The sequence below is a fragment of the Bufo gargarizans genome, chromosome 3 (assembly GCF_014858855.1).
Source record: "Bufo gargarizans isolate SCDJY-AF-19 chromosome 3, ASM1485885v1, whole genome shotgun sequence".
NCBI classification, from domain to species: domain Eukaryota; kingdom Metazoa; phylum Chordata; class Amphibia; order Anura; family Bufonidae; genus Bufo; species Bufo gargarizans.
Genome location: NC_058082.1, coordinates 145,950,067 through 146,022,155, shown reverse-complemented (window position 1 = coordinate 146,022,155; position 72,089 = coordinate 145,950,067).

Genomic DNA, 72,089 nt, shown 5'->3' with positions numbered 1-72,089 from the left:
GACAGATTTAGCTGGATATAAATTTGAGGCCTAGTATTTAGGCGCTGGGTGACCGGTATGGATTTAGTGACAGAATTAGACTGGGATATGGCCAAAAAATGAACAGACTATTGCTGGTTAAATGCACTTGGTGTGACAGCTTCACCCTGATGTAGGCTTTAGCCAAAAAACAACCACACCATTGAGGGTTAAATGCACTTGGTGACAGGCGCAGCTTGCCCCTGATTTTGTATATGGCCAAAAAATGAACAGACTATTGCTGGTTAAATGCACTTGGTGTGACAGCTTCACCCTGATGTAGGCTTTAGCCAAAAAACAACCACACCATTGAGGGTTAAATGCACTTGGTGACAGGCGCAGCTTGCCCCTGATTTTGTATATGGCCAAAAAATGAACAGACTATTGCTGGTTAAATGCACTTGGTGTGACAGCTTCACCCTGATGTAGGCTTTAGCCAAAAAACAACCACACCATTGAGGGTTAAATGCACTTGGTGACAGGCGCAGCTTGCCCCTGATTTTGTATATGGCCAAAAAATGAACAGACTATTGCTGGTTAAATGCACTTGGTGTGACAGCTTCACCCTGATGTAGGCTTTAGCCAAAAAACAACCACACCATTGAGGGTTAAATGCACTTGGTCGCAGCTTGTGCTGGCGCACCACAAGACACAAAATGGCCGCCGATCACCCCAGAAAAATGAGACTGACAAACGGTCTGTGCAGCCTAAAAACAGTGAGCAATTGAGGATCAGCAGCTCAATGATCCACAGCTGCAGATCGATCAGTTAATCAAGTCCTTTGGAGGAGTTAATCTGCCTAATCTCGCCCTACTGTCGCAGCCGCAACCTCTCCCTACGCTAATCAGAGCAGAGTGACGGGCGGCGCTATGTGACTCCAGCTTAAATAGAGGCTGGGTCACATGGTGCTCTGGCCAATCACAGCCATGCCAATAGTAGGCATGGCTGTGATGGCCTCTTGGGGCAAGTAGTATGACGCTTGTTGATTGGCTGCTTTGCAGCCTTTCAAAAAGCGCCAAGAAAGCGTCACAAAAGCGCGAAGAAAGCGACGAACACCGAACCCGGACTTTTACGAAAATGTCCGGGTTCGGGTCCGTGTCACGGACACCCCAAAATTCGGTACGAACCCGAACTATACAGTTCGAGTTCGCTCATCCCTACTTATTAGCCCAAATTTGTAAATTAAGGCGTCATAGAATTGCCCATCTATTAAATAAGGTGGACACCCCAACAACAGTAGAACTACACAGTTTATTCAGCCCATTTTGAGAATCAAGTAGTAATAGAATGGCTTATCTATTTAAAAAAAGTTGGACACCACAATAACAGAAAAATTACATAGCTTTTCAGCATGCTTCAATGATCTCCTTTGCCCTGCTTTGACTTGTACATGAAAAAGGCTTTTATTGAGATCCGGTGATGTACCAGGCTCTCCACAAGGTATGCTAGGTGGAGGCTTCCGCCTATCTGTGAGCCCAGTGACATCAACGGCACTGAAGGGTGGTATTTAGTGCTGCCCATGCCTGTAAAACTGTTAGGGCAGTGCTAAAGCGTGACCATCAGTGCTGGTGACATCACTGGCAACACTGCTAGGTGGAAGCCTCTGCCTAGCAGTGTAAAAATGTAAACAAACAAGTCCTTGCCCTGCACGATCCAGCACAGGGCAAGGGAGAGCTTTGGAGAATGAAATGCTCTGATGCTCATGTTAGAGGGTCTGGAAGGGTGAAAATGGGGATATGTCCGGGTTCAGCTCTGAACTCAGACAACTCCCTTAAATATGGTGGACAACCCCATAACAGTAAAATTAGACAGCTTATTCACCCGAATTTGAGAATTAAGGCCCAATAAAATTGCTTATCTTAAACAATGTGGGCACCCCAACAACAGTAGAGATAGACATTTTATTCAGACCATTTTTTTTCCATGCACATTTTATATATTTTTTTTTTGTCCACATAAGAAAAAAGGCACTACAGAAACAAAAACACAGTTGTTCCCAAAATCAGTTAGGTGTCAATACAATGGCAGTAAGGATACATAAATTACAAATGCCAGTAACATGTGTGAAGGTTCCCCTCAACTTTCATATAGTGCCACAGGGAATACCCTCAATTGTGGGGTGTCATACCTGATAGGCTAAGGGTCCCAGAGTCCCCTTCAGGTGTTGGGTGTTCCATCAAGTACCATTGAGTAAATTGAAATGGTTCCATCAATACCTTTTACAATGAAGGGTTTCCAATTCAGAAAGAATTTGACTGTTAGAGCTTCCTTTGCTCATAGCAAATGATATAACTGAGCGATTAAAGCAGCCTTGGTGGGAGTTGCGGGGGAGAGCCATTCCTTCAGGATACATCTCTTCACAACCAACAAAATCACATGTAATAGTGGGGATATCTTTCGGCAGATCCCTGGGGGTTGTAAATTGTTTATGGTTATAGATTAGAATAATATTCCTAAAGGATCTTGTTCAAGTGTAAATCCCAAAGGGTTTTTACAAACGTTGTCACCTGTTCCCAGAACGTATATGCTGGCAGCTCCAGAAGCCATGCCACATGTCCGTAGATGTGTCTGACATTTGGGGCAGGCTGTCAGTCGTTCAGGACATGATTGTGTTTCTGGAAAATTGAAGCTGTAAATGGCCCTATGCACGAGCTTGATTTGGGACTCTGTCCAGAGTTCCGAAGTAACATGCTTTCTTATCTGCTCCCAGCCTTGCAAAATGTGATTGATTATGTCAGGGCCCTGTACAAACTGGACCAGTGTTGGAGTATGGAGGAGGGATGTGCAGATAACAAATGATCTCTAAGAGCCATGTATAGAGAGGAAATGGAGTGGCGGAATCCCGGCTGGTTAATTATGTCATTTAGAGAGTTTTGCACCACCTGCCTATCCACATTTCTTAGCCTCCCTATAACTCACGGAATTCAATCTGCGTCACTAGTAAATAAAGCTCACAGTTGTTGAAAAACAAGATAACACACAAACTTTAATAAATTCCATGTAAAGGAGTAGTTCAGTGAGCACACTAATTGTCTCTAAGTTTTTTTTTTTTTTTTTTTTTTTTCTGTTTTCAAAATACTTTATTGTTATAATACAAAACTTTATATCAATATTACTTTGCAATATTATAAAATTCATAAACCCGTCAATTCTATTGAGTGACATTAATTTCACTTCGCCAACCCCCCACCCAACCCCACTTTGCAGGAACAAAAAAAAAAAAAAAAAAAAAAAATCCTTCATAGAGAGCCTAAGGGGGAGAAAGGTTCTGATTAATTAACCCTATTCCAATCTTTCCAGAGTTTTTCCCACTTCAAGTTAGATCCTCTTTGTTTGTGCAGAATCTTTTCATAAGTTTTCACTTTCTTGACCAGGCCCAACCAGTTGTTATACTCTGGAGCAGAAGGGGAAAACCATAATCTAGTGATCAGGAGCCTAGCCAAAAACATAACGTTGATCAGCAATTGACGTTTTATAGGCTGGCAATTAAGCTCCGATAAGTCTCCCAGGACCCATATCCTGGGTGACAAACGGATAGAGATGTTGAGTTTGTGAGCCAGATTGTTTTGGACCAGGCTCCAGTATCTGCTCACCGTGGGGCAGTCCCAGAACAGGTGTAAATGGTCTGCCCCGGGATCGCCACAGCGTGGGCAATCGGAAGAGGCCCTAAGGCCTCTTTTGTATAACCATGTGGGTGTCACATAAATTTTGTGCAAAATATTAAATTGTACAACAATGTGATTAAAATTGTGTGAAACCAACTTTAAACTATCCCTCATGTTCTCCCAACTTGGAGAACCCACCTCTGAAAGTAAGGAAGACCAGGCTCTCTGTCCTGGAGAGAGAACATCCGAAAAAAAGTTATTCATTAAGTGTTTATAACAGTGTGATATTTTAATTCTCGTGACAGTTTTCTTGCAAATTAAATCGTGTAGAAATAAAGGGGTATCAATAAAAAATTGGCTATCCGACGTGCAAGATAGTGCTGACCTCAGTTGGAAATATGGAAACCAAACCACCTCACCTAAATTTGCCCTTTGTTTTAGTTCCATGAGGGGCAATATTTGTCCCTCACTGACCACTTGGTGTAGATACTGAACATTTTTGTTCCTCCAATACTGGCAGCAATTTAAGTCATTTAAATTAAGGAGCTTAAAGTTGTGCCACAATGGGGTACAAATAAGTGACGCCTTAACTCCACACCATCTCCTTATGGCCAACCAAGTCCTCATAGCCATTTTGCAGAACAGTGTATACCCACTCAGTATGTTTACTAGATAATCAGACTCCAATACAGTGAAGAAATCCGAGAATCCTGAGTCTTTCACCACTCTACTGCAAAAAGGGCTATTTTCCCAGTCATTAAAAAGACATAATTGGGAGGCCATAAAGTAACCCCTAAAATAGGGGAGGTTGAGACCTCCCCGCTCATAGGGCATAGAAAAGTAGAGTACCTTTAGTCTCACACGCTTCCTCCCCCATATTAAATCATTGAGCATTCGGTCTATCAGTCTGAAGTACTTATCTGCAATCCATACAGGCGAGTTGCGCAGAATATAAAGAACCTGGGGCAGCACTACCATTTTTATTAATGAGATTCTGTCCGCTCTAGAGAGCAAGATTTTTTGCCATACCTTAATTTTAGCCCTCACCTTCATTAACAGCGGAATCAGATTTAATTGTAGATATTCATGCGGTTTGGCAGAAACTGTTATCCCCAGGTATTTTATTGACTCAGAGATCGTCAGCTGATTATCCCATTCGCCACGCAGCTCGTCTATAGGAAGGAGGACGGTCTTATCCCAGTTGATCTCCAAACCGGATGGATCAGAGAAGAGACCAACCAGCTCCATTATACGAGGGAGAGTAGTGTCTGTTTGATGCATAAAAACCAGGATGTCATCTGCATAGAGTGAAACACGATCATACTCCCCATTTATGCCGAAGCCGGCCACCTTTGAGTCCTGCCTTATACTAGTTGCTAAAGGTTCGATGTAAATATTAAATAGCAGGGGGGAGAGGGGACAGCCGTGACGGGTACCTCTTTCCAGGATGAAACTCTCTGTCACTGTCCCATTAATCCTGATCCTAGCAACTGGGGAATTGTATAACAGCTGAATCATTGCCATAAATTTTGGTCCAAAACGCATTTTCTTCATTACCTCCCAGAGAAAAGTCCACTCCACCCTGTCGAAGGCTTTGGTAGCGTCCAACGACAGGATGGAGCGGGCACCACCTCCCGGGGACTGAATATTCGTAAATAATCTATGCAGGTTATGCTGAGTACCCCTTTTTGGCATAAAGCCATTTTGATCTGGATGGATAATGGTGGATATGACCCGCGACAGCCTTCTAGCCAGAGCTTTGGATAGTATCTTAGCATCCGTGTTTAATAAGGAGATTGGTCTATATGAGCTCAATTCTGCCGGGTCCTTATCCTTTTTTAAGATTAAGGCAATGAGAGCCTCCATCATGGAGTTTGGTAGTCCCCCTCCCTGTGTTGCTTGGGAAAAAACCTCGAGCAGCTGAGGAAGAATCACATCACTATACTTACGATAAACCTCGTATGGCAGGCCATCCAAGCCTGGCGATGAGTTCCCCAAAATAGACCCAAGGGCCTCCTGCAGCTCTGAGAGAGACAATTCCTCTTCCAGATATTTTATTTGAGCTTCATTTAAGGTGCAGAGTGGAATTTTCTCCAAGAACCGCATCGCCAGTTCAGATGTCAAGCCAGAGGAGGATTTATATATCTGAGCAAAGTAATACAGAAAGGTATTCCTGATTCCTTCTGAATCTGTTATAATTTCCCCCTCTGTATTCCGAATCAAGGTAATAGATAGATTTTTCTTATCTTGTTGTGAGATTATTCTGGCTAGAAGCTTACCCGGTCGTCCAGACTCGGAGAAATAATTTAACCCCTTAAAAAATACCCTATGGTTTGCCTTCTCTGTTACACAACTCTCCAGGAGGCAGCTGGCCTTCTGCATCTCTTCCCTGTTGTGCTCCGTGGGTTGCCTGATGAATCGCTCAGTTGTAGATGCCGCAGTCTTAGCCAATTCCTCCTCCTTCCTTTTAAATGTTCTCTTTAGTGCAGCAATCTCACTTATAAAGGTCCCCCTCAGGTATGCTTTCAAGGCATCCCATACCATATTGATATTTGCAGAGGGTAGATTCACCTCCCAAAAGGAAGAAATCAGCAGTTTAATAGCTTGATGATTTTCCATAATAGTAAGCCAGTATGGATTCAGCTTAAATCCCAGCCCCCTAATATCCTTGTTCTCCCCAGTGCAAACCTCAATCAAAACGGGCGAATGGTCTGAAATTGTTCTTACTCCATATCGCACCTTGCGGATATTACTCAAGTTACACTCATTAGTAAGTGCTAAATCGATCCTAGACATTGCTCTACCGCCCCTGCTGACACAGGAATACACTCTCTTTCCTCCGCCAAGATGTTCCCATATATCCACCAGCCCTACTTCCAAGCAAAACTGAGACAGCGGGGAGTTACAAGAATTCCTCCGCCTTTCTGTATCTGATGAAAATCTATCTCTGTTAGGGTCCATGACCGCATTAAAGTCTCCCATCAAGATCAAAAGAGATTCTGGTCTCCTTTCAGAGAAGAGCATCAACTGGGTCAGTGGATACATTGAAAATGGCGGGGGTATATAAAAAAAAGCGAGGATATAGCTGCATCCAGACAGCTCGCCATGAAGGAAGATGAATCTACCCTGATCATCTATATGGGATTTTATAAGGGTAAAATCTATGGAATTATGGATAAGAACTGAAACCCCCCTGGCAGAACTGCTGAAAGTAGAATGGTAAGATTGAAAATACCATCCCGTTGTCAAACGAGACACGGTTTCTTTAGTTAGATGGGTTTCTACTATGCAGTTGATTGCTGGGAGATATCTTTTTACTGCATCCATAATGGCCTGTCTTTTTACCTTTTCCCCCAGCCCTCTGACATTCCAGGATACCATTCTAATAGACATCAATTACAAAAAAAAAATTTGTCTAATTGTCTCTAAGTTAGTGCTCATGTGGACATACCCACAATGCTGCTCCTGTATAACACATGTATTATTAGTGAGGGAACAGGTGGGGGTGTTTATTGTCCCACAGGTAAACACCACTCTTACACATTGGTGCACCCTGAAAGAAACTACCCTCCACCAATACTCCCGTCCTTAGGTGCACGGCCGTCCACCTATAGCTCCCTCACTACTAGTATTGGTAAAACGATTTGACCAATGCCTATTTCATCCTGTTAGAGTCTGTGAAAACTAGCTGAATTGTATGCCAAAAAAAAATAATATAAATAACTATGCTACCCACATTGTATGCAGGTAGCCTAATGCTAGCCAGTGCAAGCCAGGGGCTTATACACTCACAAGTTCTGGCATAAATGTTGGTGTTAATCCAGACAAAAAGGCAAGCTGCAGCATTTTAAGCCTGGGCAACGGCAAGCATTCATGCCAGAGCAGCAGGCTGCGTTACTGCCACAGTGAACAATGGCTTAAAAAATAGCCAGAATTGCTGCTTTTTGTTTAGTTGCCACCAAAAAAAGGGAACAAAAACAAATGAAAAAGCACTATGTACCCCCAAAATGAAAACCACAAAGAGTCACAAATAAATAATGTGCTCACACCGCTCTGTTCTATTCTACAAACGTGAGCTAAGCTGCAATACCAGACAAAGCCCATGGACTGACGAAATCTGGGCAAAAGCATGTGTTTCTTTCTAATCCTAGACAATCACTTTTCATTATTTTTTTTTCTAACACTGATTATAGTGGAGGCCACTGGACTGTATAGTTCAGCGGTGGGAGAGAGAGTTGGCGATAGGTGAAACTCAGTCTATGGGAAGCATTTCCATATCCACAGGCTTTCTTGTCCTGTATCAGGAGTGGAAACACAGATCTGCAGCAACTTAACTACGTCAACTAGACGGCACATTCTGAACTACGCCAACTGGACGCCACATTCTGAACTACGCCAATTGGACGGCATCATTTGAACTACACCCACTGGACTACAACTGCACAGTAAGAAAACAATCTATTGCACAAAGTGGATTTACACACTGCAACTAGCAGCAGATTGTCAGTAAGGATGCTTCCTTCCTGACAATCTGCTGCTCATTCAGTGGAGGTAAAGCTCTGCATTTACACACAACGATTGTCTCTCCAGATATGAGAACAAGCTATCGCTTGTTCTCATAAGCCAGCATTGTTCTCTGCAGGCAGACGTCTGTTTAGACAACATGAACTGCTCACTAGGAACATTGATTCAGGCGTCCACACCTCTGATCATTTCAACCAAGCGTTCATCGCATGATCTGTGGAATCTTTACACTGGACGATTATCGGGCACAAGTGTTTTTTATGAATGCTTGTGTCAGGTAGTTGGCCCAATGTTCAGGCAGTGTAAATACACCTTAGTGTAGCTACAGACACTCTTTAAAGAAATACATAAAAGGGTTGTCCATGATTAGAAACGCCACCACCCTTATGGATATGGATGTGATTGTAGCTCAGTTCTATTTAACAAAAGTGAGCTAAGCTGCAATACCAGGCACAGCCCATAAACAGACAAAATATTTTCTGAAAAAAAACAAAAAAAAAAACATATGGGGGCAGTGGGGCACATTTATCAAAATGTCTAATAAGAAAAATGTTTAGGTTGCTCATAGCAACCAACCGGAGTTCACCTTTTATTTTTTTCAAAACACTTTAAGAAACAGTTTTGATAAATGTGCCCCATGCTGCGTTCTAATCCTAGACAATCACTTGAAATGTTTTATTATAACACATATTTGTACCACAATAAAAATAGCAATGAAAGTACAATTGTATACAATTAGTCTGCTTTCACCCAGTCTGTTTTTGGTCAATGATTGTGAGCCAAAACCAGAAATGAAGGTTACACAGAGATAAAGTATAATAAAACAATTTACTCCTGTTCTATGTTTTTGACCCACTCCTATTTTTGGCTCACAATCACTGATGGAAATTACTGACCAAACTCTGATTTTCATAAATTGACCTTTTTATTGTTAAAAGAAAAGGGCATGTACAGCTTTAGTTACCAACACTTTTTGTTTTCTTCAAAAGCAACACAAATGGCCCCACCAAAACTTTCAGGAGCACAAAACAGAAAGAAAAGAAAACAACTAAAATGTGAAGGTGAAAAAGCTACAAAAACAATGGCTACGTTTTTTTTTTTTGTTTTTTTTTTAAAGATGCAGAATTATCAACTATAGATGTACAGTGTACATCAACTGAAGATCTTCCTATTCAGCAAGAATTTTCTATAAACATTCTTGCCCAACACAAAGAAGGTTGTTCTGATATTTTACAATCTGAAGAGGAAACCACAGACACTGTCATAATACATATAAACCTATAGTGTTGTTAAACAAACAAAAGAAGAATGCCCAATGTATTAAAAAAATATATTTTATTTAATTGTAATAAACATGTCATGATTTATAAAATATTCAAGATAGCAAAAAAAGTATGAAGAGTCAGCAGGAAACGGGATGCCGCAATCCACTGGCCGGTGTTGCTGCTACCCGCCAGAAGATGTCAAGTATGCCAATAGTATGTACCAGGCTGATTCACAGCATATCAGCCCAAATAGTGTGACTCTTCTGAATAGTAATTCATATGATCATCGCCCTGGTGCATAACACCAGATGAATCTCAGCTCAACTCAGAGTGTAGTTAAAGAAAAATAATGAAACAACCGCTAGAATCTAGCAATATAGGGGGAAAAAATTAAGCCCTCACAAAAATGAGAAAGCACACACAGAACCTTATTATAAAGGATATAGAGGAGCTCATCTGTGGATATCAGATAGAAAGTTGGAGCATACCATGAGACATGATGGAGGGTAAAAGCAGCAGGCACGGGACAGGCTAGGAACCTTGATGAGTGTTTCGCCTCAGCTTCGTCAGGAGGTAAGTGAAAGTATGTCCATATCCCCCATATTTATATCTGCCATATAGCTCTAAAACATGATAAGACCTTGGCAACACAACTCGGGTCAATCTTTGGGGAGTCAGTAGCGGCTGGGGCTGAGTCCAATAATGTAAAAGATTTGAAACTCAAGATAAAAGACCTTTTAAAAAAACCTATAAAAGTGTGGTGGAATAAGGCCTCACTTGAGCAGTACCTCCTGAAAAAAAATTATTTCACATGACCTACAATTGCAGCAATTCCCTGCATTTGAGGTGGATGATCCATCATTTGTAGGAAAGTGGGAGGATACCATTACTCGATGCTCCCACACCTTGATTGAGCTCCTGATTGGGGCAGATCGTAAGATCGTAAGTCACTTGAAGCGGTGGAGAAAGAAATTGATACTATATGTGAACAGATCAAGCGGGCAGTACCAGTTGAGGCCTGTGAGTCTTTTGATAGTGAGTTGGAGGAGGATCTCTTTAGATGGGAGAAAGAGACCTAAGGTCTTAAGGTGAAAAAATTCCAGAGAGACTTGGTAGACTTCCAAAACAACAAGATCTATCGTTGGCACATGACAAGAGGCTGTACACGCAATACATCTCTCTCTCTCTTTATCCACATCTTCCACCAATAGCCAAGGATGTGGGGAGCATTTTTTAGAGGAGCGCAGGGGATCCGGAGAAGGAGGTGGCGAGGAAAATTAGACTTCCCGCCTAAGAACACCATCCACAAAGCAAAAAATGAGGCAGAATTACTCTCTGGGAAACGAGCAAAGAAGTTTTAAAGGTAATTAACCTTTCAGATATTACTCTCACACAACCCCAATTATCCGTCTTTCGGAGGGGAACTCTTTGCAAGAAAACTGTGTTTTAAAAAGTATTTTAGTAGGGGCGATGATCATTCTGACCTCTCCCCTCTAGAATTACAAACTCTCAATGATCTCCAATCATTATTAGATGAACAAGAATTGGATACGTCTAGATTCCCGATACATCTGCACCTCCGTTCCCAACATTGGCCCCCACAACATCTTGTCCAGCAGTTGACATATTTGTCAAGCTGGTTAAACAAGATTTTGAAAAACTATGTGATACTAGATCCCACGACAATTTAAGCAAGGATTTACGTCTTGCATTGAAAGAACTTAAGAATATGAAAGATGTCATTATAAAACCTGCGGATAAGGGGGGCAATGTTGTGGTCTGGCCAATGCAAATGTATGAAAAGGAGGCTTTCCGCCAATTAGGTGATGGGTCCTGTTATCGGAAACTGGATTGTGACCCTATGGCACAATACAAATTAGAACTGGATGTAATACTTAGGAGTGCATATTTGAGTGGCATAATTAGTGCTAAAATGTGGGAGGGCCTGGTTACGGATTTTCCAGTCCTTCCCACATTTTACTTACTCCCCAAGGTACACAAATACCCCAGATTACCACCAGGGAGACCTGTAGTATCTGGAATTGGGGGTCTGTGCGAGACTATCTGCCACTTTGTGGATTTCTACCACCTTGTCACGTGTGATGTGGAGTCCCTGTATACGTCCATCTGCCACGGCCACGGACTACGGGCGTCAAGATTCATTTTGGAAACAACCAATTTAGACAGAGATTTAATTGACCTGGTCATGACATTATTAGAATTTGCATTGACACACAATGCGTTTACATTTAAAGATCGCTACTTCCTACAGCTCCGGGGAACGGCTATGGGGGCGACTTGTGCACCCTCATATGCTAATCTATTCCTGGGGCTGTGGGAAAGAGAGATAGTCATGAATTTGGAGGGTCACAACACTGCAGTCTCGTGGTCGAGGTATATTGATGACGTTCTGTTTATCTGGCAGGGCTCGACATCACACTTGGAGAGGTTTCTACACGATCACAATCTGAACAATCAGAATATTAAACTCATGTGGAATTATAGTAGGGACCATGTTAATTTCTTAGACCTTGCGATCACTGTGGAGAATGAGGGCTTCTTAGGATTTGACATACATAGGAAGCCCACTGCCACCAACTCATTGTTGTTCTCCTCCTCCTCACATCACCCACAGGTCTCTCGTGCCATAACCATTGATCAATTTGGTAGAGCTAGGCGGATATGCTCCAATGAGACCAGTTTTGAGTGATAGGCAGAGGATCTATCAAGAAGATTCCTGGAGAGGGGTTAAAGCAAAAAAATAATTAGGAAGGGATATATTAAGGCCAAGAACTCCTCTAGGGATAAACTGCGTAATCATTCTCCCCACAAAAAAGGAAGAGATCATGGCTTTCCCAGATTTATTACTAACTTTAATGCTCAATGGAGACAACTGCAGGATATCCTCCAAAGACACTGGCAGGTCCTTCGAACCGATAGACATCTAAAGAAAGTCATTTCGGAGAGACCACTGGTCACCTGGAAGAGAGCAAAAAACCTTAAGGACATGGTGACTAGGAGCCATTATGTGGCTCCAAAAAAAGGTGGTCCACAGTGGGGATTTTTTCCATGTGGTGATTGTACCGCATGCCAATATATGGTGAGGACAGATAAATTCACTAATGCAAGCATGGAGAAGGAATATAAAATCGTACACCACGTCTCCTGCAAAACAGAGGCAGTGATGTATCATGCTGAGTGCCCTTGTGATCTGATCTACATTAGGATGACCACAAGGGCACTCAAGACGAGAGTTTTGGAGCATGTTTGTGAAAAAAATGAAACCAGTGGCATAGAACTTTAGGGAAGCCCACAACTGTAACCCTAGAGGTATCTCTTTTAACCACTTCAACCCCGCTAGCTGAAACCGCCTTAATGACCAGGCCACTTTTTACACTTCTGCACTACACTATTTTCACCGTTTATTGCTCGGTCATGCAACATACCACCCAAATGAATTTTACCTGCTTTTCTTCTCACTAATAGAGCTTTCATTTGGTGGTATTTCATTGCTGCTGACATTTTTACTTTTTTTGTTATTAATCGAAATTGAACAATTTTTTTGCAAAAAATGAAATTTTTCACTTTCAGCTGTAAAATGTTGCAAAAAAAAAAACGACATCCATATCTGTGAGGGTTGTTGCTAGACACAGGTCCTGAACGGATTACTTTTTCTGTAATTTAACTTCTATAGGTATCTGGGCTGATTTGGACTATATCAGTCCAATCAGGTCTGCGCAACCCACAGGGCTTCTCCTGCTCATCCCTCCTTCCAACCTAGATAATTATCACATTGGGCTGGGAGCGCCGCCTCTTATGCCATATGCCACACGCGCTCCTTGATCATAACTGTGAGTAAACCAACCAACTACATTTATAAAGACTGTTGTCAGGTTTGGTACTTGAATTGATTTCCCTTTGTCATTCTGCTATTCACAGGTATTTGGGCTGATTTGGACCACACCGGTCTAGTCAGGTCTGCGTAACCAACAGGCCCTCCCCTTTTCCCTGATTTAGATATATTATCGTACGGTGGCAGGAGCGGAGATATTATCCTCCACTTATGATCCCTGTCCCCTGAAGAGTTAGGGGGTCTCCTTTAGTAAAGTGAAGGTATCTCTCACACTCTGATATATTCCCGAAATAACAAAACGCGTAGGGACTTCTACACATATATATATCTTTTATACCCATTTCCCCTACCCTACCCCGATAGCCCTTATCATCATCAGGACCATCCCCTTAGGGCTATTTAGGGCGACTTAATAGGGTTAGGTTCCGGACGTGGCCACCCCTTGCGGGGACAGGACCCCGTGTTAGGAGGATACCATAGGGACTCACAGGCCAAGTAGGGCATCAACAGGGAGAGGTTTTCCCTGTAGCCCCTTGGAACTCAGGTACCACTGACAAGAGGACGTTTTTCAGAACACGAGAAGCTCCTTCACCTCCTGTACATTGGACTATACCTGTTCTGACTGGCATTCCCGGTAAGATCTACCCTTTATTCTGCCTTATGGCATAATCCCAGGTCTACGGCATCCGCCAAAGACCCAATTTTTTTGTGTTTAACTGTTGGTCAGCTCTGCCTGAGTGACCTACCTTTTGGGGACTCACCCACGTGGGCCCCATATTGTTGTCTGTTTTGTTTGTCTGGTAGGGGCTTGTCTTCCCTATTTGGGATCTTAATTAATTCTAATAAACCTTAGTTTTTTATAATACGTTACTGCCTCTTATTCCTTTTCACTATCTCTGTTACAGAGCAGTACATCCCGGGAGAGTGCTTTGGCACCATCTCCCCCTAGGGACCACCCTCATTTTTTCTTGTTTATAGACCGTGTACGACTAGGGATTAGGGGGTGGAGACATAAAACGTTGTCTCCTCCAAAAAGAAACAAAATTGATGGTTCTGCTTAATACTGTAACTCCTCATGGATTGAATGAGTTTCAAATCCTTTCTTTAGTTTTGTTTTTTATGTTTTTTAGTGATTTGATTTCTTTCTTATTTATACAGTTTCTTGTGTGGCTATGCAACCTGATTACTGGAGAGGTGTGAGGAGAGAGATGATCCGTATACATTGTAAACATGAAGATGGACCATCATGGAAATACTATGACGGACCTTTACATCTATAATCTGTGCCTTATGCATCTTTATCACTTTTATGTATTTTTGGGGTATATTGTATATTATTAGGCCCTTTGATGCCAATTTTGGTCTTTACAACTATTGGCTATAATATAGCACTTTCATAACACTGTTTGCATTATGTTGCCAATGTAATCTGTGATGCTAGCTATCATAATCATTATGTGGCTATACACAACGTCATTATTTTTTGTTTTATGTTTTCACTTATAACTTGCTTTGCAGTCCTAATCACATTAGCGGTACAATTTTTTTCACCTAGTAACTAAGTAGGATCACTTTTGTATTATTATTGTTTATTGTTTTTACGCACATAGCACTTTATATGTGATGGTCTGAGATTTCTACCCATGTTGTAGGTTGGCTATAGGACCAACTTGTTCGTACTATGATTGTCTTGCTTTGTACTAGGACTAAATTATGTAGTGTAATTATGGTATTTACACGATTATACTATATATTCTCATATTATGATTTTTTATTTATTTTATGTCTATTAACTCTATGTATCAGGTCCTCATTAATTATTTTGTTTGCTATGTATTTTTTATCTCTTTGTACTGGGGCTCAAATAGACAGTGGGGCACAATCATGATATATGTGATGTATATTGTACAGTGTATACTATGTATTTCTTATGCTATTTATATCTTCATGATCATGTACGACATTTGTCTATAGTATTTTTTGTATTATGACTGTATTAATGGGACAACATTCTGTTGGTCAAATTATGGCATGGATATATTGCTAAATGGTATGTCATGTAATAATCATGGTAATATGTATTTATTACCTCGATAATATCGATGTCTAGATGTATTCAGCCCCATATCTATTCACTCCCAACAACCGATATCTCCTAGCTAGATTCTCCATACAGGGTTCCCCATTGTTTGGGTTAATACATTAGATATACTTTGGATATCCTGTTTACTGGATCAACTGATGCAGCGTTCTGCTGTCATGCGCTGCGTGCCAGGTCACGTGGGGACGCCGCTACGTCTCCTCCTGATGAGTGCGGAGTCGTCATTGTGAACTTGACGTGCATCATCAGGCAATGAGCGCTCGATAGTAAGTATCAGCTGTTGTAATTGTCCATTGCGATCACATGTTTTAGAGCTATATGGCAGATATAAATAAGGAGATATGGCCACACTTTCACTTACCTCCTGACGAAGCTGTTGAGGTTCCTAGCCTGTCCTGTGCCTGCTGCTTTTACCCTCCATCATGTCTCATGGTATGCTCCAACTTTCTATCTGATATCCACAGATGAGCTCCTCTATATCCTTTATAATAAGGTTCTGTGTGTGCTTTCTCATTTATGTGAGGGCTTAATTTTTTCCCCTTTATTGCTAGATTCTAGCGGTTGTTTGATTATTTTCCTTTAACTACACTCTGAGTTGAGCTGAGATTCATCTGGTGGTTATGCACTAGGGCGATGATCATATGAATTACTATTCAGAAGAGTCACAGTATTTGGGCTGATATGCTGTGAATAACCCTGGTACATACTATTGGCATACTTGACATGTTTTCCATCTTCTGGCGGGTAGCAGCGACACCGGCCAGTGGATTGCGGCATCCGGTTTCCTGCTGACTCTTCATACTTTTTTTGCTATCTTGAATATTTTATAAATCATAACATGTTTATTACAATTGGGCATTCTTTTTTTTGTTTGTACTATAGGTTTATATGTATTATGACAGTGTCTGTGGTTTCCTCTTCAGATTGTAAAATATCAGAACAACCTTCTTTGTGTTGGGCAAGAATGTTTATAGAAAATTCTTGCTGAATAGGCAGATCTTTAGTTGATGTACACTGTACATCTGTAGTTGATAATTCTGCATTATTTTTTTTTAAACGTACCCATTGTTTTTGTAGCTTTTTCACCTTCAAATTTTAGTTGTTTTCTTTTCTTTCTGTTTTGTGCTCCTGAAAGTTTTGGTGGGACCATTTGTGTTGCTTTTGAAGAAAACAAAAAGTGTTGGTAACTAAAGCTGTACATGCCCTTTTCTTTTAACAATAAAAAGGTCAATTTATGAAAATCAGTGTTTGGTCAGTAATTTCTATCAGTGATTGTGAGCCAAAAATAGGAGTGGGTCAAAAACATAGAACCAGGGCCGTCTTTACCAAGGGGCAAAAGGGGCAGCTGCCCTGGGCCCAGTTGCTCCTGGGGGGCCCAAGGCAGCTGCCTCTTGAGCCCTGCTAGCCACTGCCCCAGGTGTCAGGCTGTCAGCTACACAGGGGGTGCTGCCATGCCATGCCTGCCGGGACTGAGTCAAGGCATCGTACTGTGTTAGAGCTGTGAATGCGATCTAGGACCTTAGATGACATTATCACCATGTGACCAGTAACCTGGCAATATTACTGGTCACATGGCTATGAGGTCATCACAGATCCTAGCAGGAGTGTTGCAGAAGTTAACTGTGGAGCTTTTTTGTGTGAAGATTGCATCAGAAAAAGGTGACAGGGGCTGTTATGTTAATATAGTGTAAACTACTTTATAGTGGGGTGCTGTATACTGTGTGGGGGCCTGTATACTGTGGGGGACTGTATACTGTGGGGGGGCTGAATACTGTGTGGTGGGCTGTATACTGTGTAGGGGCCTGTATACTGTGGGTGCTTGTATAGTGTGGGGGCCTGTATAGTGTGGGGGGCCTGTATAGTGTGGGTGGCTGTATATTGTGGAGTGCTATACTGCTGTACTGTATACTGTGGGGGTCTGTATACTGTATACTGTGGGTGCAGTATAGTGTGGAGTGCTATACTGCTGTACTGTATAGTGTGGGGGGCTGTATCGTGTATAGTATGGGGTGCTGTATACGGTGAGGTGCTATACTGTGAGGTGTTGTATACTGTGGGGTGCTGTAAACTGTGGGCTGCTATACTGCTCTACTATACACTGTGGGGTACTGTATAGTGTGGGGTGCTATACTGCATACTGTGGGGGGCTGGGGTGCACTGTAACACTAGGGTGAGCCGAGCCCTGGTCTCCTTCCTGCAGAGCGGTGTCCACTTCCAGCCTGAGCCCAGAGCACTGATCGTGAGCCGCTGGAGTCTTCAGAACCGGAAGTATATAAAGTCATTCACTGTACTCTACCAGATGTGTGAATTTTTTGTGTGTGTGTTGTGGTGGAGGGCGTGATTGCCTGCTAAGGTGTGGGAAGGCGGGATCCAGGGGGCCCAAGTAAATTTTTGCCCAGGTTCCAATCAATATTAAAGACGGCCCTGCATAGAACAGGAGCAAATTGTTTTATTATACTTTATCTCTGTGTAACCTTCATTCCTGGTTTTGGCTCACAATCATTGACCAAAAACAGACTGGGTGAAAGCAGCCTAATTGTATACAATTGTACTTTCATTGCTATTTTTATCGTGGTACAAATATGTGTAATGATAAAACATTTCAAGTGATTGTCTAGGATTAGAAAGCAGCATGGGGCACATTTATCAAAACTGTTTCATAAAAAACTGTCTTATTTGCTCAGAGCAATCAGTCAGAGCACACCTTTTCATTTCTTAAAGTGTTTGGAAAAAAATAAAAGGTGAACTCTGGTTGGTTGCTATGGGCAACCTAAACAGTTTTCTTATTAGACATTTTGATAAATGTGCCCCACTGCCCCAGGCTGTGCCTGGTATTGCAGCTTAGCTCACTTTTGTTGAATAGAACTGAGCTACAATCACATCCATATCTCATCATAGGTAAGGGTGGTGGAGTTTCTAATCATGGACAACCATTTTATGTATTTCTTTAAAGAGTGTCTGTAGCTACACTAAGGTCTATTTACACTGCCTGAACATTTGGCCAACTACCTGCCACAAGCATTCATAAAAAACACTTGTGCCCGATAATCGTCCAGTGTAAAGATGCCACAGATCATGTGATGAACGTTTGGTTGAAACGATCAGAGGTGTGGACGCCTGAATCAATGTTCCTAGTGAGCAGTTCATGTTGTCGATAGCTCATTCTCATATCTGGAGAGACAATCATTGTGTGAAAATGCAGAGCTTTACCTCCACTGAATGAGCAGCAGATTGTCAGGAAGGAAGCATCCTTACTGACAATCTGCTGCTAGTTGCAGTGTGTAAATCCACTTTGTGCAATAGATTGTTTTATTACTATGATCAGTGTTAGAAAAAAAAAAAGAAAAGTGATTGTCTAGGATTGGAAAGAAACATGTGCTTTTGCCCAGATTTCGTCAGTCCATGGGCTTTGTCTGGTATTGCAGCTTAGCTCACGTCTGTAGAATAGAGCAGAACTGTGTGAGCGCATTATTTATTTGTGACGCTTTGTGGTTTTCATTTTGGGGTACATAGAGCTTTTTCATTTGTTTTTGTTCCCTTTTTTTTGGTGGCAAATAAACAAAAAGCAGCAATTCTGGCTATTTTTTTAAGCCATTGTTCACTGTGGCAGTAACGCAGCCTGCTGCTCTGGCATGAATGCTTGCCGTTGCCCAGGCTTAAAATGCTGCAGCGTGCATTTTTTGTCTGGATGAACACCAACATTTATGCCACAACTTGTGAGTGTATAAGCCCCTGGCTTGCACTGGCTAGCATAAGGCTGAGTTCACACGAGCGTGACAGATTTGGTCCGGATGCGTTCAGGGTGCGTTCAGTTAAACTCGCACCATTTTGCAAGCAAGTTCAGTCAGTTTTGGCTGCAATTGCGTTTAGTTGTTCAGTTTTTTCCGCGCGGATGCAATGCGTTTTGATGCATTTTTCACGCGCGTGATAAAAAACTGAATGTTTACAAACAACATCTCCTAGCAACCATCAGTGAAAAACGCATTGCATCCGCACTTGCTTGCAGATGCAATGCGTTATTAACGCAGCCCCATTCACTTCTATGGAGCCAGGGCTGCGTTAAAAACGCAGAATATAGAACATGCTGCGATTTTAAAGCATTGCAGAAGTGATGCATGAAAAAAAATGCTCATGTGCACAGCCCCATTGAAATGAATGGGTCAGGATTCAGTGCAGGTGCAATGCGTTCACCTACTGCATTGCACCCGCGCGGAAATCTCGCCCGTGTGAACTCAGCCTTAGGCTACCTGCATACAATGTGGGTAGCATTGTTTTTTTTTTTTTTTTCTCCATGGATTCTTGTGTGGAAAAACCACATCTTAAGGGCTCATGCACACGAACATGTGCAGGCCGCAAACAGCGGGACCACAGTATACGGGCCCCAGCCATTTATGCGCCGCATCGAGAATGAAAGGCATGGTGCAGAACGGAGGCACGGCCGCACTGAACCCCACAGAAGTACTATGGAGTGCTTCGGTGTGGATTGTCACCATGCTTCCGCACCACAAAAAAACAGAATATGTTCTATTTTTTTGTGTTGTGGATGGATCAGTGGAAGCACACAAATTGCGGTCCAAATGAATGAAACGACGCATGCAGCAGCGCTGTGACGTCACCTCGCACAGCACAGTGGGCGTTACGGATGCTGCTGCCAGGCCCTTCCCCTTACAGCTTGTTAACAGGGCAGTCTGCAACCAGAGATTGTCGCGATCCCCCATAGCTGAGCGCAGTGGATGCCGACGACGCCCTCCTCTTCTTGCTTTTGAGTCAGCGCCCCGTGCGGTCACACCCCTCGCCCGGCTATAGAAACGTCCCAGAGTATAAAAGACAAACAAACGCATAAGCGTGCATGCCACCTCTGTATGTGGCAGCGCTATCGGCACTAGTGTGACCGTAAGGCGGCCGCCAAGACACACTAATTTAAATGATAGAGCTCCACCCATTAGCGCAACCTGACTAATGTGCTGACTCTGCCCACAGAGATCTTGTAAGGTGATATTACAGAAGGGTATATAAGATGCCAGGGAATCCATTTAAACCCATAAGATGTATCTATATGAGGGTAACTTGAATAAACAAAATAAAATGAGTGAACAATTGCATCCATATATGGAAAACCATCAACCATCATCTGCACAGGGATGTCACAATTGTGGCATATTCAGCCTCAAAATGAGGACATCAAATAAGGCCATCTGTAACAGTCCCTATCTGGATGGAATGAAATACATCCCCAGATGGTATACCAATTATTACACAGTGCCTTTGTTGCCACCAGCAACCAACGGAGGCCGTGACTCAATCCAGGATTTAGTTTCCAATTATATCCTTGGCATAACTCTGGCATTTATAATTTATCTTCTTACTCCCCCATTGATTGTGCAGTATGATTTTATTGGGGACAAGCTCACTTCGGGATATATGTGACCACATTATTGGGGCTCTTAAAAAATAGATCCACTTCAGAGAAAACAGCTATAGGAGATGTGATCATTCAAGTCATTTGGTTGCACCGTACCAAAGCGGAAGGTCCTTTGCACCCCTTTTTTTAATAGGCTCTTGTCCATGTCCCCGCCTCTTTGTGATGGTTTAATCACTTCTATGCCTTGAAACAGCATCCTCGGTGTATCTCCCTTATGTGTTTCCATGTAATGGCGTGCAATTGGGGTACCACATAGGTACTAATAGAATGTGTCAGGCTATTCATGCCTGATACAATCAGTCTTCCACTAAACAGTCTCAGACCCTTAGGAATTTTTGGAAGGCCATAAAATCATGCTATTTGTGGGTATTTAGGGAGTAAATACCCACAAATATATTTAATTCCATCCAGAACGGGACTGTCACAGATGGCCTTATTTGATGTCCTCATTTTAAAGCTGAATATGCCACAATTGTGACATCCCCGTGTAGATGATCGTTGATGGTTTTCCATATATGGATATAATTGGTCAATCATTGTATTTTGTTTATTCAAGTTACCCCCATATAGATATACCTTATGTCTTTATAATATATTCCCAGGCATATTATATAGCGTTCTGTAAGATCACCTTTCAAGATCAATGATCCGCCGCTTAGATCCCTGCAATAGTACAAGACCTGTGTACTTGTCATAGCGGGACAGTATAAGTGAGTGCTGACGTCTGCCACGGGGAGTGACTCAGGTGAGCGCTTCTATCTATGTGGTCTACAGTAGAAAATGGGCACATACACACCGACACAGCGCACTCACGCAGTGTGTCTGGGCGGCCACCTTACGGCTGCAGTATTTCCGATAGCGCTGCCACATATAGAGACATATGCTGTGAAGATACGAGATGTGCAGCACCTGAAACTACGGATACTGGAAGCCTGTGCTAGCATTTCTCCTGTGGTGTTGCTATCAGTGTGTGAAGAGTGGGAGAAGAGGGTTGCATTGACAATCTAACACAATGGGCAGCACATTGAGCACATTTCATAAGTGGTCATAAACTTGTAAATAACTCATGAAAGAATAAAGTTACGATAAAACCAAGCACAACATTGTTTTTCTTGTGAAATTCCCAATAAGTTTTATGTGTCACATGAACTTCTTCCTATTGAAAAAACAAAAGTTGGATTCAAAATGACCGACTTCAAAATGGCCGCCATGGTCACCACCCATCTTGAAAACTTTCCCCCCTCACATATACTAATGTGCCACAAAGAGGAAGTTAATATCACCAACCATTCCCATTTTATTAAGGTGTATAAATGGCCCACCCTGTAGTAGTGAGAGAGTTATAGGTGGACAGCCAGTCACCTAAGGACGGGAGTATTGGTGGAGGGTAGTTTCTTTCAGGGTGCACCAATGTGTAAGAGTGGTGTTAACCTGTGGGACAATAAACACCCCCACCTGTTCCCTCACTAATAATACATGTGTTATACAGGAGCAGCATTGTGGGTATGTCCACATGAGCACTAACTTAGAGACAATCAGTGTGCTCACTGAACTACTCCTTTACATGGTATCGTAGTGTTAGAGATTAGGTCCTCCCAGTTTTTAAACTAAGGAATTTATTAAAGTTTGTTTGTTATTTTGTTTTAGTGTCCCTTTCAACAACTGTGAGCTTTATTTACTAGTGACGCAAATTGAATTCCGTGAGTTACAGGGAGGCTATGAAATATGGATGGGCAGGTGGTGCAAAACTCTCTGGATTACATAATTAACCAGCCGGGATTCCGCAACTCCATTTCTTCTCTATACATGGCTCTCAGAGATCATTTGTTATCTGCACATCCCTCCTCCATACTCCAAAACTGGTCCAGGTTTTACAGGGCCCTGACATAATCAATCGCATTTTGCAGGGCTGGGAGCAGATAAGAAAGCATGTTACTTCGGAAATCTGGAGAGAGTCCCATTTCAAGCTCATGCATAGGGCCATTTACAGCTTCACTGTTCCAGAAACACAATCATGTCCTGAACGACTGACAGCCTGCCCCAAATGTCAGACACATCTACGGACATGTGGCATGGCTTCTGGACCTGCCAGCATATAAGTTCTGGGAACAGGTGACAAGGTTTGTAAAAACCCTTTGGGGGTTACACTTGAACAAGATCCTTTAGGAATATTATTCTAATCTATAACCATAAACAATTTACAACCCCCAGGGATCTGCTGAAACATACCCCCACTATTACATGCAATTCTGTTGGTTGTGAAGAGATGTATCCTGAAGGAATGGCTCTCCCCCGCAACTCCCACCAAGGCTGCTTTAATCGCTCAGTTATATAATTTGCTATGAGGAAAGGAAGCTCTAACAATCAAATTCTTTCTGATTTGGAGACCCTTCATTGTAAAGGTATTAACAGTGGGGGAGTCCCTGATGGAACCATTTCAATTTACTCAATGGTACTTGATGGAACACCTGAAGGGGACTCTGAGACCCTTAGCCTATCAGGTATGACACCCCACAATTGAGTGTATTCCCTGTGGCGCTATATGAAAGTTGAGGGGAACCTTCACACATGTTACTGGCATTTGTAATTTATGTATCCTTACTGTCATTGTATTGACACCTAACTGCTTTTGGGTACAACTGTGTTTTTGTTTTTGTAGTGACTTTTTTGTTATGTGGACAAAATAAAAAAATAAAACAAAACATACAATGTGTATGAAAAAAAATGGTCTGAATAAAATGTCTATCTCTACTGTTGGGGTGTCCACATTGTTTAATAGATAGGCAATTCTATTAGGCCTTAATTCTCAAATTCGGGTGAATAAGCTGTCTAATTTTACTGTTGTGGGGTTGTCCACCATATTTAAGGGAGTTGTCTGAGTTCAGAGCTGAACCCGGACATATCCCCATTTTCACTCTTCCAGACCCTCTAACATGAGCATCAGAGCATTTCATGCTCCAAAGCTCTCCCTTGCCCTGTTCTGGATCGTGCAGGGCAAGGACTTGTTTGTTTACATTTTTACACTGCTAGGCAGAGGCTTCCGCCTAACAGTGTTGCCAGTGATGTCACCAGCGTACCTTGTGGAGAGCCTGGTACATCACCAAAAGCCGTTTTCCTGCACAAGTCAAATCACGGCAAAGGAGATCATTGAAGCATGCTGAAAATCTATGTAATTTTTCTGCTATTGGGGTGTCCAACTTTTTAAATAGATAAGCAATTCTATTACGCCTTGATTCTCAAAATGGGCTGAATAAACTGTGTAGTTCTACTGTTGTTGGGGTGTCCACCTTATTTAATAGATGGGCAATTATACAACACCTTAATTTACAAATTTGGGCTAATAAGCTGTCTAATTTTACTGTGTCCATCTCATTTAAAGAAGTTGTCAAGGTTCAGTGCTGAAACCGGACATATCCTCATTTTCACCCCTATGGCCCAACTAACAACTAACATGAGCATGCTGGATCGTGCAAGGCAAGGGCTTGTTTGTTTATATTTTCACACTGCTAGGCAAAGGCTTCCGCTTAGCAGTGTTGCAAGTGATGTCAACGACACTGATGGGCCAGCTTTAGCAGTTTTATAGGCTAGGGCAGGTCTAAAGACCACCCATCAATGCTGGTGATGTCACTGGGCTCCCTGCTAGGCGGAAGTATCTGCCTAGCTTACCCTATGGAGAGCATCACCACATTTCCATAAAAAGCCTTTGCCCTGAGCGATTTAATCGCTGGACAAAGTAGAGCATGGAGCATGAAATGCTCCGATGCTCATATCAGGGATATGTCCGGGTTCTGCTCTGAAACTGTACAACCCCTTTAATAAATAAGCAATTCTATTAGGCCTTGGTTCTCAAATTGGGGTGAATAAGCTGTCTAGTTCTACTGTTATTGGGTCTTCTACCTTGTTTAATAAATAAGCAATTCTATTAGGCCTTATATATTAAACAAGGAAGGCAAAGTTCAATTAGATAGCTCTGTGTCCTTCAGCTTACATAGCCTGCACTGTGCTGCAATCTCCCTATGTTCTCCATATGCACTTCCTACAGTGAATGGCCAGATGCATGCTGAGTTGCTTGCATTGTGACATCCGCATTATCAACATTCGGTAAAGGAATGACTACTGGCTCTCCACCATGTTAGACCTTTTTTACTGGGCCAAAATGGGGGCCTTTTTTTACACCTTCTAAGAGGAATGATAAATTCAACTACTATCGAGACACCTTATGTAGTCACTGCCATATTATTGAGTCGCTGCTATTGTCTGATTGAAAATGAGTATAGTGTGATTAAGGTGTTAAATTTGTTGTTAGGGAGGAGCTTTTGTGGGAGTGTGTGCGTATATATAGCAACATAGTATTAGCTTGCCAAATTATAGCTTGCAGCTTATAGCTTGCATTCTCAAAGTGCAGCACTACTAAGTACATTTGAGATATTCAGAAGATACTCAGGAGGTAATATGGAGGTGGATGCAAACTAAAAAAGTTGTTTGTTTAAAATCTTTCCCATCTTTAAAACGGCAGACCTGGTTCTGTGCAGGAATTGTTGTGCTTTTATTTCAGGTTCCGTTCTTCGGAGGTTTGGATGCTGTCTGATCTGTAATGCAGCAGGAAATAGCATTTTTGAAATTTGTAAATTAACTGTTAAACAAACTAAGGCTGGGAATGTTGCAATGCCACTGCCAAAGAGGCCCCCTAGAAATGGAAGATGGGTTACTGCATGTTCGGGTAGACTTAGAGTTGTTGATAGAAGACTCTCCCACAGTATGTGGCTCTCCATAATTCATTTGCAGCACTTTCAGAGCGCAAAAACAACATGGAGGATGGCTCAGGCACAGTGAGTGAGGAACAATGATCTCCTATGCCTAAAGTATCCAAGACTGCAGCCAAAGACAAAAAGGATAAGGTGAGGACTGATAGTAAGCAGCTGTTGGTGGGCTATTCTATCATAAGAGGTGTGAAGTTTGAGGAAAATGGTTTTGTGAGATGTCTCCCTGGTTCTACCGCTAGCAGGGACAGACAACATATCCTTAATATTGTTAGGCAAGCAAACCAGGAAAGGGAGGTGAATGTTATTGTTCATCTTGGAACAAAATATCTGGCTTGCAATGAGGTTTTAAAGGTGAAGGAACCTTTTCACACACTTGGTAATGATATACGGGAGGTTGCATCGGCTGTTTCATTCTCTGCAGTTTTGCCTGTGCATAACCTTCAGCATGACAGGAAGATGCGCATTAAGGAATTCAATGTATGGCTTGGTGAATGGTGTCTGAAACAAGGGTTTGGCTTTGTGTCTCATGTTATCTCTTGTTGGAAAGGAAAAGAACTGTACAAGAAAGATGGTTTGAATCTTTCTCTCAAGGGAACAAATGCCCTCAGTGAACAATTCAAAGTATTTGCTAAGGAGCATTTAAATTAGGAAACTGGGACTCCCAGGCTATGAGCTGTGCACTACGATTGGCCAGCGCTGCAGCAAGGGACAACCCTAATACAAAAACTCCGCCCAGTGCAAAAGAAGGAGCTGCAGACACCGGAGCCTATACCGGGTGAAAGGAGCGGCGCCCAGACATACTAGTAAGTGCAGGGGGACCCCTGGGCGCCGCTCTGCCCACTGATATAGTTAGTTTTTAGTTTTTAAAATAATGAAAGGTCATCTTTAAATATAATCTTCTCATCAGTGACTGTATTTCTGAGCTATCCCTTCCCTTGAAATTTTTAACTCTGTCATGTGACCAACTTTCTCTCAACTGACATTAAGGATTCCTGTCCACACATAGGAAGCTGTGTTATTTTGAAAGTCTGATTGTTGGTCATATGAGACAGCCGAGAAGCAGAAGGGAGGGGATAACTCACAAATATAGGCAATGGTAAGACGATTGCATTCACTACAGATTACATCATGTACCTTTTTTAACAGGTCAGAGAATAACATTTTTTGCTGGAGTTCTTTAATTTACCCATCTTTTTATGTTGTTCACAGCTTGATTAATAGTTATAGCAAAATTATTAAAATCATAATGTAAAGTGTGTGTCATTTCTGCAATTGTTTTCTTATCTTGTTTGTCCTTGGGGTACTTTTTACCAAAAAATAACCTGTTAGGTTGTAAATTACTTGGCAAGAAAAAATAAAGTGATATTATTCCTTCACATAAAAGTTCATGCATAGTGTCACGGTTGGTAGCAATAAAACTTAAATCAAATTTCTTGTCAGTACTTTTTCATTGCATTCTCAGCTTTATTCCTCCAGTAGACAGCTTAATGAAATTTGACTCTGTAACATGTCCACTTCATTCTTATAGAGTTTATGTCATCTTCTTCACATCAGTAATGATAGATCTGATCCCACAGCCCAACGAATACCCATTTCATGACAAATGAAATTACTTTTTCTTCTGCCTATTTCACAATACATATCAGTTGGCTATTCATTCATACATTTTACCAATATATTATCCACTCACTTCATTGCCAGAAATTTGCTCTCATACTCTTATTTAATAAAATATAATGCAAAATGTGATCCAATAAATACAATAAATCAAATAGAGCCATACAATTTAACAAATGTATATTTTTATGCAAAAAGTGACAGGTCACATCATTCTCTTTTTAAATTTTGTAATAAAAATTTGCTTAATTCAAAGTGTAAAAAATATCCTTGGAATGAAATGTAATCTTAAACCATGGTCTCCAGTTTAAAATTAAACTGGAACTAATAAAGAATAAATTCTGAATAGTGAAATATAAAGAGTGAATCCATGAAGGAAAGGAGCACCATATGGATTTTGGAGGGCAGATTTCACTGGGATAATTTTAAGTTAAAATGTCGCATTTGAAGACCCTCTGATGCCCCCTACAGTAGAAAACCCCCAAAAGTGACCCCATTTTAGAAACTATATAAGGTAACAGTTTTATTGGTACTATTTTGGGGTATAAATGATTTTTGAAGGCCGTTCTGGCATCATTTTTAGTTTTTGTTTGTTACAGTGTTCACTTAGGATAGATCATGTGTCTTTCATAATCATGTGATATGTCTATTTTTATCTTTTGTTTCATTTTTACATAATAAAGAAAGCCATATATTTATTTATTTTTCTGCCAATTATCTTTTGCATGGGCTCATTTTTTGCGGGAAGAGTGGATGTTTTTACTGGTGGTGTTGAGCGCGAATATTCAAATAGCGAAATTTTCTCGTGAATATCGGCACTTTGATCATTTACAAATATTTAGAATATATTCATATATATTTGCTAAAACGAATATTATTATATTATTTCTTATTTTTTTCATCTGAACCCATTAGTGATAGTAAATGTAATGGGTTCAAATGAAAAAAAAAAAAAAAAGAATATTCATATTACGAATATAGCAATATAGTCTACATATTCGACAATTCTACCAAGCCAACCCAATAGGAAAGTTGCTTAACACCCTTACGCAATTCGATTAATGTGGATATTTAATTTTTCGCAATAGAATATTATTGTACAAATATAACGAAGTCTCGAATTAGCGAACATATCACGAATATTTAGCGAAATATTCATGAAATATCGCAAATTTGAATATGGCATCTGCCTCTCATTACTATTTACTAGTACTGTTTGTGGTTACATAAGATTTTTTGATCGTTTAATATTACACTTTTTTGGGACAAGGTGACCAAATATTTTGGCACAGTTTTTATCAATTTTTTTTTTTTACAGTGTTCATCTGAGAGGGTCGGGCAAGTGATGTTTTTATAGAGCTAGGCGTTACAGATTCAGTGATACCTAATATGTTTATTTAAAATTTTATTTATTTTACTTTTCCACAATAAAAATATTTTTTTGAAAAAAAATAAAATAAAAATTTTTGCGTCTGTTTTTGAAAGCCATATTTTTCTAGTGATTGTCTTGTGTAATTGACTGGTTTTGCAAGAAGAGTAGACATTTTCATTGGCAGCATTTTTGGGTACATAATATTTTTTCATTGTTCAATATTACACCTTTTTGGTGCAAGGTGACAAAAATAATGGCTGGCTTGGCACAGTTTTTATTTGTTTTACGGAGTTCACCTGAGAAGGTAGATCATGCAATATTTTTATAGAGCCACTTGTTATGGGCGGGGCAATATCAAATATGTCTATTTTAATTACATTTATATTTTTTTTTATTGCTTTATGAAGGGAAGGTGGCACTTTTTACTTTTTGTCCTAGTACAGTGACTTCAATATTTCAAGGTCTGATCCATGTTTCAATGCGGTACAAAACATGCTATATTGTACTACATTGAAAATGTCAGTTTTACACTGACAGTGTGCCTCTGAGACCCAGCCTGGGTGCTGGGTCTCACAGACTTCAGTACATGGCAGACACCCAGGCCTTTGAGAGGTCTGGAGTTACCATGGAAGCCATCGGCCCCTTGTCTGATGGAGAGGTAAAGCGAGCCCCTTCCCTCTGCGATCCTCTTATAGTATATGCTACACTTGCTACAGTCAGTGTTAATCATCCTCTGGCATCTGCATTTAAAGTCATATCTAGACCCCTGTATATTGATCAGGTGTGCACAACTCCGGTGACATACCAGTAGCTCAATTTGCAGGAAGTGACTTCCTGCTTTGACTTACTAGTATGTCATATGTTGCCAAGGGTTAAAAAAAAACATTCTTCATTAACCGCCTCCGGACCGCCTAACGCAGATGTGCGGTCCGGAGGCGGCAGCCCTGCGCAGAGTGACGCATATACGCATCATCTCGCGAGGGCCGAGATTTCCTGTGAACGCGCGCACACAGGCGCGCGCGCTCACAGGAACGGAAGGTAAGCGAGTGGATCTCCAGCCTGCCAGCGGCGATCGCTCGCTGGCAGGCTGGAGATGTGATTTTTTTAACCCCTAACAGGTATATTTGACGCTGTTTTGATAACAGCGTCTAATATACCTGCTACCTGGTCCTCTGGTGGTCCCTTTTGTTTGGATCGACCACCAGAGGACACAGGTAGCTCAGTAAAGTAGCACCAAACACCACTACTCTACACTACACCCCCCCTGTCACTTATTAACCCCTTATGAACCCCTGATCACCCATGATCACTCCATATAGACTCCCTGATCACCCCCCTGTCATTGATCACCCCCCCTGTCAGGCTACGTTCAGACGTCCGTATGATTTTTACGGATCCACGGATACATGGATCGGATCCGCAAAACGCATACGGACGTCTGAATGGAGCCTCACAGGGGGGTGATCAATGACAGGCGGGTGATCACCCATATAGATTCCCTGATCACCCCCTGTCATTGATCACCCCCCTGTCATTGATCACCCCCCTGTAAGGCTCTATTCAGATGTCCGTAGGATTTTTACGGATCCACGGATACATGGATCGGATCCGCAAAACACATACGGACGTCTGAATGGAGCCTTACAGGGGGGTGATTAATGACAGGCGGGTGATCACCCATATAGATTCCCTGATCACCCCCTGTCATTGATCACCCCCCTGTAAGGCTCCATTCAGATGTCCGTATGATTTTTATAGATCCACGGATACATGGATCAGATCCGCAAAACACATACGGACGTCTGAATGGAGCCTTAAAGGGGGGTGATCAATGACAGGCGGGTGATCACCCATATAGATTCCCTGATCACCCCCTGTCATTGATCACCCCCCTGTCATTGATCACCCCCTGTAAGGCTCCATTCAGACGTCCGTATGATTTTTACAGATCCACGGATACATGGATCGGATCTGCAAAACATATACGGACGTCTGAATGGAGCCTCACAGGGGGGTGATCAATGACAGGCGGGTGATCACCCATATAGATTGTCTGATCACCCCCTGTCATTGATCACCCCCCTGTCATTGATCACCCCCCTGTAAGGCTCCATTCAGATGTCCGTATGATTTTTACAGATCCACGGATACATGGATCGGATCCGCAAAACACATACGGACGTCTGAATGGAGCCTTACAGGGGGGTGATTAATGACAGGCGGGTGATCACCCATATAGATTCCCTGATCACCCCCTGTCATTGATCACCCCCCTGTCATTGATCACCCCCTGTAAGGCTCCATTCAGACGTCCGTATTATTTTTACAGATCCACGGATACATGGATCGGATCTGCAAAACACATACGGACGTCTGAATGGAGCCTCACAGGGGGGTGATCAATGACAGGCGGGTGATCACCCATATAGATTGTCTGATCACCCCCTGTCATTGATCACCCCCCTGTCATTGATCACCCCCCTGTAAGGCTCCATTCAGATGTCCGTATGATTTTTACAGATCCACGGATACATGGATCGGATCCGCAAAACACATACGGACGTCTGAATGGAGCCTTACAGGGGGGTGATTAATGACAGGCGGGTGATCACCCATATAGATTCCCTGATCACCCCCTGTCATTGATCACCTCCCTGTCATTGATCACCCCCCTGTAAGGCTCCATTCAGATATCCGTATGATTTTTATAGATCCACGGATACATGGATCAGATCCGCAAAACACATACGGACGTCTGAATGGAGCCTTAAAGGGGGGTGATCAATGACAGGCGGGTGATCACCCATATAGATTCCCTGATCACCCCCTGTCATTGATCACTCCTCTGTCATTGATCACCCCCCTGTAAGGCTCCGTTCAGACGTCCGTATGATTTTTACAGATCCACGGATACATGGATCGGATCCACAAAACACATACGTACGTCTGAATGGAGCCTTACAGGGCGGTGATCAATAACAGGCGGGTGATCACCCATATAGATTCCCTGATCACCCCCTGTCATTGATCACCCCCCTGTCATTGATCACCCCCCTGTAAGGCTCCATTCAGATGTCCGTATGATTTTTACAGATCCACGGATACATGGATCGGATCCGCAAAACACATACGGACGTCTGAATGGAGCCTTACAGGGGGGTGATTAATGACAGGCGGGTGATCACCCATATAGATTCCCTGATCACCCCCTGTCATTGATCACCCCCCTGTAAGGCTCCGTTCAGACGTCCGTATGATTTTTACAGATCCACGGATACATGGATCGGATCCGCAAAACGCATACGGACGTCTGAATGGAGCCTTACAGGGGGGTGATCAATGACAGGCGGGTGATCACCCATATAGATTCCCTGATCACCCCCTGTCATTGATCACCTCCCTGTCATTGATCACCCCCCTGTAAGGCTCCGTTCAAACGTCCGTATGATTTTTACAGATCCACGGATACATGGATCGGATCCGCAAAACGCATACGGACGTCTGAATGGAGCCTTACAGGGGGGTGATCAATGACAGGCGGGTGATCACCCATATAGATTCCCTGATCACCCCCTGTCATTGATCACCTCCCTGTCATTGATCACCCCCCTGTAAGGCTCCGTTCAAGCGTCCGTATGATTTTTACAGATCCACGGATACATGGATCGGATCCACAAAACACATACGGACGTCTGAATGGAGCCTTACAGGGTGGTGATCAATGACAGGCGGGTGATCACCCATATAGATTCCCTGATCACCCCCCTGTCATTTCTCTCACTCAGCATGGTTATATGTAAAATGACACCCCAAAACACATTCCCCAACTTCTCCTGAGTACGGCGATACCAGATGTGTGACACTTTTTTGCAGCCAAGGTGGGCAAAGGGGCACATATTCCAAAGTGCACCTTTCGGATTTCGCAGGCCATTTTTTACACATTTTGATTGCAAAGTACTTCTCACACATTTGGGCCCCTAAATTGCCAGGGCAGTATAACTACGCCACAAGTGACCCCATTTTGGAAAGAAGACACCCCAAGGTATTCCGTGAGGGGCATGGCGAGTTCCTAGAATTTTTTATTTTTTGTCGCAAGTTAGTGGAGTTAGTGGAATATTAGACTTTGTAAGAAAAAAATAAAAATAAAAAAATCATCATTTTCCGCTAACTTGTGACTAAAAATAAAAAGTTCTATGAACTCACTATGCCCATCAGCAAATACCTTAGGGTGTCTACTTTCCGAAATGGGGTCATTTGTGGGGGTTTTCTACTGTTTGGGCATTGTAGAACCTCAGGAAACATGACAGGTGCTCAGAAAGTCAGAGCTGCTTCAAAAAGCGGAAATTCACATTTTTGTACCATAGTTTGTAAACACTATGGGCCAGATTTATCATTAGCTCAAGTCAGAATAATGGAGTAAAAAAGTCGCAAATTTTTGCGCAATCACTAAAACTGCGCAAAAAATTGTGACTTTTTTCTGCTCTGCACTATGCTCGCCAGTTTTCTGAAAGTGGGCGTGTTTTCTTATGTAAATTAATCTCTAGACATATTTACTATTGAGACTATTTAAAAAGTCGCAAAAAAGTCGCAAAAAATTGCGTAATTTCACTCCAGTGAGGCTTATCTTATGAGACTTTTTAATAGAACATGCGACTTTTTCGTAAAGATGTGTAACTTTTGTAAAGCTGCTTACTGACGGATAAACTGCTACCGTCAAACCACATTTATTACAGTCTTAAAGGGCCGATCATAAATCTGACTTGGCTAAAACTGACTTTAGCAATATGTTAAAGTGGAGTGAGCTGTCAGAGTCATGATAAATCTGGCCCTATAACTTTTACCCAAACCATTTTTTTTTGCCCAAACATTTTTTTTTTTTATCAAAGACATGTAGAACAATAAATTTAGTGAACAAAATATATATGGATGTCATTTTTTTGCAAAAAAATCGTTACATTTCGATTAATAACAAAAAAAGTAAAAATGTCAGCAGCAATAAAATACCACCAAATGAAAGCTCTATTAGTGAGAAGAAAAGGAGGTAAAATTAATTTGGGTGGTAAGTTGCATGACCGAGCGATAAACGGTGAAAGTAGTGTAGTGCAGAAGTGTAAAAAGTGGCCTGGTCATTAAGGGGGTTTCAGCTAGCGGTGCTGAAGTGGTTAACCTGTTCAGGACCATTCCATTTTTCACCTCAAGGATCAGGCCATTTTTTGCAAATCTGACATATGTCACTTTATGTAGTGATAACTTTAAAACGCTTTTACTTATCCAAGCCATTCTTGGATTGTTATCTCACAACATATTGTAGTTCACGACAGTGGTAAATTTGAGTCAAAATATTTTATTTTTATTTATAAAAAAATATCAAATTTTCCAGAAATTTTGATTTCTTTGCTTTCAAAACAGATAGTGATACCTCTCAAAAAAGTTATTAATTTATATTTCCCATATGCCTACTTTATGTTTGGATCATTTTGTAAATTAAATTAAATTTTCAGGTTTCAGCTCAGGTCTGAAGTTACTTTGTGGGGCTTACATAATAGAAACCACCCATAAATGGCCCCATTTTAGAAACTATACCCATCAAGGTATTAAAAACTGATTTTACAAACTGTTTCAACTAGTGCTGAGCGAACCCCAACTGTAAAGTTTGGGTTTCTACCGAACTTTAGGATTTTGGACCCCGGAACTGGAGTCACGTAGCGTTGCAGGTCACTCTGCTGTTACTAGTGTAGGGAGAGGATGCTGCTGATGATTTCAGGGAGAGAATAGGACAGAATCTCTGATCAGAACTCGAATATAACTTAGCGATCTACATACAGTTGTGTGAGTGCAAGAACACCCTTTTTTGGCAATATACAACATCTGGTGCATTTGTAGGATTAGACAGTGTGCAATTTAAGCTAGAAATACAGCCATAATTTTTGGGGGTTTTACAAACACCCTTTTTTTTCGCAAAATACACTATTTTACAGATCTGCACGTGTGAAATTCAAGTGTTATATACAGCTTTCATATTCTGTTACAAAAAAACACACTTTTTTGGGAATATCCAACATCTGGATTAGTCAGTGTGCAATTTAAGCTAGAAATACAGCCATAATTTTCAGGGTTTTTAAAAACACACCTTGTGTGCAAAATACACTATTTTAGAGCCCTATCTCCATCTGCATGTGTGAAATTCAATCGTTTTATACAGCTTTCCTATTATGTTATAAAAAACTACCTTTTTTAAAAAAAAAAAAACTTAATATTGCAGCCCTTGCTGCATCTGTGATTGTTAAAAACAGGTTTTAATAATTTTAATAATTTTTTGGCTTTGAAAAAACACAAATTTTTGCCATTATCCAACATCTAAATTATTCAGTGTGCAATTTTCTGGGTTTTTAAAAACAAACTTTTTGGGCAGAAAACTAAATTTTTACAGCCCTTGCAGCATCAACACGTATTAAGTTCAAGTGTTATATACTGCTGTCATATTTAGTTATTAAACAAACACCCGTTTTGGGGAAAACAACTTTAATTGCAGCCTAGTCTGCATCTGTATGTGTGAGATACACCTTTACATACTGTGGTTCTATTCAGATATTTTAAAAACAGCCATTTTGGTCAAAAAACTTAAATTGCAGCCTAGTCTGGATCTGTACGTGTGAGATACACAAATTAGATACTGTTGTTATAGTCTATTTAAAAAAAAAACACCCTTTTTGGGCAAAATACAAATTTTTTCAGCTCTTGCTGTATCAGCACATGTGAAATTCAAGTTTTTTTTTTACTGCTGTCATATTCAGTTATTAAACAAACACCCGTTTTGGGCAAAGAGTTTATTTTGCAGCCTTTGCTTCATATGTCATTGTGAGATACACACTTTAGATACTGTGGTTATATTCTTCTATTAATAAAACACAGTTTGGGGGCAAAATACACAATTTTCAGCCCTTGCTGCATCAGCACGTGTGAAAATCAAGGGTTATATACTGCTGTCATTTTCAGTTATTAAACAAGCACCCGTTTTGGGCAAAAAAGTTAATTTTGCAGCCTTTGCTGAATATGTCATTGTGAGATACACACTTTAGATACTGTGGTTATATTCAGTTATTGAAAAACAGCTATTTTGTACACAAAACTTAAATTCCAGCCTAGTCTGGATCAGTATGTGTGAGATACACCCTTTAGATACTGTGGTTCTATTTAGTTATTTGAAATACAGCCATTTTGGGGAAAATAAAATATTGTGGCCTAGTCTGGATCAGTCGGTGTGAGATACACCCTTTAGATACTGTGGTTATATTCTAATAATAAAACACAATTGTTGGGCAAAATACACAATTGTTCAGCCCTTGCTGCATCAGCACATGTGAAATTCAAGGGTTATATACTACTGTTATATTCAGTTATTAAACACCCAATTGGGCAAAAAACTTTAATTGTGACCTAGTCTCCATCTGTGCGTGTGAGATACACCCTTTACATACTGTGGTTCTTTTCAGTTATTTGAAAAACAGCCATTTTGGTCAAAAATCTTAAATTCCGGCCTAGTCTGCATCTGTACGTGTTAGATACACCTTTTAGATGCTGTGATTCTATTCAGTTATTTGAAATACAGCCATTTTGGGCAAAAATAATTAATTGCAGCCTAGTCTGGATGAGTCAGTGTGAGATACACACTTTATATATTGTGGTTCTATTCAATAATTTGAAAAATAGCCATTTTGGGCAAAAAACTTTAATTGCGGCCTAATCTGGATCCGGACGTGTGAGATACACCCTTTAGATACTGTGGTTATATTCTTCTATTAATAAAACACCCTTTTTAGGCAAAATACACAATTTTCAGCCCTTTCTGCATCAGCACGAGTGAAATTCAAGGATTATTTACTGCTATTATATTTAGTTATTTAAAAGAAAAAAACACCAGTTTTGGGCAAAAAACTTTAATTGCAGCCTAGTCTGCATCAGTACGTGTGAGATACAACTTTTATATACTGTCATTTTATACTGCTATTAATTAAACACCCATTTAGGGCAAGATCCTAAACTTGAGAAATATGATGAGAGCGTCAAATAAGGGACGTGGCCCAGGTTGTGGTGCTGCTGGTGGAGCTCCTGTTGGGAGAGGACGTGGTCGATCTGTGCCAGCTACACGCACAAGTGAAACGCCTTCCTGAGGTGGGAGTAGACAACAGAACCTGCAGCGGTATTTGGTCAGGCCTAATGCGGCTCTACGAATGGTGAGGCCAGAACAAGAACAGGCGATAGTAGATTGGGTTGCTGACAGTGCCTCGAGTTCCTTCACATTCAGTCTCCTGCTGAAAGATCAGAGTTGGCACCTGCAGCTGATGTCCATCAGTCTTTCACCTCACCCCCTTGCAAATCAGCCAAGCAGTCTGAGCCCCAAGTCTTGCAGCAGTCTCTTCTGCTTTTTGATGACTCTGTTAGCAGGGATTCCCAGGGCCATCCACCTATCCCTGCCCCAGAATTGGAAGAGATTGAGTACACCGATGCCCAACCACTTATGTTTCAAGATGAGTACATGGGAGGACCATCGCAGCACGTCTCGGATAATGACAAAACACAAGTGCCAACTGCTGGAGCTTTCGAAAGTTTACAGACTGACAAAGAGGGCAGTGGTGAAGACTGGGTGGAAGATGATGTGGAGGACAATGAGGTCCTCGACCCCACATGGAATCAAGGTCATGCGAGTAACCTATGTAGTTCGGAGGTAGAGGCGGTGGTTGCACAGACCCACCAGCACAGCAGAAGATGGAGCAGGGTGTAAAAGCGGAGCGGCTGTCCCCTAGACAGTACGCCTGCTACTGCCCACCGCAGCAAGGGACCGAGCACAACAAAGCCAGCTCCAAGGAGTTCCCAGGCATGGCAGTTCTTTAGACAATGTGCTGACGACAAGACATGAGTGGTTTGCATGCTGTGCAATCACAGCCTGAAGCAAGGCATAAGCGTTCTCATCCTGAGCACAACACGCATGACCAGGCATTTAAGTGAAAAGCGCAAGCTGCAGTGGAGTAGACACCTCAAAAACATAGAAAGGTATCTGGCTCCTCCTGCCTCCTCTTCTGCTGCAGTCTCGGCCTCTTCATCCACCTTTGGAGTGATAGTGCCACCTGCCACCCCGCAAACAGAGGATCTTCCAGCAACACCACCACCTAGGTCACCAAGCATCTCCACAATGTCCCATGGAAGCGTTCAGCTCTCCATCTCCCAAACACTGGAGAGGAAGTACACCCCTACCCACCCACGATCCCTAGCCCTGAATGACAGCATTTTAAAATTACATTTGAAATGCTGTCATTCCGTCTGGTGGAGACGGAGAGTTTTAAAGGCCTTGTGGCAGTGGCTGTCCCACAGTACATCGTGCAGAGCCGCCACTACTTTTCCAGGTGAGCCATCCCTTCCCTGCACAACCAAGTGGGGTACAAAATCAGGTGTGCACTGCGCAACGCCATCTGTGGCAAGGTGCGCCTCACTACGGATACGTGTACCAGTAAGCACGTTCAGGGACATTATATCTCCATAACAGCACACTGGGTAAATGCAGTGTCGGCTGGGCCTGAGGCGGATAGTAGTTTGGCACATGTCCTTCCACCACAGAGGATTGCAGGGCGCTTCAGTTTACATCCTGTTGCTTCCTCCTCCTACTCCGCTTCCTCATCCTCTACTGGCTCCTCATCCGGTTAGCGTCACACCTTCACCACCAACTTCTGCACATCTGTTTGGGGGACAAACCCCACACCGCGCAGGAGCTATGGACGGGCCTTGAACAACAGACCGATGTAGTTGGTGCCAGTGAGCCTCAAGCCCGGCCTGGTAGTGTGCAATAATGGGCGAAAATTCATAGCAGCTCTGGGTAGGACTAGCCAGTTTGACGCACATCCCTTACCTGATGCATGTGCTGAATTTGGTGGTGCAGAGATTCCTTAAAAATTACCTTGATATGTCAGAGCTGCTGCATAAAGTGTGGGCCTTCTGTGCGCGCTTTCGACGTTCTCACCCTGCTGCTGCTCGCCTGTCAGCACTGCAGCGTAACTTTGGCCTTCCCGCTCACCACCTCATATGTAACGTGCCCACAAGGTGGAACTCCACCTTGCACATGCTGGCCAGACTGTGCGAGCAGCAGCAGACGATAGTGGAGTTTTAACTGCAGCACGCACGGGTGAGTCTTTTTGCGGAACAGCACCACTTCACCACCAATGACTGGGCCTCCATGCGAGAACTGTGTTCCTTGTTGCGCTGTTTCGAGTACTCCACCAACATGGCCAGTGCCGATAACGCCGTTCTCAGTGTTACTATCCCACTTCTATGCCTCCTTGAAAAAACGCTGTTGGCGATGATGGAAGAAGATGTGGCACAGGAGGAGGAGGAGGAAGAGGGATCATTTCATAGGGTTTCCAGCCAGTCATTCACAAGTGGCTGCGAGGATGGGTTCCTGCACACACAAACGACAGGTACACTATTGTCCAGCCAAGGCACAGTTCTGGAGGATAAGGAGGAGGAGATGGAGAAGGAGAACCAATGTTCACAGCAGGGTGGCACCTAGACCAGCTCATGGCTATCACTAGTGCGTGGCTGGTGGGATACAGAGGACACAGACAATACTCCTCCCACAGAGGACAGCTTTTTGTTGCCTGCTGCAGTGTCTCCGCAATGACCACCGAGTTGGCCACATTCTAACTTGTGCTGATTACTGGGTGGTCACGCTGCTGGATCCCCGTTACAAGGACAACGTACCGTCCTTAATTCCCTCACTGGAGCATGATTGGATGATGCGCGAGTACAAGCGCATGCTGGTAGACGCGTTGCTGGTGGCATTCCCACCTGACAGCAGGGGCACAGTGGAAGCACAAGGCGAAGGCAGAGGATGAGGAAAAGGTCTCCAACGCAGCTAGGGCACTGCCAGCACCTCAGAAGGCAGGGTTAGCATGGCCGAAATGTGGAAAAGCTTTGTCAGCATGCCACAACAACCAGCACCACCAGCTGATATGGAACGTCTTAGCAGGAGGCAGCATTTCACCAACATGGTGGAGCAGTATGTGTGCACATGCTAACAAATACTGAATGACTGGTCTGCCCCCTTCAACTTCTGGGTCTCCAAATTGGGCACATGGCCTGAGCTTGCCCTTTACGCCTTGGGGGTGCTGGCCTGCCCTGCAGCCAGTGTATTATCTTAACGTGTGTTTAGCACGGCAGGGGGCGTCATCACAGATAAGCGCAGCTGCCTGTCCACAGCCAATGTGGACAAGCTCACGTTCATTAAAATGAACCAGGCATGGATCCCACAGGACTTGTCCGTACCTTGTGCAGAATAGACATGTATACTGGCCTTAACCAGCCATTGTTATGCTACAGCGCAATTGCTCATTCTTGTATTTTGGATATTTCACACTCTTTTGGAAGTGTACCCTAATAAAAAAAAAAATAATAATAACCAAAAAACAGTGTTGGCTACCTCGTCCTCCACCGCCGCTTCCAGCTACACCAATATGTCCACAGCCTCCTAAAACTCCTACTCCATATGGAACTCCACCTCATAAATCAAATTTTATATTTGTACGTATTTTATCTTATGTTATTTCACTACTTTGCTACATTTTCGGTGAGATTCACCAATTTTTGTTTGTGATATACCACTGCTATACCTAGTAGACAGGTAAAAAAATAAAAAATAAATTGTCTGTTCCATTTTTGGGTGAAATTCAACAATTTTTGGGTGTGATGTACCACTGCTATACCTAGTAGACATGTTAAAAAAAAACAATAATAATTCTGTTACATTTTGGGGTGAAATTCAACAATTATTGGGTGTGATATACCCCAGCTGTACCTTGTAGACAAGTAAAAAAAAAATGCACAAATTTGTCTGTTACATATTCAGGTGAAATTCACAAAATTTAAAGGGACTCTGTCACCAGTTTCTAACCCCCCCCCCCTTTTAAAACTATTGTTCTCTCCATGGTGCCCTTGTCATTACAAAGCTGTTGTTATAAGATAAATCCGCCGTCTAGTTTTGATAAAAATCGCTTTTATCTAACCTGTCAATCGTTTCTGAAGGTCTGAATCTGTCGCTCTCCGCCGCCGCCGTTGGTGCCCAGCTCCTCCCCTGATCCTTTCAGCGCCGCCTGAATGTAAAAGAAATCCGCCTCCGGCTCAACGAGGCAGAATCTAAAAGTCCGCACGGGCGCATCAGGCACAGGCCTGTGCGCACGCGCGGGATCTTTGAAAAGGAGGAGGGGGCACTGAGGAGAGCCGGAGGCGGATTTCATTACATCCAGGTGGCGCTGAAAGGATCAGGGGAGGAGCTGGGCACCAACGGCGGCGGCGGAGAGCGGCAGATTCAGACCTTCAGAAACGCCCTGGGCACCTTATCCAGAAGATTGACAGGTTAGATAAAAGCGATTTTTATCAAAACTAGACGGCGGATTTATCTTATAACAACAGCTTTGTAATGACAAGGGCACCATGGAGAGAACAATAGTTTTAAAAGGGGGGGTTAGAAACTGGTGACAGAGTCCCTTTAAGTTGTGATATTCCACTGCTATACCTAGTAGACAGGTTAAAAAAAAGCTATAATTTGTCTGTTACATTTTCAGGTGAAATTCACAAATTTTTGGGTGTGATATTTCACTCCTATACCTAGTATTCAGGTAAAAAAATATATACTAATTTGTCTGTTACATTTTCGGGTGAAATTCACCAATTTTGGGTGTAATATACCCCTCTTCTACCTATTTGACAGCTTAATACATTTCAATAAATTTTTCTTTTACATTTTCAGGTGACAATAAACAATTTTTTTCTGCCATAGACCCCTGCTCTACCAAATAGACAGGTTAATAAATTTCTGTAATTTTTCTGTTACATTCTTGGGTTGACATTTTAAAATTTTGTATCTGAATAAACCACTGCTCTGCGTGAGTGACAGGGAATAAAATTTCAGAAATTCTTCTTTAATTGATGTGCGCCACCTCCTTTCATTCAATGCTTAAACTTTAACAAGTTGTCCCTCATTTGCACTTCAATCATTTTTCCCACATTTGCACTTTAATAATTTGTCCCACATTTGTGCCTCAATAACTTTTCCCATATTTCCGCTCAATCCCAAAAAAATGTAATCCATTTTTTCCCTTTGTTGTGGTTTCTCTTTCTCACACTCCCTCTCCGGCGTGGAACCCTGATTTGCCGATAACCGTGATCAACATGGTAGGCTCAGGAAAGAACATCGAAAGTTGATAGAGAAGATATCTAAATGGATGGTGGACGTCACAAAAAAAAAAAAAATCGTCTGTTACATTGTCATGTGACATTTTAAAAATTTTGCCGGATAGAAACCCCTGCTCTGCATAGGTGACAGGGAATAACATTTCTGAAATTCTTCTTTAATTGATGAGCGCCACCTCCTTTCATTCAATGCTTAAACTTTAACAAGTTGTACCACATTTGCGCTTCAATAATTTGCTACACATTTGCGCTTTAATAATTTGTCACACATTTGCACTTCAGTAATTTGTCACACATTTGCGCCTCAATAACATTTCCCATATATCCGCTTGATCCCAATTTTTTTTTATCCAGTTATCTCCCTTGGATGTGGTCTCTCTTTCTCACGCTCCCTCTCTGGCGTGGAACCCTGATTCGCCGATAACCGTGATCAACATGATAGGCTCAGAAAAGAACATCGAAAGTTGATAGAGAAGATATACAAATGGATGGTGGACGTCACGGGGGCACCTCTGCATAGATGACAGCAACATAAATTTAAAAAAAATCATCTGTTACATTGTCAGGTGACATTTTTAAAATTTTGCCGGATAGAAACCCCTGCTCTGCATAGGTGACAGGGTGACAGCTTGCCCTTTACCCCTTGGAGGTGCTGGCCTGCCCTGCAGCCAGCCTACTGTCTGAACGTGTGTTTAGCACAACTGGAGGGGGTTATCACAGGTTATATTTCCCAATGTTTTGGCGTGTACCCTAATTAAAAAAATATATAAATACATTTAAAACCAAAAAGCTGTGTAGGCTACCTCCTCCTCCTCCACCGCCGCTTCCACCTACACTGCCACATTTACCGCCTCCTCAACCTCCTACTCCATATGGACCTCGTCCTCCTAGATCACGATTATTATTTATTATTTTTACGTATTTTATGTTATTTAAAGTCATTTCACTATCTACTTTTGTTTGCAGAGCACTTGCCATGCTCTTAACCACATTTTGCTGGCATTTTCATCCCTCTAGCCCTTTCCATGACATTTTTACAGCCATTTTAGTGCTCAAAAGTTTGGGTCTTCATTAACTTCAATAAGGTTTGGGGTCAAGTTCGGGTCCCTTTTTTGTGAAGTTCAGACAAACCCATCAAACCCGAACATCCAGGTGTCTGCTCAACTCTAGTGTTAGCCTATTACGTGTTCCACAAGAATTAAAAGAAAATGTAGATGAAATGTAAGAATTTCACTTTTTTGGCAGATTTTCCATTTTAATTTTCATTTCATCTCAATTTTTTTTTTCTCTAACAAACCAGTGGTTAACAGCCAAACAAAGCTCAATATTAGGGATGAGCGAACCCGAACTGTATAGTTCGGGTTCGTACCGAATTTTGGGGTGTCCGTGACACGGACACGGACCCGAACCCGGACATTTTCGTAAAAGTCCGGGTTCGGGTTCGGTGTTCGTCGCTTTCTTGGCGCTTTTTGAAAGGCTGCAAAGCAGCCAATCAACAAGCGTCATACTACTTGCCCCAAGAGGCCGTCAAAGCCATGCCTACTATTGGCATGGCTGTGATTGGCCAGTGCAGCATGTGACCCAGCCTCTATTTAAGCTGGAGTCACATAGCGCCGCCCGTCACTCTGCTCTGATTAGCGTAGGGAGAGGTTGCAGCTGCTACAGTAGGGCGAGTTTAGGCAGTGATTAACTCCTCCAAAAGACTTCATTCAGAGAAAGATCTGCAGCTGTGGATGATTGAACTGCTGCTATTGAATTGCTCACTGTTTTTAGGCTGCCCAGAGCGTTTTTCAGTCACTTTTTTTTGGGGTGATCGGCGGCCATTTTGTGTTTTGTGGTGCGCCAGCACAAACTGCCACCAAGTGCATTTAACCCTCAATGGTGTGGTTGTTTTTTGGCTAAATCCTACATCAGGGTGAAGCTGTCACACAAAGTGCATTTAACCAGCAATAGTCTGGTTATTTTTTGGCCATATACTACATCAGGGGCAAGCAGAGCCTGTCACCAAGTGCATTTAACCCTCAATGGTGTGGTTGTTTTTTGGCTAAATCCTACATCAGGGTGAAGATGTCACACCAGGTGCATTTAACCAGCAATAGTCTGGTTATTTTTTGGCCATATACTACATCAGGGGCAAGCTGTCACCAAGTGCATTTAACCCTCAATGGTGTGGTTGTTTTTTTGGCTAAATCCTACATCAGGGTGAAGCTGTCACACCAAGTGCATTTAACCAGCAATAGTCTGTTTATTTTTTGGCCATATACTACATCAGGGGCAAGCTGTCACCAAGTGCATTTAACCCTCAATGGTGTGGTTGTTTTTTGGCTAAATCCTACATCAGGGTGAAGCTGTCACACCAAGTGCATTTAACCAGCAATAGTCTGTTTATTTTTTGGCCATATACTACATCAGGGGCAAGCTGCGCCTGTCACCAAGTGCATTTAACCCTCAGTAGTGTGGTTGGTCAAGCTGTCACACCAAGTGCATTTAACCATCAATAGTGTGGTTATTTTTTGGCCATATCCCAGTCTAATTCTGTCAGTAAACGTATACCTGTCACCCAGCGCCTAAATACTAGGCCTCAAGTTTATATCCAGCTAAATCTGTCGTTACTGGTGTGGCTGGTCAAGTTATTTAGTGTCCGTCAAAGCACATTTTTTGTTCTGGGTTGAAATACAATTCCCAATTTAGCAATTTCCTAATTTAGTGGTTTCTGCTGTATCAGGCCTACTTTAAATTTATCCCTAAAAGGGTATATCAGATTCAAGGTGCACATAGGGTCATTCTGAATAACTTCACACACACGCTACTGTGCATTTCCAAGTCAAATTCTGTCAGTAAACCTACACCTGTCACCCAGCGCCTAAAGAATAGGCCTCAAATTTATAGTCAGCTAAATCTGTCGTTCCTGGTGTGGCTGGTCAAGTTATTTAGTGTCCTTCAAAGCACAGTTTTTGTTCTGGGTTGAAATACAATTCCCAATTTAGCAATTTCCTAATTTAGTGGTTTCTGCTGTATCAGGCCTACTTTAAATTTATCCCTAAAAGGGTATATCAGATTCAAGGTGCACATAGGGTCATTCTGAATTACTTCACACACACGCTACTGTGCATTTCCAAGTCTAATTCTGTCAGTAAACCTATACCTGTCACCCAGCGCCTAAATAATAGGCCTCAAATTTATAGTCAGCTAAATCTGTGGTTACTGCTGTCCCTGTATTATTGTAATACGGTACCTAAATAGATAGCCAGATAGTGTTAGTTATCTTTAAAAAAAGGCCTGAATTTGAATTCAATACATTGGGTCAAATAATATTTTTGTTGTTGTGAACGATAACAATGAGGAAAACATCTAGTAAAGGACGTGGACGCGGACATGGTCGTGGTGGTGTTAGTGGACCCTCTGGTGCAGGGAGAGGACGTGGCCGTTCTGCCACAGCCACACGTCCTAGTGTACCAACTACCTCAGGTCCCAGTAGCCGCCATAATTTACATCGATATTTGGTGGGGCCCAAAGCCGTTCTAAGGATGGTAAGGCCTGAGCAGGTACAGGCATTAGTCAATTGGGTGGCCGACAGTGGATCCAGCACGTTCACATTATCTCCCTCCCAGTCTTCTGCAGAAAGCGCACAGATGGCGCCTGAAAACCAAGCCCATCAGTCTGTCACATCACCCCACCACCCCCATGCATACCAGGGAAACTGTCTGAGCCTCAAGTTATGCAGCAGTCTCTTATGCTGTTTGAAGACTCCGCTGGCACGGTTTCCCAAGGGCATCCACCCAGCCCTTCCCCAGCGGTGGAAGACATAGAATGCACTGACGCACAACCACTTATGTGTCCTGATGATGAGAATATGGGAATACCACCTCAGCATGTCTCTAATGATGACGAAACACAGGAGCCAACTGCTGCGTCTTTCTGCAGTGTGCAGACTGAACAGGAGGTCAGGGATCAAGACTGGGTGGAAGACGATGCAGGGGATGATGAGGTCCTAGACCCCACATGGAATGAAGGTCGTGCCACTGACTTTCACAGTTCGGAGGAAGAGGCAGTGGTGAGACCGAGCCAACAGCGTAGCAAAAGAGGGAGCAGTGGGCAAAAGCAGAACACCCGCCGAGCACCCCAAAGGGGAGCAGTGGGCAAAAGCAGAACACCTGGGACCGAGCACCCCAAAGGCAGCTTCAAGGAGTTCCCTGGCATGGCACTTCTTCAAACAATGTGCTGACGACAAGACCCGAGTGGTTTGCACGCTATGCCATCAGAGCCTGAAGCGAGGCATTAACGTTCTGAACCTTAGCACAACCTGCATGACCAGGCACCTGCATGCAAAGCATGAACTGCAGTGGAGTAAACACCTTAAAACCAAGGAAGTCACTCAGGCTCCCCCTGCTACCTCTTCTGCTGCCCCCGCCTCGGCCTCTTCTGCTGCTGCCGCCTCGGCCTCTTCTGCTGCTGCCGCCTCGGCCTCTTCCTCCACCTCTGTAGGAACGTTGGCACCTGCCGCCCAGCAAACGGGATGTACCACCAACACCACCACCACCTCCGTCACCAAGCATCTCAACCATGTCACACTGCAGCGTTCAGCTCTCCATCTCACAAACATTTGAGAGAAAGCGTAAATTCCCACCTAGCCACCCTCGATCCCTGGCCCTGAATGCCAGCATTTCAAAACTACTGGCCTATGAAATGCTGTCATTTAGGCTGGTGGACACAGACAGCTTCAAACAGCTCATGTCGCTTGCTGTCCCACAGTATGTTGCTCCCAGCCGGCACTACTTCTCCAAGAGAGCCGTGCCTTCCCTGCACAACCAAGTATCCGATAAAATCAAGTGTGCACTGCGCAACGCCATCTGTGGCAAGGTCCACCTAACCACAGATACGTGGACCAGTAAGCACGGCCAGGGACGCTATATCTCCCTAACTGCACACTGGGTAAATGTAGTGGCAGCTGGGCCCCAGGCGGAGAGCTGTTTGGCGCACGTCCTTCCGCCGCCAAGGATCGCAGGGCAACATTCTTTGCCACCTGTTGCCACCTCCTCCTACTCAGCTTCCTCCTCCTCTTCTTCCACCTGCTCATCCAGTCAGCCACACACCTTCACCACCAACTTCAGCACAGCCCGGGGTAAACGTCAGCAGGCCATTCTGAAACTCATATGTTTGGGGGACAGGCCCCACACCGCACAGGAGTTGTGGCGGGGTATAGAACAACAGACCGACGAGTGGTTGCTGCCGGTGAGCCTCAAGCCCGGCCTGGTGGTGTGCGATAATGGGCGAAATCTCGTTGCAGCTCTAGGACTAGCCGGTTTGACGCACATCCCTTGCTTGGCGCATGTGCTGAATTTGGTGGTGCAGAAGTTCATTCACAACTACCCCGACATGTCAGAGCTGCTGCATAAAGTGCGGGCCGTCTGTTCGCGCTTCCGGCGTTCACATCCTGCCGCTGCACGCCTGTCTGCGCTACAGCGTAACTTCGGCCTTCCCGCTCACCGCCTCATATGCGACGTGCCCACCAGGTGGAACTCCACCTTGCACATGCTGGACAGACTGTGCGAGCAGCAGCAGGCCATAGTGGAGTTTCAGCTGCAGCACGCACGGGTCAGTCGCACTGCTGAACAGCACCATTTCACCACCAATGACTGGGCCTCCATGCGAGACCTGTGTGCCCTGTTGCGCTGTTTCGAGTACTCCACCAACATGGCCAGTGGCGATGACGCCGTTATCAGCGTTACAATACCACTTCTATGGAAGAGGAGGTGGCCCAGGAGGAGGAGGAGGAGGAAGAGGGGTCATTTTTAGCACTTTCAGGCCAGTCTCTTCGAAGTGACTCAGAGGGAGGTTTTTTGCAACAGTAGAGGCCAGGTACAAATGTGGCCAGCCAGGGCCCACTACTGGAGGACGAGGAGGACGAGGATGAGGAGGAGGTGGAGGAGGATGAGGATGAAGCATGGTCACAGCGGGGTGGCACCCAATGCAGCTCGGGCCCATCACTGGTGCGTGGCTGGGGGGAAACGCAGGACGATGACGATACGCCTCCCACAGAGGACAGCTTGTCCTTACCCCTGGGCAGCCTGGCACACATGAGCGACTACATGCTGCAGTGCCTGCGCAACGACAGCAGAGTTGCCCACATTTTAACGTGTGCGGACTACTGGGTTGCCACCCTGCTGGATCCACGGTACAAAGACAATGTGCCCACCTTACTTTCTGCACTGGAGCATGATAGGAAGATGCGCGAGTACAAGCGCACGTTGGTAGACGCGCTACTGAGAGCATTCCCAAATGTCACAGGGGAACAAGTGGAAGCCCAAGGCCAAGGCAGAGGAGGAGCAAGAGGTCGCCAAGGCAGCTGTGTCACGGCCAGCTCCTCTGAGGGCAGGGTTAGCATGGCAGAGATGTGGAAAAGTTTTGTCAACACGCCACAGCTAACTGCACCACCACCTGATACGCAACGTGTTAGCAGGAGGCAACATTTCACTAACATGGTGGAACAGTACGTGTGCACACCCCTCCACGTACTGACTGATGGTTCGGCCCCATTTAACTTCTGGGTCTCTAAATTGTCCATGTGGCCAGAGCTAGCCTTTTATGCCATGGAGGTGCTGGCCTTCCCGGCGGCCAGCGTTTTGTCTGAACGTGTATTCAGCACGGCAGGGGGCGTCATTACAGACAAACGCAGCCGCCTGTCTACAGCCAATGTGGACAAGCTGACGTTCATAAAAATGAACCAGGCATGGATCCCACAGGACCTGTCCATCCCTTGTGCAGATTAGACAATAACTACCTCCCCTTAAACATATATTATTGTACTCCAGGGCACTTCCTCATTCAATCCTATTTTTATTTTCATTTTACAATTATATTGCGAGGCTACCCAAAGTTGACAAAACCTCTCCTCTGTCTGGGTGTCGGGGCCTAAATATATGCCAATGGACTGTTCCAATGTTGGGTGACGTGAAGCCTGATTCTCTGCTATGACATGCAGACTGATTCTCTGCTGACCTGAAGCCAGATTCTCTGTTACGGGACCTCTGTCCTCTGCCTGGGTGCTGGGCCTAAATATATGACAATGGACTGTTGCACTGGTGTCTGACGTGAAGCCTGATTCTCTGCTATAACATGCAGACTGATTCTCTGCTGACATGAAGCCAGATTGTCTGTTACGGGACCACTCTCCTCTGCCTGGGTGCCTGGGCCTAAATATATGCCAATGGACTGTTCCAATGTTGGGTGACGTGAAGCCTGATTCTCTGCTATGACATGCAGACTGATTCTCTGCTGACATGAAGCCAGATTCTCTGTTACGGGAACTCTCTCCTCTGCCTGGGTGCTGGGCCTAAATATATGCCAATGGACTGTTGCAGTGGTGGCTGACGTGAAGCCTGATTCTCTGCTATGACATGCAGACTGATTCTCTGCTGACATGAAGCCAGATTGTCTGTTACGGGACCACTCTCCTCTGCCTGGGTGCCTGGGCCTAAATATATGCCAATGGACTGTTCCAATGTTGGGTGACGTGAAGCCTGATTCTCTGCTATGACATGCAGACTGATTCTCTGCTGACATGAAGCCAGATCCTCTGTTACGGGACCTCTCTCCTCTGCCTGGATGCTGGGCCTAAATATATGACAATGGACTGTTGCAGTGGTGGCTGACGTGAAGCCTGAGTCTCTGCTATGACATGTAGACTGATTCTCTGCTGACATGAAGACAGATTCTCTGTTACGGGACCTTTCTAGTCTGCCTGTGTGCTGGGCCTAAATATATGACAATGGACTGTTGCAGTGGTGGCTGACGTGAAGCCTGATTCTCTGCTATGACATGCAGACTGATTCTCTGCTGACATGAAGCCAGATTCTCTGTTACGGGACCTCTCTCCTCTGCCTGGGTGCTGGGCCTAAATATATGCCAATGGACTGTTGCACTGGTGGCTGACGTGAAGCCTGCTTCTCTGCTATGACATGCAGACTGATTCTCTGCTGACATGAGGACAGATTCTCTGTTACGGGAACTCTCTCCTCTGCCTGGGTGCTGGGCCTAAATATATGACAATGGACTGTTGCAGTGGTGGCTGACGTGAAGCCTGATTCTCTGCTATGACATGCAGACTGATTCTCTGCTGACATGAAGACAGATTCTCTGTTACGGGACCTCTCTCCTCTGCCTGGGTGCTGGGCCTAAATATATGACAATGGACTGTTGCAGTGGTGGCTGACGTGAAGCCTGATTCTCTGCTATGACATGCAGACTGATTCTCAGCTGACATGAAGCCAGATTCTCTGTTACGGGACCTCTCTCCTTTGCCTGGGTGCCGGGGCCTAAATATCTGAGAATGGACTGTTCCAGTGGTGGGTGACGTGAAGCCAGATTCTCTGCTATGGGACCTCTCTCCAATTGATATTGGTTAATTTTTATTTATTTTATTTTTATTTTTATTCATTTCCCTATCCACATTTGTTTGCAGGGGATTTACCTACATGTTGCTGCCTTTTGCAGCCCTCTAGCCCTTTCCTGGGCTGTTTTACAGCCTTTTTAGTGCCGAAAAGTTCGGGTCCCCATTGACTTCAATGGGGTTCGGGTTCGGGACGAAGTTCGGATCGGGTTCGGATCCCGAACCCGAACATTTCCGGGAAGTTCGGCCGAACTTCTCGAACCCGAACATCCAGGTGTCCGCTCAACTCTACTCAATATTTATTACCTTGATTCTGTAGTTTACCCTATATGTGGTCGTAAACTGCTGTACGGGCACACGGCAGGGCGTTAAAGGAAAGGAACGCCATATGGTTTTTGGAAGGCCGAATTCACTGAGATAATTTTAAGTTGCCATGTCACATTTGAAGACCCCCTGATGCACTCCTAGAGTTCAAACTCCAAAAAAGTGACCCCATTTTGGAAACTAAGTGATAAGGTGGCAGTTTTGTTTGTACTATTTTAGGGTACACATGACTTTTGGTTCTCTTAATTGCACTTTTTGTCAGACAAGGTAACAAAAAATAGCTGTTTTGGCATAGTTTTTTGTTTTTGTTTTTTACAATGTTCATCTGACAGTTTAGATTATATGCTATTTTTATTGAGAAGGTTGTTACAGATGCGGAAAAACCAAATATGACTACTTTTTTGGTTGTTTGTTTCAGTTTTGCATAGCAAAGCATTTTTGAAAAAAAATATTTTGAGTGTCTCAATTTTCTGAGAGCCATAGTTTTTTTTTATTTTTCGGGAGATTATCTTAGGTAGGGAGTCATTTTCTTTGGTATGAGATGATGGTTTGGTTGGCACTATTTTAGGGTGCATATAACCTTTTGATCGCTTGGTATTAAACTTTTTGTGATTTAAGGTGACAAAAAATAGCTTTTTTGACACAGTTTTTTTTATGGTGTTCACTTGAGGGGTTAGTTCATGTGATTTTTATACAGCAGGTTCTTACGGATGTGGAGATACCTAATATGTATAATTTTTTATTTATTAAATTTTTACACAATAACAGCATTTTTTAAACCAAAAAAAATATGTTTTTGTGTCTCCATGCTCTGAGAGCAATACATATTAAATTTTTGTCTTATTGCTTTATCTAGAGGCTCATTTTTTGCGCGATGAAGTGTTGGTTTGATTGGTATTATTTTGTTTTATTTTGGGATTTATTTATTTTTTACTTGAAACTTTATTTTAAACACTTTTTTTAAACTTTTTTTTTTAACTTTTAATTTTTTCCCCACTCTGGGACTTCAACTTCTGGGGTCTGATCCCCTCTTCAAAGCATTCAAATACAACCTATATTGTAATGCATTGACTGTCAGATTTTATGCTGACAAGCTGCCTGTGAGACCCAGCTTAACGGCTGGATCTCAAAGGCTTCTGTAGATGGCAAGCTCCGATGCCTATGGAAAGCATTGGGCTGCCTTCTCTGCCATTAGGTCCCTGCCACTACAGTGCGGGGACCTAATGGGGAACCGGAGGGCACCTGACCCTCCGCGAACCCTCTGCATGCCCGGTCAGCATTGACTGCGGCATACAAGGGTTTAACACGCTGGCATCAATGTTTTCACCGATGCCGGCATATGCAGCAGGGCCCTGGCTGTCAGTGACTGCCAGGTATGTGCCGCTGATCGGGCGATGTATGGCGTGGGCCCTTAAGGGGTTAATCTTGAAAGAATTATTTAAATACTGCAATTATGTGATATTTATTATTACATTTATTATTAAAATAATAATAAATTGCTAAATAAAACAATTTTAAAAGCTTAATATAGCCTTGACACTTCATATACTTTAGCTTGGAGCCCAAACACTCTATAAACTGCAGGACCTTACAAAGAATAACCTAAACTCACTACTCTCATTTACTGATAATCTAGGCTAGGTTTTGTATTCCTAAGACCTCACACTTTATAATGGCCTTTTCTCTGCTAGCATTGCTGTTACAGTAACATCCAATAACAGCACCCTGTCTACTCTGTACTGGTTATTGTGCTGCACACACAACACGTTGGGGCCAATCAACAAATCAGCTTAAAGTCTGGTGCAGTATGCTTACTTAGTGATGTGGGGATCTGATGGCTTACTATTCTTTGATTTGATTGTTGATACTGCCATAGCAGACCATTTTTTATTTTATTTTTCTACTAAGGCCTATGCTTAATCTTCTTTCTGCCTGCTCTCTGGAAATAATTGGTTTAATAATTACTGCAACTAACAATTGTGGAACATCTTTTTTTAGAATTCTCAATTTTTCACACTAGACATTTATTAATTCAGATGAGAATTCAAATAAAAAAGGTTAAAATCAAGAAGTCCCACATAGAGATTATTAATGCTGCTAATAGATAGCTCTTATATAATAAGTGAATACAATCTAGAAGGTTATCAAGTCATTTCAAAGCGGCTTTAGTCCATGTTCTCAGTGAAGGGCAGTTATTAACCTTATTAGCCCCATTTCACCATGATTCAACTACTCAAGGCACCTGCAGACCCTTTAGACGCAGATCTTCGCAGAGTTTATTACTGACAGGCAATAATAATTTGGTATACTGAGTATACCATGATACCGTTATATAAAAATGATCAGCAGTTTGCATCTTTAAATCTAGTAGGGGGCAAAGATAAGTACTATGCTATTTAATACACTACTGTAAAGGGGTTCATATTTCCCATAGCATGTGATTATTGTACTGTAAACCAGTGGAAGAGGTAGGTTTGAGTCTGGGGTTACAAACACAGCCCAGTAAAAGTGACCACCACTTATGAAACTGGGATCATTACCAACAGGACCTCTGATGAGTTGGACCTATGTCCAACGAAACGCGTTGGGACGCTTAACAGGACGATAAGTGTGATATTTTATTAAGATCAGCATACCGGTGATAGGGCTCCCCACCACAGCGTGATGAAGCTGGGTAGTCTCCATTGCTGCGCATGGACAGGGAGGGCCTTATAGGTCTCCACTGGCACCTCCAGTGGAGGGTGAGATTAGTCATCAGAGACCCAGTACTAGTCTTCCCCTATTCCTAGCTCCGGGTCACCATTTGCGCAGCACTTGGTGTATATCATACATACTTAGGGATTTAACTGATAATAAAAGTTATGTTTTAATGGTATCTCATTAGGATTATATATATATATATATATATATATATATATATACACACTGTATAAATATAATAAATAGAGTTGAGCGAACCAGAACTGGGTTTGGTGTTCTGCGAGTTAATGGATAGATTTTGTTTTGTGGGTGCAGTGAACAATCTTTTTACCCTGCCCTGAACCTAGTGACCCAGAAAAAATTTTTTTTTTATCCATCTGTTAGTTAGGTGGGCGGCGGCGGCCATTTTATGCAAGTTCTGTGCACCAGCACAGCATATGTGCATGTGTGACAGTCAAATAGAAGCTTGAAATGCTGCATTTATATTCTGACTGAGTTAAAAAAATGTATCACCAATCTTTGGCAAGACCCTACATCTGTGGACTTTGCAGCATTTGCCTGTGTGCAATTTAAGCTTGAAATACTGCAATAATTTTCTGGGTTTTAAAAAACACTTTTGGGCAAAATACTAAATACAAAATACTAAATTTTACAGCCCTGGTTGCATCTGTCATTGTGAAATACAAGTGCTAGGTACTGCTGTGATATTCTGTTATAAAAGCAAAAACAAAAAAACATTTAGAACAAAATCCAAATTTTGCTGCAGCTGTCATTGTTAAATACAAGCTTTAAATACAGCAATAATTTTCTGGCTTTTAAAAAAACACCTTTTTTTTGCAATACCCTCCGTCTGGGGCCTATGCAGGTTTTGTTAGTGCGCAATATAAGCTTGAAATACAGCAATCATTTTGGGGGTTTCAAAAAACAACCTTTTTGGGCAAAATACTACATTTTACAGCCCTTGTTGCATATTTCAGTGTGAAATACAAGCGTTTGATACTGCTGTCATATTCTGTAATAAAAAAAACCACCCATTTTGGGGAAAAATACTAAATTTGCAGCCTTTGCTGCATCGTTCAGTGTGAAATGTAAGGGTTAGATACATTTTACAGCTCTCGTTGCATCTTTCAGGGTGAAATACAAACGTTAGATACTGCTGTCATATTCTTTTATTTAAAAAAACACCCTTTTTGGGCAAAATACTGCTATAATTTTCTGTTATTAAAAACACGCTTTTTGGGCAAAATACTAAATTTTAAAGCCCTTTTTGGGCAAAAGAATACATTTTACAGCTCTTGTTGCATATTTCAGTGTGAAATACAAGTGTTAAATACTGCTATCATATTCTGTTACTAAAAAAACACCCTTTTTGGGCAAAATACTAAATTTTACAGCCCTTGTTGCATATTTCAGTGTGAAATACAAGCATTAAATACTGCTGTCATATTCTATAAAAAAAAAAAAAAACACCCCTTTTGGGCAAAATACTACATTTTATAGCCCTTGTTGCATCTTTCAGTGTTAAATACAAGCGTTAGATATTGTTGTCACATTCTATTAAAAAAACACCCTTTTTTGGGCAAAATAATACATTTTAAAACCCTTGTTGCATCTTTCATTGTGAGATACAAGATTGAAATACTGCAATAACATTCACAATTTTACAGCCCTTGCTGTATCTTTCAGTGTTAAAGTATAACGGTCATATTTTATTTATTTTTTTGAGTATTGGATTGTGGTGATTAATATCACCTTGGTGGCCCTATTTTAACTTTTCACTGTGTATTCAATTACCCCTTTTTCCACATTTTTGTTCCCTGCACTGCTTACTTTTACCTGTGCTTAAAATAGGGTTGCTAGGCATGGTCTGTCCATCTGTTGAAGGACGGAGGACACAGAAGCACGCAGCGTGCAAGGTCACATTCCTGACAGCCAGGGACTGTAAGCAAATGAATAAAGCCAGGTCCTCCCCAGCAGCTGATAACAGTGCCTGGGCTGTGTGCACTTCTCCCTGTCCCTGCGCTTGGCAGACGTTCCCTCACTCAGCAGAGCTGGAGAAGTAGAGTTGAAGCAGAGCAGAGCAGGGAAGGGAGATCTGCGATCTGCTCACTGTATAAATGAAAGGAACATGTGGTAAGAGGACCCCTTTGTGCTGCAGGAGATTAACCCTTTAGGGGGAGGGCTGTGGTTACTGACACTTTTGGGGGGCTATTGTTACTGGCTAGTGAGGGCAGGCGGGATTAGCCTCAGGGTGAGGGCAGTGGCGGCCATCTTAACTGAATAGTGAAATTGCAGTTTTATGCAGACTGGTTGCTAAGGGCTGAATTTTATTAAATATGGGGTAAGTCAGTCTAATAGTAACCGATTCTGGAATATCATGTTATTAGTAACTACATATATGAAAATTGAAATTAGGGTCTAAGTGTGACAGTTATCCTTTAAATACAAGTGTTAGATGTTGTCATATTCTATTTAAAAAACACCCTTTTTGGGCAAAATACTACATTTTACAGCCCTTGTTCCATCTGTCAGTGTAAAATACAAGCGTTAGATACTGCTGTCATATTCTGTTATTAAAAAACACCCTTTTGGGGCAAAATACTACATTTTACAGCCCTTGTTGCATCTTTCAGTGTCAAATACAAACGTTAGATACTTTTGTCATATTCTGTTATTAAAAAAACACACCATTTTGGGCAAAATAATAAATTTGCAGCCTTTGCTGCATTTGTCAGTGTGAGATACAAGCTTGAAATACTGCAATAATAATCTGGGTTTTTAAAAAACACCCTTTTTGGGCAAAATAGTACATTTTACAGGCCTTGTTGCCTCTTTCAGTGTTAAGTACAAGCGTTAGATATTGCTGTCCTATTCTGTTATAAAAAACACTATTTTTGGGCAAAATACTACATTTTACATCCCTTCCTGCATCTTTCAGTGTGAAATACAAGCTTTAGATACTGCTGTCATATTCTGTTATTTAAAAAAAAACACACCCTTTTTGGGCAAAATACTAAATTTTACAGCCCTTTTTGCATCTTTCAATGTGAAATACAAACGTTAGCTACTGCTGTCATATTCTTTTATTTAAAAAAAATAGCCATTTGGGGCAAAATACTAAATTTTACAGCCCTTGTTCCATCTTTCAGTGTAAAATACAAGCATTAGATATTGCTGTCATATTCTGTTATTTAAAAAAAAAACTACTTTTAGGGCAAAATACTAAATTTTGCAGCCCTTGTTGCATCACTCAGTGTGAAATACAAGTGTTAGATACTGCTGTCATTTTCTGTTATTAAAACACTCTTTTAGGGCAAAATACTACATTTTACAGCCCTTCCTGCATCTTTCAATGTGAAATACAAGTGTTAAATACTGTGGTAATGCTCTATTTAAAAAATACAATTTTTTGGGCAAAATATTAAACTTTACAGCCCCTGTTGCATCTTTCAGTATGGAATATAAATGCTTGATACTTCTTTTAATTTTCTTTTATTAAAACAAAACACCTTTATTTTACAAAATACTAAATTTTACAGCCCTTGTTGCATCCGTCTGTGTGAAATACAAGCGTTAGATACTGCTGTCATACCTTGTTATAAAAAAACACAATTTTGGGCAAAATAATACATTTTACAGTGCTTGTTGCATCTATCAGTGTTAAATACACGCGTTAGATAATGTTGTTCTATTCTGTTATTAAAAAAACACCCATTTTGGGCAAAGTACTAAATTTGAAGCCTTTGCTACATCTGTCAGTGTGAGATAAAAGTTTGAAATACTGCAATAATATTCTGGATTTTAGAAAACACCTTTTTTGGTCAAAATACAAAATTTTACAGCCCTTGTTGAATATTTCATTGTGAAATACAAGCGTTAGATACTGCTTTCATATTCTGTTATTAAAAAAACACCCTTTTTGGGCAAAATACTAAATTTTACAGCCCTTGTTGCATCTTTTAGTGTGAAATTCAAGCGTTAGATATTGCTGTCATTTTTTTATATTAAAAAAACCCTTAAAAGGCAAAATACAAAATTTTACAGCCCTTGTTGCATCTTTCAGACTGAAATTCAAGTGTTAGATACTGCTGTTATATTCTATAATTAAAAAAAAACACCCTTTTTGTGCAAAATACTAATTTTTCAGCCATTGTTGCATCTTGCAGTGTGAAATACAAGCGTTAGATACTGCTGTCATATTCTAATAAAAATAAACACCCTTTTTCGGCACAATATTAAATTTTACAGCCCTTGTTGGATCCTTTATTGTGAAATACAAGCGTTAGATACTGCTTTCATTTTCTTTTATTAAAAAAACATATTTTTGGGGCAAAATACTACATTTTACAGCCCTTGTTGCATCTGTCTGTGAAATACAAGCTTTAGATACTGCTGTCATATTCTTTTATTTAAAAAATACTCTTTTGGGGCAAAATACTAAATTTTACAGCCCTCGTTCCATCTTTCAGTGTGAAATACAACTGTTAGATATTGCTGTCAAAAACTTTTTGTGAAAAATACTACATTTTACAGCTCTTATATCATTTTTCAGTGTAAAATACAATCGGTAGATACTGCTGTCATTTTCTGAAATAAAAAAAACACCTTTTTGGGCAAAATGCAAAATTTTACAGCCCCTGTTGCGTCTTTCACTGTGAAATACAAGCGTTAGATACTGCTGTCATATTCTATTATTAAAAAACACCCTTTTTAAAAAAAATACTAAATTTTACAGACCTTGTTGCATCTATCAGAGTGAAATGCAAGTGTTAGAAACTGCTGTCATATTATATAATTAAGAAAACACCTTTTTTTGGGCAAAATACAACATTTTACAGCCCTTGTTGTATCCTTCAGTGTGAAATACCAGCGTTAGATACTGCTGTCATATTCTATTATAAAAAAAAACACCCTTTTGTGTGCACAACACTAAATTTCACAGCCCTTGTTGCAGCTTTCAGTGTGAATTACAAGCAATAGTTACTGCTGTCATACTCTACTAAAAAAAACACAATTTTTGAGCAAAATTTTACAGCCCTTGTTGCATCATTTGGTGTGAAATACTAGTGTTAGATACTGATGTCATATTCTATAAAAAAAAACACCCCTTTTAGACAAAATACTACATTTTACAGCCCTTGCTGCACATTTCAGTGTGAAATACAAGCGTTAGATACTTTTTTCATATTCTGTTATTAAAAAACAACGCTTGTTGCATCTCTTAGTGTTAAATACACGATTTAATACTGTTGTTCTATTCTGTTATTTAAAAAAAAAAACATTTTGGGTAAAATACTAAATTTGCAGCCTTTTGCTGCATCTGCCAGTGTAAGATACAAGTTTAAAACACTGCAATAATATTCTAGGTTTTAAAAAACACCCTTTTTGGGCAAAATACTAAATTTTACAGCTCTTGTTGCATCTTTCAGTGTGAAATACAAACATAAGATACTACTGTCATTTCTGTTATTAAAAAAAAACACCACTTTTCAGCAAAATACTAAATTGTACAGCCCTTGTTGCATCTTTAAAGTGCAAAATACAATTGTTAGATACTGCTGTCATATTCTGTTATAAAAAAAACTCAATTTTGGGTAAAATAGTAAATTTTACAGCGCTTGTTGCATCTTTCAGTGTTACACACACTGTTTGATACAGTTGTTCTATTATGTTATTTAAAAAAAAAACACCATTTTGGGCAAAATACAAAATTTGCAGCCTTTGCTGCATTTGTCAGTGTGAAATATAAGTGTTGGATACTGCTGTAATATTATATGAAAAAACAATTTTTTGGGCAAAATTCAAAATGTTACTGCCCTTGTTGCATCTGTCAGTGTGAAATTCAATCGTTAGATACTGCTGTCATTTTCTGTTATTAAAAATACACCCTTTTTGTGCAAAATAGTAAATTTTACAGCCCATCCTGCAACTTTCAGTGTGAAATACAATTGTTAGATACTGCTATCATATTCTGTTATTAAAAAAACACCCTTTTTTGGCAAAATACTAAATTTTACAGCCCTTGTTTCATCTTTCAGTGTGAAATACAAGCGTTAGAAATTGCTGTCATTTTCTGTTATTAAAAAACACCCTTTTTGGGCAAAATACTAAATTTTACAGCCCTTTTTGCATCTTTCAGTGTGAAATATAAATGTTAAATACTGCTCTTATATTCTTGTATTAAAAAAACACAGTTTTTGGGCACAATGCTACATTTTACAGCCCTTGTTTTATCTTTCAGTGTGAAATACAAGTGTTAGATATTGCTGTCATATTCTGTTATAAAAAACTTTTTGGGGCAAAATACTATATTTTAGAGCTTTTGTTGCATCTCTCAGTGTGAAATATAGGCGTTAGATACTTCTGTCATATTCTGTTATTTTAAAAAAAAACACTCTTTTTAGAAAAAATTCTAAAATTTACAGCCCATTCTGCATCTTTCAGTGTGAAATACAAACCTTAGATACTGCTGTCATTTTCTGTTATAAAAAAACACCCTTTTTGTGCAAAATACTAAATTTTACAGCCCTTGTTGCATCTTTCAGAGTGAAATACAAGTGTTAGATACTTCTGTCATATTCTGTTATAAAAAAAAACACCCTTTTGTTGCAAAATAATAAAATTCACAGCCCATCCTGCATCTTTCAGTGTGAAATACAAACATTAGATACTGCTGTCATATTCTGTTATTAAAAAAAAAAGCTTTTGGGGCAAAATACTAAATTTTACGGCCCTTGCTCCGTCTTTCAGTGTGAAATTCAAGCGTTATATATTGCTGTCATATTCTGTTATTTAAAAAAACAAACCCTTTTCGGGCAAAATACAAAATTTTACAGCCCTTGTTGCATCCTTCAGTGTGAAATACAAGCGTTAGATACTGCTTTCATATTCTATTTAAAAAAAACACAACCGTTTTGGGCACAATACTAAATTTTACAGCCCTTGTTGCAGCTTTCAGCGTGAAATACAAGGGTTAGATACTGCTTACATTTTCATTTATTAAAAAAACACCCCTTTTGGGCAAAATACTAAATTTTACAGCCCTTGTTGCATCTGTCAGTGTATAATACAAGCGTAAGATACTTCTGTCATATTGTGTTATTAAAAAATCAACATATTGGGCAAAATAGTACGTTTTACAGTGCTTGTTGCAACTTTCAGTGTTAAATACAGGCGTTAGATACTGCTTAGATTTTATTTAAATTTTTTTAACACCCCTTTTGGGCAAAATACAAAATTTTAAAGCCCTTGTTGCATCTGTCAGTGTGAAATACAAGCGTTTATACTTCTGTCATATTCTGTTATTAAAAAAACAACATATTGGGCAAAATAGTACATTTTACAGTGCTTGTTGCAACTTTCAGTGTTAAATACACAGTTTGATACAGTTTGTTCTAGTGTGTTATTTGAAAAAAAAAAACTTATTTTGGAAAAATACAAAATTTGCAGCCTTTGCTGCATCTGTCAGTGTGAGATACAAGTTTGAAACACTGCAATAATATTCTGGGTGTTGAAAAACAAAATTTTTGGGCAAAATACTAAATTTACAGCCAATGTTACATCTTTCAGTGTGAAATACAATCGTTAGACACTGATTTTATATTTTTTATTATTAAAAAAACACCTTTTTTGGGCAAAAATCCAAATTTTACAGCTCTTGTTGCATCTGTCAGTGTGAAATGCAAACGTTAGATAATTCTGTCATATTCTGTTATTAAAAAAACACCCTTTTTGGGCAAAATACTAAATTTTACAGCCCTCGTTGTATCTTTCAGTGTAAAATACAAACGTTAGATATTGCTGTCATATTCTTTTATTAAAAGAAAACACCCTTTTGGGGCAAAATACTAAATTTTACAGCCCATGTTACATCTTTCAGTGTGAAATGCAAGCATTAGATATTGCTGTCATATTCTGTTATAAAAAAACACCCTTTTTGGGAAAAATACTACATTTTACAGCTCTTGTTGCATCTTTCAGTGTGAAATACAAACATAAGATACTGCTGTCATTTCTGTTATTAAAAAACACAATTTTTCAGCAAAATACAAAATTGTACAGCCCTTGTTGCATCTTTTAAGTGTAAAATACAATTGTTAGATACTGCTGTCATATTCTGTTATTAAAAAAACACACCCTTTTTGGGCAAAAACCTACATTTTACAACCTATTCTGCATCTTTCAATGTGAAATACAAACGTTAGAGACTGTTGTCATATTCTGTTATTAAAAAACACCCTTTTGGGGCAAAATACTAAATTTTACAGCCCTTGTTCCGCATTTCAGTGTGAAATACAAGTGTTAGATACTTCTGTCATATTCTGTTATTAAAAAAACAAAATTTTGGGCAAAATAGTACATTTTACAGCGCTTGTTGCATCTTTCAGAGTAAAATACAAGCGTTAGACATGGTTTTTATTTTCTTTTATTAATAAAACACTTTTTTGGGCAAAATTCTAAATTTTACAGCCTTTGTTGCATCTGTCAGTGTGAAATACATGCGTTAGATACTGTTGTCATATTCTGTTATTAAAAAATAAAAAATAAACTTTTTGGGCAAAATACTAAATTTTACAGCCCTCGTTGAATCCCTCAGTGTAAAATACTAACGTTAGATATTGCTGTCTTATTCTGATATAAAAAACACCCTTTTTGTGCAAAATACAAAATTTTATAGCTCTTGTTGCATCTTTCAGTGTGAAATATAATAGTTAGATATTGCTGTCATATTATTTTATAAAAAAACACCCTTTTTGGGCAAAATACTAAATTTTACAGCCCTTGTTGCATCTTTCAGTGTGAAATACAAGTATTAAATAGTGCTCTCATATTCTTTTATTAAAATAAAAAACCTTTTTGGGGCAAAATACTACATTTTACAACTCTACTTGCATCTTTTAGTGTGAAATACAAGCGTTAGATACTTCTGTCATATTCTGTTATTTAAAAAGAAACACCCTTTTTGAGCAAAATACTAAAATTTACAGCCCATCCTGCATCTTTCAGTGTCAAATACAAACGTTAGATACTGCTGTCATATTCTGTTATTTAAAAAAAAAAAGCTTTTGGGGCAAAATACGAAATTTTACAACCCTTGTTCCGTCTTTCAGTGTGAAATATAAGCGTTAGATATTGCTGTCATAGTCTGTTATTTAAAAAAAAACACACCCTTTTTGGGCAAAATACAAAATTTTACAGCCCTGGTTGCAGCTTTCAGTGTGAAATACAAGCGTTAGATACTTCTGTAATACTCTATTAAAAAACAAAATTTTTAGGCAAAATACTAAATTTTAAGTCCTTGTTGCATCTTTCAGTGTGAAATACAGGCGTTAGATACTGCTTAGATTTTCTTTTTTTTCTTTTTTTAAACACCCCTTTTGGGCAAAATACAAAATTTTAAATCCCTTGTTGCATCTGTCAGTGTGAAATACAAGCATTTATACTTCTGTCATATTCTGTTATTAAAAAAACAACATTTTGGGCAAAATAGTACATTTTACAGCGATTGTTGCATGTTTCAGTGTTAAATACACGGTTTGATACAGTTGTTCTATTGTGTTATTTAAAAAAAAACACCCATTTTGTGAAAAAAAATATAAAAATTTTACAGCCCATCCTGCATCTTTTAGTGTGAAATACAAGTGTTAGATACTGCTATCATATTCTGTTATTTAAAAAAAAAAAAAACTTTTTGGGCAAAATACTGCATTTTACAGCCCTTGTTGCAACTTTCAGTGTGAAATACAAGTGTTAGATACTGCTGTCATTTTCTGTTATTAAAAACACCCTTTTTGGGCAAAATTATAAATTTTACAGCCCTTGTTGCATCTGTCAGTGTAAAATACAAGTGTTAGATACTTCTGTCATATTCTGTTATTAAAAAAAAAACACATTGTTGTGCAAAATAGTACATTTTACAGCGCTTGTTGCATCTTTCAGTGTTAAATACATGGTTTAATACAGTTGTTCTATTCTGTTATAAAAAAAATAAGAAACACTAGTCAGTGTGAGATACAAGTTTGAAACACTGCAATAATATTCTGGGTTTTAGAAAACACACTTTTAAGGTAAAATACTAAATAATTTACAGCCCATGTTGCACCTTTCAGTGTGAAATACAAGCGTTTGATACTGCTGTAATATTCTATAAAAAAAACTGGTTTTGGTCAAAATATTTAATTTTACAGCCCTTGTTGTAACTTTTATTGCGCAAGTGTTACTTTTTTTTTTTTACAAGTGTTAGATGCTGCTGTCATTTTCTGTTATAAAAAAACACCCTTTTTGGTAAAAATAATACATTTTACAGCCCTTGTTGCATCTTTCAGTGTGAAATACAAGCGTTAGAAAATGCTGTCATATTCTATTTAAAAAAAACACCCCTTTTGGGCAAAATACTATATTGTACAGCCCTTGTTGCACCTGTCATTGTGAAATACAAGCGTTAGATACTTTTGTCATATTCTGTTATAAAAAAAAACACAATTTTGGGCAAAATAATACATTTTACAGCCCTTGTTGGATCTTTCAGTGTTATACACACGTTTTGATACTGTTGTTTTATTCTGTTATTAAAAAAACTGCCATTTTGGAAAAATACTAAATTTGCAAACTTTACTGCATCTGTCAGTGTGAGATCCAAGTTTGAAACACTGCAATAATATTCTAGGTTTTAAAAAACACCCTGTTTGGGAAAAAATACTAAATTTTACAGCCATTGTTGCAACTTTCAGTGTGAAATAGAAGTGTTAGATACTGCTGTCATTTTCTGTTATTTAAAAAACACCCTTTTTGGGCAAAATAATACATTTTACAGTCCTTGTTGCATCTTTCAGTGTGAAATACAAGTGTTAGATAATGCTGTCATATTCTATACAAAATAAACTTTTTGGGGCAAAATACTAAATTTTACAGACCTCGTTGCATCTTTCATTGGGAAATACAAACGTTATATACTGCTGTCATATTATTTTGCTAAAAAAACACCCTTCTGGGGCAAAATACTAAATATTACAACCCTTGCTCCATCTTTCAGTGTGTAATACAAGCGTTAGATATTGCTGTCATATTCTGTTATTTTAAAAAAAATACCCCTTTTAGGCAAAATACTACATTTTACAGCCCTTGTTGCATCGGTCAGTGTGAAATACAAGCGTTAGATACTTCTGTCATATTCTCTTATTTAAAAAAAACACCATTTTGGGCAAAATAATACATTTTACAGCCCTTGTTGCATCTTTCAGTGTTGTTCTATTCTGTTATTAAAAAAACACCCATTTTCTGCAAAATACTAAATTTTCAGCCTTTACTGCATCTGTCAGTGTGATATACAAGCTTGAATTACTGCAATAATATTCTGGGTTTTAAAAAACACCCTTTTTGGGCAAAATACTAAATTTAATTGTGCCTGTTGCATCTTTCAGTGTGAAATGCAAGTGTTAGATTCTGCTGTCATTTTCTGTTATAAAAAAAAAAAAAATCTTTTAGGGCAAAATGCTATATTTTACAGCCCTTGTTGCATCTTTCAGTGTAAAATACAAGTGTTAGATACTGCTGTAATATTCTGTTATTAAAAAAAATAAAAACTTTTTGGGCAAAACATAAAATTTTGCAGCTATTGCTGCATTTTTCAGTGTGAAATACAAGTTTTAGATACTGCTGTCATATTCTATTATAAAAACGCCCCTTTTGGGCAAAATACTAAATTTTACAGCCCTTGTTGCAGCCTTCAGTGTAAAATACATGCGCTAGAAACTTTTGTCTTATTCTGTTATAAAAAAAAAAATCATTTTAGGCAAAATACTAAATTTGCAGCCTTTGCTGCATCTGTCAGTGTGAGATACAAGTTTGAAATACTGCAATTATATCTGGGTTTTAGAAAACACCATATTTTGGCAAAATACTAAATTGTACAGCCCTTGTTGCACCTTTCAGTGTGAAATACAAGTGTTAGATACTTATGTCATATTCTATTTAAAAAAAACACCCTTTTTGTGCAAAATACTAAATTTTTCAGCCCTTGTTGCATCTTTTTAGTGTGAAATACAAGCGTTAGCTACTGCTGTCATTTTCTATTCTAAAAAAAAAACAACTTTTTGTGCAAAATACTATATTTTATAGCCCTTGTTGCATATTTCAGTGTGAAATACAAGCGTTAGTGTCACGGATGTAGTAGGGGAGAACACCAAAAGACAACAAGAAGGAAGGAAAAGACACTAGGCCTCACCGCTAGGTGAGGAAAAGGGTCACCACCTATAAAACCCTTCTCCTGGACCTAACTCTTTTCCGTATGGGCACCTCTCGATGGTAGATATGCCCATACACAGGAACCTAGGAAACCCTGGTGGCCCTCGGATGCCCTAATGGTAATGACAGGGCATTGAAAACCCGCTCCTTCCCTGGTAAAGGAACCAGCGTATCGCTGAGGCCTAGTAAACAACAAAGGTGGCGGGGAATACAAAATACAACAAGCGGAACACAACTTCTGAGGCTGATGGATGATGGACGAACAGGACTTCAACTAGAACCACACTCCAGCTCTTCCAAAAACAAAATGAAGCTATTCATAGCAAGGAGTGATGGGTAAAGTCATACTAAATAGGGGGAGGTAAAGGTCACATGATCCACACCTGAACAGGAGGTGTGGACATACAAGCAACACACGGACAAAGTGAAACCAAAACCAAAAGAGGCTGTCAGATCACTAATGTGCAGATAATCTTTCAAACCTTCTAAAACCTGTCACTGATGTGACAGTACCCCCCCTTCTACGGGTGACCTCTGGGCACCCAGGGTCAACCTTATCAGGATGAGCTCTGTGGAATGCTCTCACCAGACGACTAGCATTAACATTGGTCGCTGGAACCCACATCCTCTCCTCTGGTCCGTACCCTCTCCAATGAACGAGCTACTGGAGGGAACTCTGAAGAACTCGGGAGTCCACAATCCTGCTGATCTGAAATTCTAAATTGCCGTCCACCATGACAGGAGCGGGAGGCAAGGAGGACGGCTCAACAGGTTCAACACATTTCTTTACCAAAGATTTATGAAAAACGTTATGGATTTTCAATGCCTGAGGAAGTTCAAGACAGAAGCCTACAGGATTAACCATGGAAGTGATGTTATATGAACCAATAAATCTTGGTCCCAACTTCCAAGAAGGTACCTTAAGTTTAATGTTTCTTGTAGACAGCCACACAGAATCACCCACTCTCAGGTTCGGATCACGTTTCCTGTCAGCCGCACCCTTATACCTGTTGCCCATCTTTTCCAGGTTATTTTGGATTTTCTGCCAAATAGAGGACAACAAGAAGGAAGAGAAAAGACACTAGGCCTCACCGCTAGGGAAGGAAAAGGGTCACCACCTATAAAACCCCGCTCCTGGCCCTAACTCCTATCCGTATGGGCACCTATTAATGGTAGAGATGGCCATACACAGGGACATAGAAAACCCTGGTGGCACTCGGATGCCCTAATGGCAATGACAACCCGCTCCTTCCCTGGTGAAGGAACCAGCATCTTGCTGAGTCCTAGTAAACAATAAAGGTGGGGGGAATACAAAATACAACAAGCGGAACACTTATCTTCTGAGGCTGATGGATGAAGGACAAACAGGACTTCAACTAGAACCACACTCCAGCTCTTCCAAAATCCAAATTAAGCTATTCAGAGCAAGGAGTGATGGGTAAAGTCAGACTAAATAGGGGGAGTTGAAGGTCACATGATCCACACCTGAACCAAAAGAGACTGTCATATCACTAATGTGCAGATAATCTTTCAGACCTTCTAAAACCTGTCACCGGTGTGACAGTTAGATACTGCTGTCATTTTCAGTTTTTAAAAAAACTCAATTTTTGGGCAAAATACAAAATTTTACAGCCCTTGTTGCATCTTTCAGTGTGAAATACAAGCGTTAGATACTGCTGTAATATTCTGTTATTTAAAAAAAAAAACACCCTTTTTGGGAAAAATACAAATTTTAACAGCATTTGTTGCAATTTTTAGTGTGAAATACAAGCGTTAGATACTGTTGTCTTATTCTTTTATTGAAAAACACACCCTCTTTGCGCAAAATAATACATTTTACAGCTCTTGTTGCATCTTTTAGTGTGAAATACACACATTAGATACTGTTGTTCTATTCTGTTATAAAAAAACACCCATTGTGGGCAAAATACTTAATTTGCAACCTTTGCTGCCTATGTAAGTGTGACATACAAGCTTGAAATACGGCAAAAATATTCTGGTTTTTAAAAAACACCCATTTTGGGCCAAATACTAAATTTGCTGCCTTGGCTGCATCCGTCAGTGTGAAATACATGCTTTAGATAGTGGTGTTCTGTTCTGTTATTTAAAAACAAAAAAAAAACATTTTGGGACAAATACTAAATGAGGAGCGTGTGGAATAATGGCGTGTCCCCGTTCTTGGTGCTGCTGGTGGAGCTCCTGTTGCAGGGAGAAGATGTGGCTGATCTGTGCCAGCTACACGCAGAAGTGAAACACCTTCCTCAGGTGCAAGTAGGCGACAGAACCTTCAGCGTTATTTAGTCGGGCCTAATGCGGCTCTACGATTGGTGAGGCCAGAACAAGTACAGGCAATAGTAGATTGGGTTGCTGACAGTGGATCCAGTTCACATTGTCTCCCACGCAGTCTCCTGCTGAAAGACCAAAGTTGGCACCTGCAGCCGATGTCCATCAGTCTTTCACCTCACCCCCTTGAAAATCAGCCAAGCAGTCTGAGCCCCAAGTAATGCAGCAGTCTCTTCTGCTTTTCGATGACTCTGCTTGGAGAGTTTCCCCGGGCCATCCACATAGACCTGCCCCAGAAGTGGAAGAGATTGAGTGCACCGATGCCCAACCACTTATGTTTCAAGATGATTACATGGGAGGAACACCACAGCACGTCTCGGATGATGACAAAACACAGGTGCCAACTGCTGTGGCTTTCTGCAGTGTGCAGACTGACAAGGAAGGCAGGGGTGAAGACTGGGTGGAAGATGTGTGGACTGGGTGGAATTAAGGTCATGCAAGTGACCTGTGCAGTTCGGAGGAAGAGGCGGTGGTCGCACAGAGCCACTAGCACAGCAGAAGAGGGAGCAGGGTGAAAAAGAGGAGCGGCCATCCCCTAGACAGTACACCTGCCACTGCTCAGTGCAGCAAGGGACCGTACACACCACAGTCAGCTCCAAGGAGTACCCTGGCTTGGAAGTTCTTCAGACAACGTGCTAACAAAAAGACATGAGTGATTTGCACGTCGTGCAATAAGAGCCTGAAGCGAGGCATAAAAGTTTTCAACCTGACCACAAGCAGCATGACCAGGCATCTAAGTGCAAAGCATGAGTTGCAGTGGAGTAGACACCTAAAAAACAAAGAAAGGTCTCTGGCTCCTCCTGCTTCCTCTTCTGCTGCAGTCTCGGCCTCTTCATCCACCTCTGGAGTAACAGTGGCACCTGCCACCCCACAAACAGAGGATCTGCCAACAACACCACCACTTGGGTCACCAAGCATCTCCACAATGTCCCACAGAAGCTTTCAGTTCTCCATCTCCCAAACACTGGAGCGGGAGAGGAAGTACCCCCCTACCCACCCCTGATCCCTGGCCCTGAATGCCAGCATTTCAAAATTACTGGCCTTTCAAATGCTGTCATTTTAAAAGCCTTATGGCGGTGGCTATCCAACAGTACGTCGTGCAAGCCACCACTACTTTTCCAGGTGAGCCATCCCTTCCCTGCACAACCAAGTGGGGGACAATAAGGTGTGCACTGCACAACGCCATCTGTGGCAAGGTCCACCTAACTACGGATACATGGACCAGAAAGCATGGTCAGGGCCGTTATCTCTCCCTAACAGCACACTGGGTAAATGCAGTGGTGGCTGGGCCTGAGGCCGATAGCAGTTTGGCCTCCTGTTGATTCCTCCTCCTACTCCGCTTCCTCATTCTCTACCGCTTCCTCATCCGGTTAGTGTAACACCTTCACCACCAACTTCAGCACAGCCAGGGGTAAACAACAGCAGGCAGTTTTAAGACTTATCTGTTTGGGGGACAAACCCCACACCGCGCAGGTGCTGTGGACGGGCATGGAACAACAGACCGATGAATGGCTGGTGCCAGAGAGCCTCAAACCTCAGGTGGTGCCAGAGAGCCTCAAGCCTCAGGTGGTGTGCGTTAATGTGCAAAATCTCGTAGCAGCTCTGGGTCTAGCCGGTTTGACGTACATTCCTTGCCTGGTGCATGTGCTAAATTTGGTGGTGCAGAAGTTGCTTAAAAATTACCCTGATATGTCAAAGCTGCTGCAGAAAGTGTGGGCCATCTGTGCGCGCTTTCAGCGTTCTCACCCTGCTGCTTCTTGCCTGTCAGCACTGCAGCGTAACTTCAACTTTTACACTTACCGCCTCATATGCAACGTGCCCACAACGTGGAACTCCACATTGCACATCCTGCCCAGACTGTGCGAGCAGCAGCAGGCGATAGTGGAGTTTAATCTGCAGCACGCATGGGTGAGTCACTCTGCGGAACAGCACCACTTCACCACCAATGACTGGGCCTCCATGTGAGACCTGTGTTCCTTGTTGTGCTGTTTCGAGTACTCCACTAACATGGCCAGTGCCGATGACTCCGTTCTCAGCATTACTATCCCACTTCTAGTCCTCCTTGAAAAAACGCTTCTGGAGATGATGGGAGAGGATGTGGCACAGGAGGAGGAGGAGGAAGAGTAATCATTTCATAGGGTTTCCGACAAATTCATTCACAAGTGGTTCAGAGAGTGGGTTCCTGCACCCACAAACGCCAAGTACACAATTGTCCAGCCAGCGACAGTTCTGGAGGATGATGAGGTAGAGGATGAGGAGGAACCGTGTTCACAGCAGGGTGGCACCCAGACCAACTCATGGCCATCACTGGTGCGTGGCTGGGGTTATACAGAGGACACAGATGATACTCCTCCCACAGAGGACAGCTTGTCATTGCCTCTGGGCAGCATGGCACACATGAGCGATTACATGCTGCAGTGTCTCCGCAATGACCGCCAAGTTGCCCACATTCTAACTTGTGCTGATTACTGGGTGGCCACTCTGCTGGATCCCCATTACAAGGACAACAAACCGTCCTTAATTCTGTAACTGAAACGTAATTGTAAGATGCGCGAGTACAAGCGCACGCTGGTAGACGTGTTGCTGATGGCATTCTTAGCTGACAGCAAGGGCACAGGGGAAGCACAAGGAGAAGGCACAGGAGGAGGAAGAGGTCACCAACGCAGCTGGGGCACCACCAGCACCTCAGAAGGCAGGGTTAGCATGGCTGAAATGAGGAAAAGCTTTGTTAGCACGCCACAACAACCAGCACCACCAGCTGATATGGAACGTCTTAGCAGGGGCAGCATTTCAGCAACATGGTGGAGCAGTATATGTGCACACGCCTACACGTACTGAATTACAGGTGTGCCCCCTTCAACTTCTGGGTCTCCAAATTGGGCATGTGGCCTGAGCTTGCCCTTTACGCCTTGGACGTGCTGGCCTGCCCTGCAGCCAGTGCATTTTCTGAACCTGTGCTTAGCACGGCAGGGTGCGTTAGCACAGAGAAGCGCAACTGCCTGTCCACAGACAATGTGGACAAGCTCACGTCTATTAAAATGAACCAGGCATGGCTCCCACAGGATCTTTCTGCACTTTGTGCAGAATAGACATGTATACCGGCCTTACCCAGCCATTGTTATACTACAGCGCAATTGCTCATTGTTGTATTTTTGATATTTCCCATATTTTGGGGTGTACCCTAATAAAGAAAAAAAAAAACAGTGTTGGCTACCTTGTCCTCCTCCACTTCCGCTTCCACCTACACCGTACACCACTACGTCCACCACTTCCTCAGCATCCTACTCCATATGGACCTCCACCTCATACATCAAGATATATATATATTTTTTAATTTGTACGTATTTTATTTTATGTCATTTCACTAATTTGTCTGTTACATTTTTGGTTGAAATTCACCAATTTTTGGTCGTGATATACCCCTGCTCTACCTAGTAGACAGGTTAACAAATTTCACTAATTTTTCTGTTACGTTGTCGTGTGACATTCACCAATTTTTATCTGTGATACACCCCTGCTCTAACTAGTTGATAGGTTAATAAATTTCACTAACTTTTATGTTACATTGTCGCGTGACATTCACCAATTTTTGGCTGTGTTATAGCCCTGCTCTACCTAGTTGACAGGTTAATAAATTTCACTAATTTGTCTGTTACATAGTTGGGTGACATTCACCAATTTCTGGCTATGATATACCCCTGCTCTACTTAGTAGACAGGTTCATAAATTTCACACATTTTTCTGTTACATTCTTGGGTGACATTTTTTCCATTTTTGCCGCAAATAAACCCCTGCTCTGCATAGGTGACAGGGACTTACATTTCAAAAATTTGTCTTTAATTGGCCTTTTTATACGATCCTTTAATAATTTGTCCCACCTTTCAGCTTGATCACATTGCAGCCATTGACCTCCCTTGGATGTGGTCTCCCTTTCTCACGCCTGATTCACCGCTAACCGTGATCAACATGGTAGGCGCAGAAAAGAAAGTTGATAGAGCAGATATCCAATTGGACCGTGGACATCACAGGGACGTGCGACATGGTGGAGCAGTATGTGTGCACACGCCTACACGTACTGACTGATCGGTCTACCCCCTTCAACTTCTGGGTCTAGAAATTGGGCATATGGCCTGAGCTTGCCCTTTACGCCTTGGAGGTGCTGGCCTTCCCTGCAGCCAGTGTCTTTTTTTTTTTTTTGTTCTTCTTTCATGATAGATTTTATTGAAAAACTCAGTAGCTAAAACAAATTTTTTGTTAGATGTAATTGCAATAGCATTGAGATCCAGGTGTTGCTTTGAAAAAAAAAAATATTTT